The 72,089-nt window shown below is 35.8% G+C and overlaps 4 protein-coding genes across 5 annotated transcripts in view; 2 read left to right on the top strand and 2 right to left on the bottom strand.

The window, feature by feature from the left end:
- Window positions 1–25,417: 25,417 nt before the first annotated feature.
- Window positions 25,418–26,209, top strand: LOC142605396 (vacuolar iron transporter homolog 1-like). The gene has a single exon (XM_075776860.1). The coding sequence runs from the start codon at window positions 25,466–25,468 to the stop codon at window positions 26,111–26,113; it is 648 nt and encodes a 215-aa protein (XP_075632975.1). The 5' UTR covers window positions 25,418–25,465; the 3' UTR covers window positions 26,114–26,209.
- A 9,144-nt stretch (window positions 26,210–35,353) lies between these two features.
- On the bottom strand, window positions 35,354–35,965 carry LOC142644027 (uncharacterized). Its single transcript, XM_075818715.1, has one exon. The coding sequence runs from the start codon at window positions 35,963–35,965 to the stop codon at window positions 35,354–35,356; it is 612 nt and encodes a 203-aa protein (XP_075674830.1).
- Window positions 35,966–37,501: 1,536 nt separating this feature from the next.
- Window positions 37,502–41,474, bottom strand: LOC142642695 (serine decarboxylase 1-like). Its single transcript, XM_075817105.1, has 5 exons — window positions 41,102–41,474; window positions 39,389–39,620; window positions 39,093–39,286; window positions 38,874–39,010; window positions 37,502–38,240 (listed from the first exon to the last, which is right to left on the bottom strand). Exons 1-5 carry the CDS (start codon window positions 41,373–41,375, stop codon window positions 37,674–37,676), a joined length of 1,404 nt encoding a protein of 467 aa, XP_075673220.1. The 5' UTR covers window positions 41,376–41,474; the 3' UTR covers window positions 37,502–37,673.
- Window positions 41,475–65,787: 24,313 nt separating this feature from the next.
- Window positions 65,788–72,089, top strand: part of LOC142642075 (uncharacterized) — a 10,859-nt gene continuing 4,557 nt past the window's right edge. Inside the window, exon 1 of one of the 2 annotated variants that reach the window (XR_012845579.1) lies at window positions 65,788–67,414. Coding sequence is in view for 1 of the 2 variants with exons in the window: in XM_075816428.1 (XP_075672543.1) it covers window positions 65,858–67,414 (1,557 nt within the window). In the remaining variant the exon portion in view is untranslated. The remainder of the gene's footprint in view (window positions 67,415–72,089) is intronic. The other variant, XM_075816428.1, reaches the window with a different exon arrangement.

Below are 72,089 nucleotides of genomic sequence, written 5' to 3'. Positions count from 1 at the left end.
CTTTGACAAAATGCACTTTACTTGTAATTGGGTAGATCTAAGATGTGTTTAATACTTCAAGGAATAAGAGTTCAAGTCCAAGTATTGAAGCCATGCAAATTTGTTTGTCCAAAAAACAAGTGAAGAAGTGCTGGATTTTAAAGCTCGACAGATAACATCTATCGAGGTTTGAAAATTTGCTTTAGCCTGATGCTCAACAGCTACTCGATAGATACCTTATCTATCGAGATTTATGAAAATCAGTTTTTCAAATCCAATTTCACTCCAAGCCGTGTGTATATGTTTTGGCTTTCTTTTCTCACAACCCTAAATATATATAAAGATTATTTTAAGTGCCGTCAAAGGTTACACAGTTGCGCGAGTGTGTAGCAAAATTTTGTTCATGCAAATTGTTACCAGAGACAAAATTTGCCCTAGTTCATCTTTCTCTTGAAGAAGCTGCTATGTTTGTACATCGTTGGGATTTGTGACCAAGGAGCTTCGTGATCTTCATCATGTTGATGAACTAAAAAACTTTGCAGCCAATATCTTTCTCAAGTTAGTGATTAAGTCGCGTACTAGGATTCGCGCATCTCACTACAACAAAATGTATTTTCAGTGACGAAAAAATTCGTCACTAAAATTCCAGTATTTCATCACTAAGAACCTTTAGTGACGAAATTGGACTTTTAGTGACAAAATTCATTTTGTCGCTGAAACCCTGTCACTAAAAGTCTTGGTGACGAAAAATTTCGTCACTAAAAGTCCGATTTGATTTTTTTTTTTTTAACTTTTAGAGACGAAAATGTTTCGTCACTAAATGTTTTCCTCACTAAAAACACCATTCAGTGACGAAAATATTTCGTCACTAAAAACACTTTAGTTTATTAAATCATATTTAGTGACGAATAATTTCGTCACAAAAACTATTTATTGGGTACATATAGTGACGAAAAAGTTCGTCACTAAAACTATTTTTAAGAAAATCCATGCACATATAGTGATGAAAATTTTCGTCACTAAAACTATTTCTGACAAAATTTTGTTACATTTAGTGACGAAATATTTCGTCACTAAAACTTATTTTCTGTTTTTATTTTTTTCATGGTTTTGATATTAACCTGTAACCTGTTATTACATTACTAAAACCTCACATTTGAAAAATACATTTATTTCAACAACACATTTATAAAAAAAGATCTGTACATTCCACAAGTAAAAAATAAAACAAATATCTAATTCAAACTCCTTCCATACAATAATTGTTTTCAACATATAAAATAACTCAAGATGTTTTATAACAATATAAAAAGTGTAGCATAATATAATTAGAACAAACGGAAGATGTCCTCATATGTCTTCAAGTAATGCCAAAAGTAAATCTCCTTAAAACCACCAATAAGAAATCTGCACAAATATAAAACCAATACTACATTAAAATCGTAAAGTAAAAACATTAATTATGTTAGAAGAAACATTTCTAATAATACATTAAGAGTAGTCACACTATGTAATGTGGGTCAATTGCTAGAAGAAAGTACTAACCAAAACATGTTTTAACTTGAAGTTGAATCACCCCCATAGGTAAGAGCGTCATTATAACCATTTCTCCTTAAAAAGTTAAGAATATTCTTTTGTACCTCTTCTTGCTTAGCTCGTGCCTCTTGGTCCCTAGCTCGCTCCTCTTGGTCCCTAGCTCTTGCCTCTTTGAGCTCAATGATCTCATTTTCTAACCGTTGAATATACTCCACCGAGGAATTAGATGAGGCGGTGGTTACTAGAGAAGAGGAAGGTCTCATGCCAAGTCCTTTTACAATACTGGACTTCTTCTTAAAAACCAAGTTTGAGATCTCCTCTTGTGTAAGGGGAATTGCATTAGGATCTTAACAATGATCCTCTTGCACTTTGAGAATATTTTCCTATCATTTGAAAAAGAGAAACAAAAAAACAATCACAACATTAATAATACATATGTTATAGTTTTACAATCATGATAGAGATGGAATGATAAGGATGGAATGATATACATACATATGTCGCTTCATCCTCATGGTGTATCCACATATTAGTATTTGAATTGAAATGAACATCTTTGAAGATTTTTGCCAATTCAGGAACTTGACCATCATTACTATTTGTCTGATTAATTAACATTCAAGTGTTAGATAGTTATACTTAATTAATCACAACATGTAATATACTAAAGTTTAAGAAAAATGAAAAAATACGCACCTCCTCATCAACCCTAACAGCAAGTGCCTTTGTCCCGTATCTATGTTTGCCTGAAGTTTTCTTCCTATTTTCAGAGTTCTTTATTGATTTTTCCTAATAAACAACATTCAAGATATCTATTAGATCATGAATAAAACAGTATATATTTACTTTATCTAAGTATTAATCTAATTAGTTTACAACATAATATAGTAAACATTGGATAATAATAATATATGCATAAATAATTTACCAGCCAATCCTTATTGGTCCATCTCTTATCAATTAGTTCAGTCCACAACTCAAGTTTGGCATTCTTTGGCGGGTGGCTTCTTGCATAGTCAACACCATGAGATTGTACGAGCTTTTTATAAGCTTGATGCAACTTGTAGGAGCTAGAACTCAATAATCTTCCACATTTTGTATTTAATGTTTTCGTTACCAAGTTGGAATCCCCTAGTAGCTCAAACTGATCCTATAAAATGAAGTGTATATGTATTGTAAAAATACTATTATATGAATTTAATATGCTTAATGACAACAAAGACGAGTTAGACGTTATCAATGTAAATTTACCGCGATATTTTGAAGCACCACATCTCTAGTAGCAGCATCAACATTTTTCCAACTTTTCACGTTGTAACTGGACAAATTACTTCGCACTTGTAAACCAATTTGATTGACAATAGTGACGAAATTTATTACTTCGCACTTGTAAACTCGCGCCAAAGTTTCCCTCCCCTGGCGCTTATTTTTCATATCACAATAGTGAGGAAATTTATTTTTCGTCACTAAATGTTATAATTTTTTTCAACTTTAGTGACGAAATGCATATTTCGTCACTAAAGCTGTATTTTTAGCGACGAAAAATATTTCCTCACTAATTTTCGTCCCTAAAAATACATTTTGTTGTAGTGTCTATTGGTTAGTCACGTACTGGGAGCCGTGCATTGAAAAGGAGAGATTATCACTACAGAACAAGTCCAATTGTGTATTGGGGTAAGGGTTCAACTGTAGGTTGGTATAAGGTACTGGGATTCCTTTTCTTGTAACCACTTGTTGTGATAATAGTGGATTCTCGAGAGTGGTGACCTTAAAATCACCCGATAGGGTTTTTGCCTTGGAGGTTTTCCCCATTCATAAATAAATCACCGTGTCAACTTTATTTCCCGCTGCATATTAAATTAGTTGGTGATTTGTTTGTGCTACCACGCGTTTTGCATGTTAATTGGATTAATTAATTAACTTGGCTAATTAATCAATTAATTTATCACAAGGGGTCAATGCATTCTTGGCCTACCAAAAAATCTTTTTTTTTCTCTCTCTCTCTTGGTTTCATGTTCTATTTTCCCTCTCCCCATAGGGAAGACCCTTGGGCCAAAGCTATCAAATTCTTTATAATATTGTTATTTATAAGACTCTTTTCCTATTGTAAACACTTAATTTTGCACCCGTAATTTAATTTTGGAAGATGACTAAAATGACCATTTCAAATACCCAAAAATCATAGTTACATTACATGTATTAAATCATTTATTGCATATCATAAAAATGATCTTGAGATTCTAACGGTCGTGATGGTGTGTCTAATTCTCGAATCGAACCATTGGATTGAATGATATCACAAGATCAAATGTTCATGGTTTGCATGCATTATATAGGAGTGAAACCGATCACATTTGATTAATTGAAATTAATTATGATTGGTTAAACAACTAATATTAACTAAATAATTATGTGATTGGTTGTTGGCTTTTGTCAAAAATAAGCCATGTTTGCATAGGAATAAAATGGATAATCAGATAACAAGGGAATTGTCGACAATTAAGTCTTTTTAGAATATTTATCTATCAGATAATTATTATTTTAAGGTCCTAATTATCAAAATAAAGGAAAATAATTTTAGAATACGAGCTAAAAATATGTCCAGATTCAATTCTTGACACATAAAATCCCTAAAAGAAATCCAAATCGAACCAAAGTTAGGAATCGGGCTTGGCACAGCTTTAAGGCCCGGCCTAGAAATGCTATGATTGAAATAAAATGCATCCATTTTGAATTTTATGGGTAAGGACGCAACCCAATTCGTATTTGATCCAATCCAGCTTATTTTTTAAGCTGCCAACCCCTATAAATAGGGAACTAAATTTAGAAATCAGGACCCTTTTTTCTGACTTCTCTCTCCCCTTGCATTAAAGAAGTTCTAGAAGCCCTGCTTTAAGAACTTCTTTTTTGTTAAGAGGCTTCTTTTTTTGACTTCTTTCTTTGAGGACTAAGTTCATGCAGGTATCACTCTAACTTTGTTTCCATAACATGTTTTCATATTTGTTTTAGTTTCCATGAATATGATGTTTTCTTTTGTGTTTAAATAATTTTTAAGGTTGTGATTTACAACTATTTTGTGTTGGCTTTAATTCTATGCCAAATTTGATTGTAAATTTCTTCAATCATTTTTCCTTGTATGTGTATGGGTTTCTAATTGTAAGGGATGAATGTAAGAGCATGTGAAGACTCAAGCTTCAAATGATGAACAAGTGATTTTCGTGAGTGTCTCACGAGAAGCTTACCCACGAAAAAGCCACGTGTAGAGCACATGACTAGAAGATGAAGAATTATGCCAGACTGGAGATTTTTGCGAGTGTCTCGCGGGTAAGGCTAACCCGCGAAGGACTCGTGAAACTCTCTGTTTGGCAAAAATTAAAGTTTTGCTTTACTAAGTTTTTACCTACACTATATATACCCTCATTACCCACAAATTGTAAGGAGTGCTTTTCAAAGACAAAACCCTAGAAAATACACTCGAGAGTTAGAGATTGTTATATCCACAATCATCTGCATATTTCCTTGTGGTTTTCCTCAACTCCTACATCTCCAACTCTACATTCTTGAAGAGTTGATAGCCCAAACACTTACCACACCCATTTTGAGTGTAAAGTGAGATTTTGGTACTGTTGGGAAGCATTGGAAGGAGACATTCATTGGCGGATGCAATCAAGCTTAATTGACGGATCCGGAAAGCAAGAGAAGACAAGGCTCCGAGATGTCAGTTCGTAGCAGGAGCTTGGAGGGCTCAAGTACATGGAGTAGACTAGGCTTGGAGGGTCTTTTGTTATTCATGTACTCCAACTTTATTCTCTAGTGGATCGATTTTGACTTGGAGGGTCGTGAAGAGGTTTTTTGCCAAGTTCTTCGATTTCCTCTTCAATAACACATCTCGGTATTATCTTGTGTTTGCATCTCTCTTCCCTACTCTTAAGCTTTTCTTTTAATGTTGATAATGGATGAATATGGCTTAGGGTAATGATAACAATTGTTTGCGCTTCTTTACTCTTGTTCCGCACTTAGTATAAGTTAGAGTAAAAGCTATCTAGCCGTAATTTTAATTTGGGGGTTTAAACAAGCTCTTGTGTATTTACACAAATTCGAGCTTTCATAATCATATTTCACATATGTTATCACATGTTTTCTATTGTTTTAAAAAAAAATTCACATGATTAATTGATGAGCATGTCTAGATCTAGGGTTGAATCTTTCCTTAGAATTTTAGATTTGCAATTTGTTAGTGTTTTTTTTTTAAAAAAAAAAAACTAAAAATTAAATTTACAAGTTTTCTCCATTTTTTTAATTAGAGTCAAATCTGTATTTTTCTATTTGTTTCTTTTTCAAAGTAAAAACAGATTTGAATTTTATTCATAAAGTTTGATCTAAATTTTATCAATAAAAATTTGATTTGCATTTTTCCAAATAAAAATCTACCATGTTTTTAATAAAAAACTAGATTTACATTTTTCCAAATAAAAGTCTGCCATGTTTTTAATAAAACAAACCAGATCTGCATTTTTCCAAATAAAAATCTGGTCTGTTTTTAATAAAAAATCTTATATTCATTTTGGTAAAATAAAAATCTGATCCTTTTCTTAGATAGTAACCAGATCTGTTTTTCTTTCATAAAAAAATTTGTGTTTTCAAAATAAAAATCTACTTTTCCCCCACATTTCAAAATCTTAACCAGATCTGAATTTTTATCAAAAATCCATTCTTTTTCTTTTATGGGAAATTAAAAAATTAAAATTTGTATTAATCATTCTCATCAAATTTTCACACAAAGTAAAATGGCAGATCTAAGTTTTTTGAATAGAAGTTTAACCCTAGATCTAGGATTTGACATAGTATCTGTTGCATAACATTTCATACTTTAAATATGAATATTTAATGGTCACTAAGAGTCTAGAAGACCAGAATCTATTTGAGCAGAATGAGTACCTAACACCTCCCTATCTTGTAACCTAGCTCCCGAACCTTAGGATTTTAGGTTGGTAGATTTAGTGCGTTATTTTATTTTTTGGTAGATTGTATCTAGGACCAAAGCCTTGTAAAGATATTCTACCAAGTTGTAGGTATTTTTGGACATGTGAAATGTATTTTATTTTTTTCTTATTTTTTTTAGGGATAATTACACTTTACCCACCTGTGGTTTGCCTCTAATTTGACCTGCCTACACGTGGTTTCATTTTTGACACTTTATCCACTTGTGATTCCCTCTGTTACTTCTCCGTAATCCACCTCCAGTGTAGACGTTACTCTAACACATAAACTCCTCAAAAACATAACCTAAAACATATCAAACACATTCACTCCCAAAACACATTCTCATCCAACGTGCTCGCCAAACTAAGATCACAATGCAGTGTGCTTGAGATAATGGACTAAGAACCACCTGGGTTTTGATCATGCAAGCAAACCAAGGAAGATGGAGACACAGTGTTCATCTGTTCAGCTATTAAAGGTAGATCCTTTTAATTTTTGAAACCTAGGGTTTTAAAATTCTTTTTTTGAAATTGGGTTTTTGCTTGCTATGTCTTCATTAACTGGCAATGGGTCTACAACTAGTGGTTTCTACCGTGCCTTAGATAGCCATTTATGTACCCATGAGAATTGTGCCCTACGAACAAGTTGAAAAGCTGGTAACTATGGAAGAAGATTCCTCGGTTATAGTAAATTTAATGTAAGAAACAATTCCATTAGTGTATTTCATTTGAATTGAATTGAATTATTAGTTGTGATTTAATTGTGAACTATGAAATTAACTGTTGTAATTTCAATGATCAGGTTGGTCCCAAATGTGGCTTCTTTTAGTGGGTGGATAACGAAACTTGTAGGAGTGAAACTGCCCCATTTGTCTGTGAAAAGATAAGTATGCTTGAGAATGAACTGCAGCTTGCACATCAGAGAGAAATGAGAAGTAGGGAAATGGAAGAAAGATCTAACCAGAGGAAAGAGAAGCTCATGAGCTTTATGTAAAAGCTAGGGAGGAACTTAAGAGGATTAGAGAGAGTGAGAGATTGTACAAGCTAGCACTAGTTTTGTCATGGTTATTTTTCATTTTTGTGATGTTGTTGTTGTGTTTTGCCTCAATGAACAACAATGTAAGGGTGAGAACCCTTAATCTACTATGATGCTTGGGGGGTTGTTGAAATGTGGTTGGGTAATTGAATTAAATCTCTGATTATTGTATCTGTAAGGACACAATTCGAACCTCTAACCCACAATCAGAAGGGAAAGGGCCTGAAAGACCTTTTTACAATAAATTTGTAGAGAATGGGCTTGAAATCTAGGTTCTAAAGATGGTTTAGACAACAAAGAAAGATGGGTTTTGGACCTAATGGCATAAACAAGGAATTGTTTGTATGAATATGAATGAAAACCCCTCCTCGGACACAATCCGATGACAATTTATAATACTGCTTCTCAAGATAGATTACAATTTTGAATAGTCAAGTCTACAATCTCCTCTTTCTTTCTTTTCTTTTTTCAATCCCCCCTGTTACCGAAGGTCCCGTCTTTCCTTTATACTCCCTTCTTCTTCCCTTTCTCATCTTCCACCTCATGGTTAGACCGCTGATTTTAGATACTTGTCCCATCCATTTTCCCTGAAGTTTGTGGAGACAGGGACCAAGTTTCAAACCTGATGTTCAGGTCCCATTTCTCCATTAATACAACCAGAATATTAGTTGCAGAGTCTTTAATGCGGGGGCTGTGGTAGTAGCTTTACCTTAGATATTCCACCGCCCTTTTTCTTATCCTCCACGTGTACCGTATCTTCCCTAAACCACAGGAACTTCTATAACATAGCCTGGGGATATCAAACAACCCTTCTAATACCTCGGCTTCACTAGCCAAGGACACAATCGTCCTCGGACATACTTATTCAGACATTATCACTTCTTTACCTAGTATTTTCTTTATGAGTTAACATCCACACACCCTCGAATCACTTAATGTCCTCGGATTGGGCTTTTAGCCCAAAAGATATTCTTGGGCCACCCTTCATAAATTACTAGGCCCAAAGACCCTACAATAGCCCCTTGAGATTCTTATTTCTCTATTTCGGGATGAAAGGAGGATCTCGACATCTGTCCCATTTTGACCTGCGGATATTTGCAATCTTGCTGATAAGGATGATGATTTTTGAACTGCCCACCGCATGTTCCCGACGTTTCGGCATGCGAAGCGTCCCTAAATTAAATTCTGGCATCTTTATGTCCCCCACGTTCAGCGATGTGACACGCATCCAACGGTTGAGGATTGCCTTTGGGCAAAGGCGAGAATTCTCCCGCTTCATAATTCCCAATGATATATAAATACCAATTTTTTTTCAAACCTTCTCACACATCACAACGCTCGTATAACGTATCTGCCACACTTTGCAATCTACACGTGCTTTCTCATTTTACCAAATATCTGGCCGAGGTGACTCTATCATTTTTTGTTAAAGTAAGTTCTCCCATACTTTCTCCCTTTCTTATCAGCTCTTTTTTTGGTTTTTCTCCCTTCTTTTTTTCTTGTACTCCTTTATCCTCGGCTCATCTGTTTTCTTAGTTCTTCTAATATACCTACCCCTTGTTTCCCAAAAATGGGTAGATTTGCATCCCTAGTGGATTCGAATGAAAAAGTAGAACAATTTAAGGCTAAATACCGAATTCCCTCAGGGGTATCCGTTACGTACTGTACAGAAGAGGAGTATTCCGTAAAAAGAAAATGGGAGAGGTAGTAATCCCGATGATTGCATTCATCGAAGGAGGGATGAGAATTCCCATGGGGACCGTCACTAGGGATTATCTTAGGGCTTTTAGACTAGCTCCTACCCAGTGTGCCCCAAATGTGTTTAGGATTCTAGGTTCCATAGATGCCTTAAATGAAAAGATGAACCTAAGACTCACTCATCATGATGTGAACTGGGTTTATAACCTCCACTACCTAATGAAAAAAGAAGAATATTACTTAAAATCTAGGCATCCAGCGGTTAGGTTAATTCAATGCCTCCCTAAATCCAATAAGGGTCTAAAAAATGACTTCTTGATCATATCAGGAGATTGGCACGATGGCTTACCCTGTCCGACAAGGAAGGGGACCCCAGGTGAAGTTTTGGATCTATCTAAAACCCTTTAAAACCATCCCTCTTACCTTTTTATCTATTCTTACCTCCTTTTTCTTTCTTTTGGTCAATTTTGCAGACCCACATGCAGTGGATCATCACCCTCTCCTCGTTGATTTTGGGAGATTAAACAGAATTTCACAAGCCGAGGTCTTTGTGCATACAGATGGCCAACTCCAAGCGGCTCATTTAATTCTCAGTTACGATCCCATTTCCAAAGCTTTTCAGAGGCCGAAGTGTGTGATCAAAGCCAAGGACCCACGTCTTCCTCAGATAAGCGTTGCCGTTGAAGGTTTTCTGCTACCTGAGGGAGCTCCTATTCCTCAAGGTACTCTGATTACCCAACCCAGACAACCCCCATAACCCGTTCCGAATGGTATTCCCATAATCGCTCTTTCAACACAACACCCATCTGGTGAAGCAACCTCTTCCTAACCCGACATAAAGGAAGAAGAAGAGATCGTTGAAGTATCCGATTCCGAGGACGAGTTCAAGGTTTTTAATCAACCTCACTCCCCTGAAGGACAAGTTTCTGTCCTCGACACATCCTCTCTAACCCTACAAGACATCACCCAACAACCTGATACCATGGGCATCCAACGCAAGCCAAAGCCGAGTCTCAAAGATGTATTGGAAGCTCAAGTAGGGACTCAAGAGCTTCCTAAGGTACCTCGCACCAAGGTCCAAGATAAAGGCGCTGAAAAAGGCCCTGAATCCCGGCTCCCTCCTCCTCCCCCTCCTACTCAATCTCAGCGTACCAATCAGGCTGACCATGAAAGAAAACAAGACCAGAAAAAAGGGAAAGAAGTGATGAAGGGAGGGAAAGACTCTCTTCCTAAGGAGCTTGAGCTTGAAAAGGGAGGAAAACAGGCCCGCACTGTGCAGACGAGGTCAGATAGACGGACTGAATCTCACACGGCTGTTCATGCTCCAATCTGGGTCCCTGATATGTCAATGGATGATCACGCAGTCACTGTTGATGCGTCCATCAGGAATTCCGATAAGGGAATAGCGGCTTGCGTAGCAGATGCATTGGAGCAAGCTTTGCTGTTACTCGAGGATATGGGTGAGCTCAGAAAAATGAGAGATCAAAATGTCTTTATGATTTTGAAGAAGGAGCTCGCCATGGTAAACATCTTGTCCTAGTCTGGTTTACTTCTATTTCTGTTTACTTTATAAAAAAATTTAACTTTATCTTATTATTTTGCTGTCTTTCACGCACAGGCTGTTCAATCTGCTCATAGGGCAGAAGAGATCGCTATTAGCTCATACAAGTCCTTAAGGGCTGAAGAATCAAGGCGTGAAAACGCCCAAAGGATCCTTGACCTACAAAAGAAAAAACTACAAGAGGTCACAGATAAACTTACCAAGGCAGAAAGTGAGAAGTCTAGCTTGGATGCCGCTCTTTAAACAAATGCGAAACAAACCGAGGATCAACGACTGTTGCTTAGGCAAACTGATGAGAACCTTGCTGCCACGAGAAAGCTGATTAGGGATCTTAAAAAAGACTTAAAAGAGTCTGAAAGGGTAAAGGAAAAGGCTATCAAGGCTAAAGAGGAGGCTATCAAGGCTTAAGAGGAGGTTGAGAAGGCAAAGGATCAAGCTGAGCAAGATCCGAACCTCTGCTCCTCCCCAAATCAAGGATGGTGTTGTTGCCCAAGGAGCCAAGGATAAAGAAAGTGATGTAGCTGAAAAACCTGTCTTTACTGAAGGTCAGTTTTCAACGTGTGCTGCACCAATAGAAGGGGTGGCATCTGAGGATATACAGCCCCTAAGTGATCCCAAGGAATCCTCCAAGGACAAACAGACTGGCCAAACAATGGAGCTTGTGTTAGCAACAATTCCTATAACTTTGAAGGAAGATCCAAAAGGAAAAGGAATACCGCTGATTCCTCGGCGCAACCTCAGCTTCCAGCAGATCCTAAAGGGCCTTTAAAGTTAAAGCTGAAGCCATAATTGCTCTACTTTTCTCCATCTTTTTCTTTATCTCTTTTAATATAATTTTTGGCAACTTGCGAGCAAATGTATCTCTTTAAGAATTACAAATCAATGAAAAAGAGCAAGTTATTTCTACCACAGATTCCAAATTTATTGCCTGTCTTTATAGTTATCCTTTTCATCTTAACTCAAGTTTGTCTGTTATATCGAAACAATAGTCAGTTTTTATTTTTAGAAATCTATTAATACATCCAAAGAAACAATCTGTAATGAATTCGGCAACCAATATATCCAATATACTTGCAAATTCTTTAAGTGATGCTCATGGGCTTCTACCCTTTTACCACTATCTTGGGGGTCTTCGAAATTTAAACGTAATTAAATTTTAACCAATGCTTAATCAAAATATCAATATACCTAATATATATTGATGGCAAAGTGTTTTAATTTTTCCAAAGTAGGTGATCCGAGGACCAGACATAACTAAGGTTCTGTTCAACACTTAATAAAAATATCAATTTGGACAAGGTATGTAGTCCGAGGATCCAGGCATGACCAAGTTTCAATTTGGTACTTAGAACAGCAAACTGAAGTGTCAATTTTCCCAAAGTAGATGGTCTGAGGACCAGACATAACTAAGGTTCTGTTCGACACTTAATAAAATATCAATTTAGACGAGCTATGTGGTCCGAGGATCCTAGCATGACCAAGTTTCAGTTTGATATTTAGAAAAATGAACTGAAATGTCAATTTCCCCAAAGTAGATGATCCGAGGACCAGACATAACTAAGGTTATGTTCAACACTTAATAAAATATCAATTTAGACGAGGTATGTGGTCCGAGGAGCCAAGCATGACCAAGTTTCAGTTTGATGTTTAGAAAAAATGAACTGAAGTGTCAATTTCCCCAAAGTAAATGGTCCGAGGATCAAACATAACTAAGGTTCTGTCATGACCAAGTTTCAGTTTGATGTTTAGAAAAATGAACTGAAGTGTCAATTTCCCCAAAATAGATGGTCCGAGGACCAGACATAACTAAGGTTTTGTTTAACACTTAATAAAATATCAATTTAGACGAGGTATGTGGTCCGAGGAGCCAGGCATGACCAAGTTTTAGATTGATGTTTGGAAAAAGATGATAATCAACAAAATACAATGTCAATAAAAATAAAAATGGCAGAAGTGCCTTTCACTTAATAATAATACATTCGTAGGTTATTTACATTCCAAGGACGTTGTACAGCATATTCATCTAGATCTTCAAGATTATAAGCCCCTATGCCCGCGATTGAGGTAATACGATAAGGTCTTTCCCAGTTGGGCCCCAGTTTTCCCAAAGTGGGTTCTTTGTAGTACCCAAAACTTTCCTCAGCACCAAGTCTCCAGGTGCAAGAGGCCGTAGTTTTACATGAGAATCATACCCCTGCTTGAGTTTGTGTTGATAATAAGCTAGCTGAACCATGGCATTCTCTCGTCGTTCTTCAGCTAAGTCTAGACTTCTCTCCAATAGATTATTATTGCTGCCTGGAGTGAAGGAGCTCGTCCTTAGTGTTGGGAACCAAGTTTCTAGAGGTATTACTGCCTCGGCTCCATAAGTCATGAAGAAGGGTGTTTCTCCTGTGGACCTTCGTGGTGTAGTTCGATATGTCCACAAGACGTGTAGCAGTTCTTCCACCCATCTTCCCTTAGTATCATCTAACCTTTTCTTGAGCCCGTTGACTATAACTTTATTGACCGCCTCGGCTTACCCATTCCCTTGAGGTTAAGCTGGAGTGGAATATCTATTCGTGATGCCCAGATCACAACAGTATCTTCTAAAGGCCTTACTATCAAATTGTAGACCGTTATCTGAAATGAGAGTATGAGGGATTCCAAACCTGGTGACAATGTTCGTCCATACAAAATTTTTTGCTTCCATGTCCCTGATATTTGATAATGGCTCAGCTTCAACCCATTTGGTGAAATAGTCCGTTCCAACGAGTAGCCACCTCTTATTCCCTGCTGCTTTTGGGAAAAGCCCAACAATGTCCAAGTCCCACTGAGCAAAAGGCCAAGGACTAGATAGAGGATTAAGAACACCCCCTGGTTGATGTATTTTGGGAGCAAATCTTTGACATTGGTCACATTTCTTCGCATAATCATGTGCTTTTCTCTGCATATTGGGCCACCAATACCCTTGACCAAGAGCTCTATGAGCTAAAGACCTTCCTCTAGTGTGGCTTCTGCAAATTCCTTCATGCAACTCTTCTAAAAGTAACTCCGTTACTTCTGGGTGGATACATAGCAAATATGGTCCTGAATAAGAGCGCTTATATAATTTCTGGTCCTTGGACAACCAGAACCGAGGTGCTTTCCTGCGTACCTTATCTGCTTCGAACCTTTCCCTGGGCAAGACATCATCTTTGAGGAATGTCACAATTGGATCCATCCAACTAGGCCCCATCCTAATTTGATGAACTCTGATAGCGTGATTACTCGTCCCCATGGGTTTTCACAAATCTTCGACAAGGATAACCCGAGGTAGGCTTTACGCCGAGGATGTTGCGACTATGGCCAAGGAATCATCATGGGTATTCCCGCACCTGGATACATGTAATAAAGAAAAAGACTCAAATTTGGATTGTATATACTTGACCTAGGTTAGGTATCCTTGCATTCTTGAATCTCTTGCCTCTAACTTCCCTTCCACTTGGCCTACCACCAATTGTGAATCCGGGAACATTTGTACCATCCTTCCTCCCATTTTATGAACCATGTTCATTTCAGCGAGGAGAGCTTCATATTCTGCCTCATTATTAGTGGCCGAGAACCCCAATCTCAAGGATTTTTCAAAAGTAATTCCCTCAAGGGATACCAAAACTAGCCCCACACCAGATCCGCTTTGATTTGCTACTCCATCAAAGTACACCTTCCATAACGAAGGCTCTTTGCACGAAATCATGCCAACTGATTTGTCATCCATGCCTGATCTCTTAATATATTCTTCTAACGAGGGCTCAGCAAACTCCGCCACCAGATCCGCAATGACTTGCCCCTTTATAAAGGTGTGTGGCATATATTTGATATCAAAAGCCCCTAAAATAGTACCCCATTTGGCAATCCTTCCCGTGTAGTTTGCACTCCGAAGTATAGACTTAAGAGGGAGTTGAGTTAGGATAACAATTGTATGAGACTGGAAATAATGGGGAAGTCTTCGCGTAGCGTGCACCACTGCTAGGATTGCTTTCTCCAACGGTAAATAATTCACCTTGGCCTCATGTAGAGACTTGCTTATGTAATAAACTAGCCTTTGTACATTATCATCATCCCGTATAAGTACCAGACTAATTGCATGATTAGCTACTGCAATATACGCGAATAGAACTTCATCAATTTCTGGTCGAGACATAACGGGTGGTCATGAGAGATATTCTTTAAGCTGTTGAAATGCCACCGCACACTCCTCGATCCATTCAAATCCCTTTCACTTATTCAACAACTGAAAGAAAGGCCTACACTTGTCCGCGGACCAAGAAATAAATCGGTTGAGGGTACTAGTCATTCCCGTCAGCCTCTGAACCTCTTTAGGATTCTGAGGTGGGTGTAAGTTGCTAATGGCTTTGACCTGGGCAGGATTAACCTCAAGTCCCCGGTGAGTTACCATATAGCCCAGAAATTTGCCCGACCCTACACCAAAAGAACATTTAGAGGCATTAAGTCGCAATTTGTACTTTTTCAGCGTTTGAAAAGTGCTGCTCAGGTCTTCCATATGTGTGGAAACCGCCTTACTCTTCACCACCATGTCGTCCACATATACCTCAATAGTTTTTCCCAACTGTGGCTCAAACATCCTAGTCATCATCCTTTGATAGGTAGCCGCTACGTTCTTTAGACCGAAGGGCATTACCTTGTAATGATAATTCCCTGTGGGAGTGACAAATGCAATTTTTTCCTAGTCCTCCACAGCTAAAGATATTTGGTGATAACCTTGGAAAGCATCCAAAAAACTCATCCGAGGATGCCCAACAGTAGCATCCACTAACTAATCAATCCGAGGCATTAGGAAAGAATCTTTGGGACAAGCTTTGTTTAAATCTGTGAAGTCCACACAAACTCTCCACTTCCCATTTTTCTTTTTTACCACCACTGTATGAGCTAACCATTCAGGATAAAAAAAAACTTCTTTGATAGCACCCGCCTTCTTGAGTTTGAGCACCTCCTCCTTAATAGCCTCAGAATGCTCCTTGGAGGAGCGCCGAGGTGGTTGCCTCCTCGGTACCACAGCTGGATTGATATTTAAATGATGACAAATAAAATTCGGATCAATCCCAGGGGCTTCGTAAGCATTCTATGCGAATATATCCATATTTTTCTTCAAAAACATAATCAGCTTTGTCTTCTCCTCCTGTGGCAATTGAACTCCCATCTGAAAGAATTTTTCAAGGTCATCGTCTATAAGAACCCTTTCCAGTTCTTCACATGCAGGTTCTTCTACCGATGGTACCTCGATTGTGGCTAGAGACTTTGATTGCTACGACTTTCCGTTAGCCAAGGCCGAGGACTCCGGTTCAGGCTGACGCAGAAATGCAGCCATGACACACTATCGAGCCACAGATTGACTTCCAAGTAGTTCCACCACCTGATCTCCAGAAGAAAATTTAACCTTGACATGCAAGCTTAAGGAAACGGTACCCAAAGCATGCAACCAAGGTTTTGCCACAATAGCTGTATAGGGAGAATAGGCGTCTACCACAATGAAATCTACGTTTACCACTTTTGGGCCTGATTGTACAGGCAGTCTAATTTGCCTCTTTGGTATGACAGCCTTTCCCTCAAAGCTTATCTAGGGTGAATCATAAGCTGTAAGATCTTCAAGCTTTAAGTTTAACCCTTTAAACAGGTCAAGGTACATGATATCTGCGCCACTCCCCTGATCGACCATCACTCTCCTCACATCGTAATCCCCTATCCTTAGGGTAACAACTAAGGCATCATCATGTGGTTGGATAGTCTTGATTTTGTCCTCTTCCGAAAAACCCAAAACTGCTAGGGCATTTGCCTTAATCCTCTTTGGCTGATCCCTTGATTCCTCGGCCAGGGTCTGAGCCACAGATATCATTCTGGAAGGATTTGAGCCAGTCCTTCCAGATGCAGCGAAAATAACATTGATTGTACCTAGAGGAGGCCTTGATGAAGTGCCGCTATGGTTCACCGCCCCTAAGTGGTTTCCTTGCCCATTAGGCTGATACAAGAATTGTTTTAACTTTCCCTCCTTAACCAATTGCTCCAAATGGTTCCATAGAGTCCGAAAATCCTCAGTGGTGTGACCCCTCTCCTAGTGATAATGGCAATGGAGGTTTTGGTTGCGTCTCAAAGGGTCCCCTGCCATCTTATTGGGCTATTTGAAGTATGACTCATGCCTGATTTTCTCCAACAGCTGTTGCACTTGTTCCTTGAAAACAGTGTTGACCACCTGTGGGATGGTAGGACCAGCTTGTTTGAAAAAATCTCTCCCAGGCCTATTATTTTTATATTTGTCCGACCTAAAATCCCTTCTCTCCTGAGGGATGACTTTCGTCTTACCCTTTCCTTGCTGCTGATCTTCCTCAACCCTCTTGTACTCATCGATGCGATCCATGAGCCGATGGACGCTCCTAACAGGCGTCTTGGTCAATGACTTCCTCAAGTCATGCTCCGTAGGTAGGCCGACCTTAAAGGTCCTTATCGCCACGTCATCGAAGTCTCCGTCAATCTCATTGAACATCTCTCAATACCTATCTGAATACATTCTTAGGGTTTCCCCTTCTCTCATGGCCATGGACAATAATGAGTCCAAATGCCGAGGAACTCTACTGCATGTGATGAAACGAGAGCCAAATGCCCTAGTAAGTTCCTTGAAAGAATTGATAGAGCCTGCCCTCAAGCCATCAAACCACCTCATTGCCACGGGTCCCAGGCTGGAGGGAAATATCTTGCATATCTAAGTCTCATTCTTGGAGTGTACTGCCATTCTTTGGCTAAAATGACTCACATGCTCCATAGGATCCGTTCGGCCATTGTAAATAGTGAAGGTCGGTTGTGTGAAGCGCCGAGGTAGCCTCCCTTCTTCCAACTTGCGTGTGAAGGGTGACCTAGAGATTTGATGCAACGCCCTACCCATAGCATCATTTCCCAAGCCCCTAGAGGAATAGTTTTTACCCTGCCACCCATGCAGGTTGTCTTCCTCGTAAGAGAAAGATTCATCTGGGGGAGTCCTGGACCTCTGCCTGTAATTGTCATCCCCCTCTGAAGAGGGATCAGAGGCAGAAGGAGTTCGCCTTCGCCTTTCGTGACGCAACTTCCTTTTTAGGCTGTCAATTTCTTTCTGCATGGCTTTGGTATTTTCCTCGTGAGGAACTCTGCTTCCCCCTCGTGAATGACTCCTACTTCTGGTAGTGTGCGTAGTATGTACACTACCCTCTTGGTCCTCTTCGTGCTCAAGATGTAAGGAGTGATCCTCATGCTGGGACCCCACAAACTCTGCACAGTGTTGTGGTCCTGAGTCCACCATGATGTTAAACCTGTTTAAACACTAGATTTCCTACAGACGGCGCCAATTGTAAGGACACAATTCGAACCCCTAACCCACAATCAGAAGGGAAATGGCCTGAAAGGCCTTTTTACAATAAATTTGTAGAGAGTGAGCTTGAAATCTAGGTTCTAAAGATGGTTTAGACAACAAAGAAAGATGGGCTTTAGACTTAATGGCATAAACAAGGAATTGTTTGTATGAATATGAATGAAAACCCCTTCTCGGACACAATCCAAGGACAATTTATAATACTGCTTCTCAAGATAGATTACAATTATGAATAGTCAAGTCTACAATCTCCTCTTTCTTTCTTTTCTTTTTTCAATCCCCCCTGTTACCAAAGGTCCCTTCTTTCCTTTATACTCCCTCCTTCTTCCCCTTCTCATCTTCCACCTCATGGTTAGACAGCTGATTTTAGATACTTGCCTTCCCTGAAGTCTGTGGAGACAAGGGCCAAGTTTCAAACCTGATGTTCAGGTCCCATTTCTCCATTAATACGATTAGAATATCAGTTGCAGAGTCTTTAATGCGGGGGCGGTGGTAGTAGCTTTACCTTAGATATTCCACCGCCCTTTCTCTTATCCTCCACGTGTACCGTATCTTCCCTAAACCACAGGAACTTCTATAACATAGTCTAGGGATATCAAACAACCCTTCTAATACCTCGGCTTCACTAGTCGAGGACACAATCTTCCTCGGACATACTTATTCAGACATTATCACTTCTTTACCTAGTATTTTCTTTATGAGTTAACATCCACACACCCTCGGATCACTTAACGTCCTCGGATTGGGCTTTTAGCCCAAAAGATATTCTTGGGCCACCCTTCATAAATTATTGGGCCCAATGACCCTACAGTATCCATCTCTTGAAATACAAAGTGTTGGTTTTTGTGCAAATGTGTTGTAGTTTATTTATTTATCACTTTTACTTCCTACCCATAAGTGGATCCATATATATTGATTTTGGTTCTATGCTACACCTGCCCATAAATGGACCTATGGTGCTGTGTTAATACATACACCTATGTAAATCCACCAAAAGCACAAGACAGGCAAAACACATACTCGTGTAAATCTACCAAAAGCAAAGACAAGCAAAAGACAACAAGATACTTTATCCTGTGTCAATGAACATTAACATTAATAAAATCCTGATAACATCATAAGCTACCAAAAGTGAAGACAATCATTGTGACTTTATGTCACATGCAGACAGATTTACAACCAAAACCCAACTACTAGTCCACCACACATCAAACATACACATCTTCCAACCAAAATTGCCAATATTGTTTTTGACACTTGACCAATTTAAATACTAGTTACATTAAGTGTGGGAACTATAACAAAAAAGTGGTTGAAACTTTAACATCTTCCATCTTCATTTACTACTTTTGGAGCCCTTGCCAGCAGCCTTCTTGCCCTTTCCACCAACTGATTGAAACTTTGTTGGCCTTGATACACCAAACTTTCTGACTTTGAATCCCCTAGTAGCACCACCACCACTTCCTTGACTTGGTACACCACTAGTGCTCATAGATGCACTTGGTTGCATAACCAAAATCCAGCAGTTAGCAAGATGGTCCAACAATAGCAAGTAAGAGGGAAAAAAAAATAGAAGAAAGTAGAGGTGCCTGAGATGGTAAAGAATCTCATGTCTCTCTAGGGGTATGGAAGCTCGGTTGTGAGGATAAAGAGAACCAGTTGGCCCTAGATGCAGTTGGAGGTTAAGTTGTTGCGTCAGATCTATTGTTTGGTACAGGTTGAGATGCAGTTTGACCAAAAGCTCTGTATGCAAGCTGAAATCTAGTACTTGGTGGCTGAGATGCAGTTTGAGGTGTTGCAGTCTTCTTTTTTGTTGTAGATTTACTACCTTGTGCCTACAAATAGGGTTGTACAAGTTACATACACATGAAATATGAGGAAATGACTATAGTTCAAAGCATGGAAATACTTAAAGCTTTTGAATTAGCAAGTCTAGCTCTTCTCTGCCATGGAGTTTCACCAATGATGTCTGCCTTGCACCCTCTTGCATTATGTCCTTCTTTTTGGCACTTCACACACTTGATTGTCTTGTTCATCCTAGAAACTCTATAAGGGTTTCTGGGCTCTTCAGGATCTCTTTTTCTTTGCTTTGGTGGTTTGTCAGGTGGTTTATACACATGAGGAGCAACAGGAGCAGGTTGGCTAGTCTCAACCCACTCAGACTGGCTAGACATTGGCTATATTATCTCTTTGTAAGTTTCAACAAATGTCTCTTTCAAGTAACAAGGATGCACATAGTCCTCCACTTTCTCCAGGTTCTTAACAATAGCAGAGATCCTATGTTTGCAAGGAAGTCCTGTCAAATCCCAAATCCTACAGCTACATGCTTTCCTAACCAAGTCAACCACGTCTCTCACGACCATTATCAACCTCATACATGAACTTGCCTGATGGAGTAGCACTGAAAGGTATAGATTCATGTTTTAACTTCTCTAATTTGTAGAACACACCTTTCCAGTGTATTTTGCTATACCTTTCATCTTTTTGTATTGTTTAGTCATGAGCCTAACTCTGATCCACTCCAACATTGCTAAAATTGGCTTATCCCTAGCTTCTAAGATCATGGCATTAAAAGACTCACTCAAGTTATTAGCTAAAAAGTCACACAAAGCTCTACTACTAAAGTGAGACTTAGACCATTGTGCAGGATTGATGTCAGCAAGATACTCCCATGCCTTGACATCCAAATCCTTTAGTTCCTGCATTCTTCTCTCAAACTCCCTGACTGTTATGGCTCCATCTCCACATTGCATCCTTCAACTCCAAGCCCTTATGATCCACTTTAAAATTATTATAGATATGCTTCACACAATACCTATGCTCACAAGTTGGGAACAACACCTCAATTGCAAGTATAAGGCCCTAATTCATATACAAAACAAATTATAATATGTTAGTTAAACATGTTGAAATGAACTGAGGCATGTATTATTAAACTTTAAATATGTGGGTTAAATATGTTAGTACAATTGTAGGCCATACCTTTTGTCTATCAGTGATAAAGACCAGATTAAGTTGCTCTGGATTCCCAATGTCATCTGAAAACTGCTGCAGAAACCATACCCATGAATCTTTGTTCTCTTGCTCAACAACAGCAAATGCAACTAGGAAAATGTTATCATTTGCATCTCTAGTTATGGCAGAAAGTATTTGCCCCCGAAATCTCCCTTTTAGGTGGCACCCGTCTAAACCAATGATTGGTCTACAACCTTCCCAAAAACCAACTTTTTGTGCATTATACCTGATATACATTCTCTTAAATTTGGGCTATGCATTTTCATCTTCCATTTTAGTTTGCAAAATAACCCTACTTCCTTTATCAGTCAATCTTATCATCTCTGCATAATCCCTAAGCTTCCCATATTGCAGCTGTCCATCCCCAGTAATCAAGTTAGTAGCTTTTCTTTTTGCCCTATACACTTGACTGTAACTTATGTCACCTTCAAGTGTTTGCTTCACATGATGTTGAACACCAGCCACTTTCCAATTGGGAATTTTGTCAAACTCCTACATAAACTTCTTTGCAACATAACTTGCAGTCACTTAGTTGTGTTTGAAGGATCTAGGGCAGGTGCACTCTAGATTGAATGTTTTTATTTGGAATGTCAAATCCATAGATAGTTGAGATGCATAACACCTCCATCCACATTCATTTATGCAATAAACTGATATCTTCTTCTTCTCATTCAGCTTGAACTTGATATCTACTAGTTTGTTTATAGCATATTCCCTCAATGCCTCCCTAAATACCTTAGAGTTTGGAAACTTCATTCCTTTCTTTAACACTGGTTTTCTCATGTTAGTTTGGACATTAAACTCAGGTTCTTTTGCAGCAGTTGGTGCTGGCTAATCATCTTCAGATCCTACTAGACTTTCCATGTCATCTTCAAGAGGTGGGTCAATCCATTCACCTTCTTCAAGAGGTGGGTCATTGTCAGCTACAGTAGTCTTATGTGGGGTTTCATTGACATTATCTCCCTCAGAGAGCCTATGTGGGGCTGCTGCACTGCCACTAACTCCATCATGTGTAGATGGCCCATCATCTACATTTCCAAATACATCATCATCAAAATCTGGCCCTTCAAACCCTTCCTCCAACCAATCAAAATCTTGTCCACCACCTCCTCCAGCATCCACATTACCTCCCTCATGCATCTCATGCACATCATCATCATATGCTACTTCCTCATTACCAAATAGTTGTTCAACTGCAAGTGGCTCCTCACCACCATCAATATATAGTGTTATCTTATCTATAGGCCATGCAGCATGAATCTCACACATATAAACTACATCATCATCTCCATTTATAAGCCTTATCCCTTGCTCCAAATTACCTCCAAGAATAGGATAATGAAATCTACTTGTACTATTTGCCCCCAAATCACAACAAATATCTTGTATTTCAAAATAACTAAGTTTATCTAGGTCAACCTCATCAATAAAAGAAGTACTACCTCCTAAATATACTAAATCTGGGTTCCACACAAACTGGCCACCATGCTGAATCTCAAGATTAAATGTCAAGTCAGCCATCTGCATATAAAATACAATAGAATAAAGTATGAGATGGGCTTGCATATGGAAAAGTACAATCTATTATAGATTATTGCCTTATTAGGCAATCAAATTTCTCTTTCAATTTCCCTAACTATATACCAGCAAATGAGATGCGCTTAATGAATGTAATTAACTATGGGTCCGGTTAACGTGTGCCCTTAGGGCACACGTTAAGTTTTCTATTTTTAGAAACATTTTCTCAGAAATTGAAAAAACTGTCAACACTTCTTCAATTTTCGAGAAAATATTTCTACAAATGATTAATTATTGTGTGCCCTAAGGGCACATATTAGCAAAATCCATTAACTATATACTAGCAATTGGGTATGTATCATGTGGTCTTGTGATCCACACAAAGCACAACACAGAAACAAACAATATTAGTAAAAGTTTTTGTTCTGTTTTTGGGAGACAAACTCATGGAAAGGGAAAGCAGAAAAGTAATAATTAATACTATTGCAAAATCATGAAAAGCAATAATCAATGGAGCCCCACAATTATGAAGGAAGCCTAATCCTATGGTCCAGTAGCCCCACATTGATGAATACAAGAAAAAATCCAATTTCGAAAAAAGAATTTTAAAACCCTAGGTTTCAAAAATTAAAAGAATCTACCTAAAATCAGATGAACGGAGCATATGACAATAAAAGAAAACCAAAACTTGAAGCTGACAAAGTCAGGAACTCACCCAATCAAGAGAAGACGAACGGACCAAGCACCAAAAATAAAAAATACTATTTGCAACAGCTGAACATATGAACACTGTGTCTCCTTCTTCCTCGGTTTGCTTGCACGATCAAAACCCTGGTGGTTCCCAGTCCATTATCTCAAGCACATTGCATTGTGATCTTCGTTTGGTGAGCACATTGGATGAGAGTGTGTTGTGGGAGTGAGGAGTGTTTGATTTGTTTTAGGTTCTGCTTTTAATGAGTTTATGTGTTAGAGTAAAGTCTGCACTGGAGGTGGGTTACGAAAAAGTAAAGGAGGGAATCACAAGTGCGTAAAGTGTCAAAAATAAAACCACGGACAGGCAAGCCAAATTAGAGGCAAACCACAGGTGAGTAAAGTGTAATTATCCATTTTTTATTTATTTTTTAAAATAAGTGGCGACTCCCCACATAATCCTAAAAAGGGAAGGTGTCGATGCTTAACCCCTTTTCTGAGAGCACCCCTAGTTTTTCCAGTCTCTCACACTTATTCCCTCTTGGACTAGGAATACATTACCTTTTTAATAAGGAATATATTCCCTCTTGGACTAGGAATATATTATCTCTTTAATAAGGAATCTATTCCTTCTTGGACTAGGATACATTACCTCTTTAATAAAAAATAGACTTTCCTTCCACACCAAGAAATAGTCTTTTCATCTACAATAAGGAAACCCAAATTAATTTTTCCTTCTTCAACTAGGAAACCTAATTTACTGTCCAAGTCACAATCGGAATTTGAGGCAATTTTCCAACACCTAGGTTTTCCATGAACTAAATGGGTTTTTAAATAGAACAACTCAAGTCAGCAGGGCCTAGTCACAATCTATCTATATATATAATAATAGATGAAGTTGAGAAAAACTCAAATTAAAATTCCAAATTAAAGTTCCAATTTTGCGTCATGTGTCCTAAATTATTTATTCTTAAAGAGTTTTATTTCTTAATTTTAGAATCAAATGTGGGACCACATCATAAATATTCATTCAAGTGAGTTATTAAGTACAAAAACCAAAGAGTTTAAAGTGAATGAATCGTAAAAAAAAAAAAAAAAAAGTACTTCACAATAATAAATAACATGGACAATTTACATTTTATTACTAATAATATCCTTACAAAATTTTTTAAAGAGTTAACAAAATATAAAAATAACTATCAATAGTATTTAAATTATATTTATATATATATATATATATATAAGAATTATATTATGCATCTTATTGTATATCTTTAATTGTATCCATGCATATGTATGGAGTTACAAACTAGTTAAATATAATAGCATACACAATTTGCAATGCACTATAAGATCAAGAAGACATTTATCCATAAATCATTAATTCTTCTTAGAGTGAATTTTAATATTACAAAGAGGTTTAAAGGTGATCATATGTAAATGAGTAACTACTTAAATTATAAATAAAATAAAACCTTAACACTCCCAATCCAAAGCAAAATAAAATTCAGGAAGCCTAATTATATACAAGAATATAATCTCGAGTGTGGACACACATTAGATTCCATATTAAATACATTGTGACAAGTACATTAGTCTAGACCGGCGCTTATTGTACCAGATGCATTAGCAATATATAGTAATATATAGTAATATATACGTACATAGCAAGAACAACAACGTCATCCTAGATCGAATATCTCCTTAAAAACCTTTAATCTTTTTATAAATTTTTTTTTTAATCCTATATTTATATAGATTTATCGGGTTGAAGCTTTCCAAGAGAATGGGTTGCTCAATATTTTAAAGAATAAAAAAAATACTATCCCTCGCAATCCAAAGCAAAATAAAAACAAGGAACATATATATAACCTTAAATTCGAGTGTGAAAACGCACTAGATTCCGTTTAACAGGTACAACACCATTTTCCACCCCTTCCAACTGGTCACCACTCGAGAATTCTCGTTATAAATAACCTCCTTCAGTCCTGAGAGCTTGTGCATCTCCTTATACCTATTATCATAATCTTCTTCGTTATCATTGCTTTCTTTGCTTTTGTTTTTTTTACTACATTTCTTCCATGGCAGCCAATCAAGCAAACGACCAACCATCCTTCAACGTAGCCAAATCACTTGATGTTGAGCAACAAACTCAAAATGATGAATTAGACTATACCAAAAGGGGACAATGGCTTAGAGCTGCCATCTTAGGTGCCAATGATGGGTTACTTTCCACGGCATCCCTAATGATTGGAGTTGGAGCTGTCCGAAAAGATGTTAAGACAATGATACTTTCTGGGGTTGCAGGGTTGGTTGCCGGAGCCTGTAGTATGGCTATCGGAGAGTTCGTCTCAGTTTACTCACAATATGACATAGAAATGGCGCAAATGAAGAGAGAAGGTAACACTGAGAACATGGGAGTTGAGCAGTTAGATGCTGAGAAGGAGAAATTGCCAAACCCTTGGCATGCAGCTGGAGCATCAGCAATTTCATTTGCTGTGGGGGCTTTGGTACCGCTACTAGGGGCAGCATTTGTAAAGGATTATGCAGTGAGGGTTGGGTTGATAATAGCAGTTGTAAGCTTTGCCTTGTTAATGTTTGGAGGGTTAGGTGCTTTTCTTGGGAAGGCACCAATTGCCAAGTCCTCGCTAAGGGTGTTGATTGGGGGCTGGATGGCCATGGGATCTACTTATGGCTTAACCAAACTTGTTGGTTCTTCTGGACTCTGATCGATCATATCCTACTTTTTCAACCCTGTTTCTCTTCGTTTCTTTCTTTTCAAGATCTGTTAGATCTTGTAGTTCCACAAGCACTAAATAAACTGAAATGTGTCGTTTTTTTTCTCTATTTGTCTCTCTCTCTCTCTCTCTCTCTCTCTATATATATATATATATATATATATATCTTAGTAAAGTAATATAAATGAACGAAAAAAATTCTTCATGTCATTTTGTTTCGAGTACATCATTTTTTTTTTTTATGAACAAATAATGAGTAGAAGGGGCGACCTAAATTGGTGTCTTTCAATAAGGCATGACCATAGTAAGAGCATCTCCAATAGCTAAGATAAAAGCAAAATAATCTCTATAATAGAGAATGAAACCAAAAAATAGTCCTCCAACAGCTTATTTAAAACTCAAAAAGATTTTTACTAATGAACAATCATTTTCCAAACCTAATGTGCTACTATTCATTAGCAAAAGAATAAAACAGAATAAAAAATTAGCAAAGAAAGGAGTGGAGATGGGGGTATAGGGATATGTGTGTTAAAATATTAAGAAATAATATTTAAATGAGATAGAGAAATGATAGAGAATCTGTTGAAAAATGTATTTGAAAAAGTAGGTAGATAAAAGGTAAATGTCATTTTTCACTGTCCAAACAATACAAAAATATAGAGAAGCTGCTGGAGATGCTCTAATACCCCAACGGGCCTACAAGAACAAAGAATTCGGATGAGTCATAACTATGCACACAACCCCATTGAAGACACTAGTGAACATGAGCCAAGACTATATAGTTATTTCACAGATGCTTTCCATTGCAGAATTCGAACCTGAAACCTCCACCTCCCAAACAAATTTCGAATACGTTACATTAATTGTGCATAACAGGCTAATAAAATAAAGTAAAAGCTCTTTATGCAATTCCAACATAATTAAGAATCATGATTGAAACAACATTACCAATATTTTTCTAGCAGCTCAATGTAAAAATTATTTTAGGATGGAAAATGCTGAAGTTATAAACTATTTTTATAAATTTTTGATATAGTTAGTAGTTATTGGTAAATAAAAAAGTTATACTAGTTGTGGAGGGTGAAGAAGTGAGAGGAAATCAACAGTTGGTAATAATATTGTAAAATAATTTGTAACTAAATCATTACTCTTTTAGGATAGAGAAAGAACAACAAAATTTTGAGAGACTATTTTCTTCTAAAAAAAAAATTGAGAGTCTAAGGATCCGTTTGGTTGGAGGTAGGAAAAATGGAAGAAAAGAAAAGATTTAGTTTCCTTATTTGTCTTTGGTTGGAGGTGAATAAGTGGAGTGATGGAAAAATATTTTGTTTGGTTGAGAAGAAAAATGAGAAAATAGAAAATAGAGTTTATATAAATTTACTCATATGCCCTTATTAAAAAATGATGCCCAATTAAAAAAAAATCACCCAAGTTTATTAAAAAAGAAAAATCATGCCCAATAAAAAAGAAAAAAAATTAATTATGTCTAGTTAAATCCAAACAAAAAAAGAAAAAGACAAAAACACCCTAAAAAGAACCAAACACCAAACCAAAAATGTCAACAACAAAAAAAAAAAAAAAAGTGAAAGGTGGGGTAGTTCCATCATTTGACTGCAATTAGTCTTCTCCTCTCTATTTTCTCTCCAAATTGGGGAGAAACTATTTTGGTGGGCCAAGAAAGAAAATACTTAGGCCCCACCAGTTTTTCCTCTTTAAAATTCACTCAACCAAATACCTCAAAAAGCATTTTTTCTCATCTTTTTTTCTGTCCTCCATAAAATCCCCCTAACAAAACGGACCCTAAGAGATGAGGTAGGAGAGAACTTTTAAGTCAATCATCTAACAAAATTATATGCGGAACTTCCATCTCAAAAGGCCATTGCAAAAATATTCCTTCCTAAATATTTCTCACCCAAGTCAAATGAGTCAAGAGTCTTATGCGTGGAAATTTAGTCTGGAATTTATCTTGAAAGACCACAAGACTTCATAACTCGTATAATGTAAACTTTGGAACAATCTTTGCATTGTTATTCCAAGTGAGATTATTTCCTTCAAGAAAAGATTCCTCGGCCTTTTTATATTTAAGAACCAGCATGGAATTTCTAGAATAAGCAAGTTGTTATTTTCCAATTTCGTCAATTTCTTTATGGATGATGGGCTTGCACCGGTGACCCTGTTGTCTCTCAAGTCCAAACTGATTATCTCAGATAGATTATTAGGAAATATTATATTGACAATGATGGGTAACCATTGGGGGAGATAAACACCTTAAGGAGGCTTATGAGGTTGGGAACAATTATGTTATATTAACTAGTTGTTAACCCGTGCTATGCACGGGAACCTACTTATTTGTGAGGTAAACTAAAATAATTTTATAAAATCTTAAATTGATTAAAAAACTACGTCATTGCATGATTTGCTCTTATATGACTTCAATTTGTGTTACAATTTGATAAAGAAGCCATTACTTGAACATGCAATGATTACAAAAAAATTGTTAGACAATTTCAGATTCTGCAAAAAAATAACTCCAAAATTCAGATATTAAAACTTCTGAAAGAACAAAAAATATTAAAGAATCAGATGATTCACTGCGTAGAAATTATTAAAACAAAAAAAAAATATAACTAAATAATAGAGAAATATAAAATAAAGTTGAGTTACATTCAAAAGAATAATTTCAATTATTGCAAGTTTTTTTATCTTGTAAAAAACAGCTAAAGAGAGTTTGTTAGTTCATGTACAAAAATTACTTTTTAAAAAATATATGAAAAACCATAAAATAAGTTTTTTTTTTTTAAAGTAGAGGACAAGAAAATAACATAAGAAAAGCTCATACCTCTACTCAGCCTTAAAAAAAATATTGGAGTTTGCATTACTTTTATAGTGTTCATGATTAACCTCGCAAATTTTGAGATAAATTATCAATATTTGAGTTTGAGTTTAAGTTGGACTTGTTAGAGAGATAGAGTTTCACTCCTTGTTAAGTTTGGACTAAATAAAAATAATTTTATTTAAATAAAATGATAATTTTATTTAAATATTATGCTGACATGGAAAATTGTGCTAGATTCAGAGGTTTCGGTTTTTAATCAATTTTGAAGAATTTCATCTGGTATAAAATTTCAAATCGTAAAGTAGTTAGATTTCTAATCAATATGAATTATAAGAGAAGGAGAATTATTGATAATGGTGGAATGAAAAGTTTGATAAAAAGAATAAATAAACTAAAAAAAATTGTGACAGTTCAACATAACTAAAAACGAAACCATGTATTAGGGAAAAAATTGTGACACTTTCTACCTAACAGCTATTGATTTTAGCTTAGAAAAAGACGATGTGAAGGGAAAAAAAATTTGATTACCATTGGTATCTATCCAAAATGTGGATAGATACCTAAAAATTTGCTAAAGTAGTACATAGAAGAAAAGTTGATAAAAAATTAAAAGTGGTATTTCCATGTAAAAATAAAATAAAATAAAAATTGTGACACTTCAACATTAAAACAAAAATAAAAAGGGAAAAATTATAACACGCACTTCAACGTTACTGCTTTTAGGATTGGAACAATAATTAAGTTTTCATATTTATCTCAAAATTAGAGCTTATGTTGGACTTCTTAGAAAGATTGAGTTTCACTCCTTCTTAAGTTCAGATTAAACAAAAATAATTTTGTTTAAAAAAAATAATAAGTTTGAGTTTAAATTGAACTTATTAGAAAAATAGAGTTTCACTCCTTGTTAAGTTTGAACTAAACAAAAATAATTTTATTTAAATAAAATAATAATATTATTTAAATATTATGTGACATGGAAAATTGTGAGAGGCTTTGGTTTTATATATATTAGTCGCTAACCCGTGCTATGCACAGGAACTTACTTATTTGTGAGGTAGACTAAAATAATTTTATAAAATCTTAAATTGATTAAGAAACTACACCATTATTGCATGATTTGCTCTTGTATAATTTCAATTTGTGTTACAAATTGATGAAGAAGTCATTGTTTGAACATGCAATGGCTTACAAAAAATTTGTCAGACAATTTCAGATACTACAAAAAAATAACTCAAGAATTCAGATATTAAAACTTCTGAAAAACCAAAAAATATTAAAGAAAAATTATCAACGTTTGAGTTTAAGTAGGACTTGTTAGAGAGATAGAGTTTCACTCCTTATTAAGTTTGGATTAAACAAAAATAAATTTTTTTTTGGCGTAAATGCACTTTTGGTCCTTACATTTTGGGGTCATTTCTATTTTGGTCCTTACATTTTCATTTCACCACTTTTAGTCCCTAAATCAATTAACGCGTTCCATTTTGGTCCTTACCGTTACTCACTTAACAGAAATTACTGATATGGCAAATGGTACAGTAAAATAATAATTAAAAAATCTATTTTGACATTAAAAAATTGCCACGTCAGCATCTAAATAAAAAAAATTAATTTATTAATTTTAATTAAATAAACAAAATTAAAAACAAAAAATCACATTAATTGAGATTTAAAAGTGCTTGAACAAGAAGAACAAGAAGACAAACCCAGATCTAAGATCACAAACCCAAAAATTAAATTTTTTTAAAAAATAAAAAATAAAAAATAAAATAAAAAAAAACAACAACAACAACAACAACAAACAACCATTCAAGATCGTCAAAAACGCAGATCAAAAACCACAGTTCAAAAACTAGATCAAGCCCACTTGACACAGATCAAAAACCACACATCAAATCAAATCAAATAAAAAGTCTATATGATAGTCAAGAAAATGAATAAATCTTTTTTATTCAGCTGAACCAACATTCATCATCTGCTTCCAATACCCAAGAATTCACTTTTCCATTTCTTTTCATTGTTCTTCGGAACCAAACGAAGCACAACTAGATCAGCATAAATAAAAAAAAATTCATTCTTTCGAAAACCAAATAAACCCCAGCAATTAATTTTCTTTTTAATCATTCTATTTCCCCAGCAAACAAACAGAACACAAGAAACTCAACAAAACCAAAACTTTAGCTAAAAAAGAAGAAACCCAGATCAGAAAGAAAAACCCAAGACGGATTTGCAGACGGAGACGAGTAGACTGAGGATCGACTTGGAATCGGCGAGGGAGTACTCGATTGGCCCGCCGTCGTAGAGCAAACCCAGAACATCAAATGAAAAATCAAACCCTCCATACAAACATCAAACCCATTTCCCTTTGAGTTAGAATCTGATGTAGGTTCTTGCACTGGATGTTAGTCTTACGTGGCTTGACACCGTTTTGACGGTTGTTGACGGCGTCGGCGACTTCCTTCGTCGTCATTTTGACAGTTCTTGCACTGGATGTTCTTCCCACGCTTCGATTAGAGTCTCCGTCGCTCCTTTGCTCCAACAGTCCTCGCGTCCCCCTCCTCCTCCTCTGCCGCCAGATCTGGATTCAGATCCGGGGCTGGGTCGGGTGGCGTGGTGCAGACCCGGGCGATCCATTTAGGGAGATGGGTCGGAGGTTTGAGTGGTTTTGGGGAGAGAGAGAGAGAGAGAGAGAGAGAGAGAGAGAGAGTGAAGAAGAAGCGTCGAATCTGACTCAAAGGGAAATTGGTCGTGCATTGAGTTTTGAATCTTTGGTCTTTGTATTTTGTAGATCTATGACTTTTTGATTTTGGGTGTTTCATGATTTTGGTGTTTCATGTTAGCATGTTCTTGATTTTGAGGAAGAACTCATGAGGACTGGGAAGAACATAATGTAAAATTTTTTTTTTAATTTAATTTCTTTTTTAAACAATCTACTTTTAATTTTTTTATTTAGTTAAAATAAATAAATAATTTTTTTTAATTTATAAGATGACGTGGCATTTTTAATATTATTTTATTGGCCACGTTAGCATTTAATGTGTCAACAATGGACGCCGTTTGACGTCAGCAATTTCTGTTAAGTGAGTAATGGTAAGGACCAAAATGGAACGCATTAATTGATTTAAGGACTAAAAGTGGTGAAATGAAAATGTAGGGACCAAAATAGAAATGACCTCAAAATGTAAGGACCAAAAGTGCATTTACGCCTTTTTTTTTTAAATGATGAGTTTGAGTTTAAGTCGGACTTGTCAGAGAAATAGAGTTTCACTCTTTGTAAAATTTGGACTAAACAAAAATAATTTTGTTTAAAAAAAATGATGAGTTTGAGTTTAAGTTGGACTTATTAGAGAAATAGAGTTTCATTCCTTATTAAGTTTGAACTAAACAAAAATAATTTTATTTAAATAATAAATATTGTGCTGACGTAAAAAATTATGGGAGTTTCAGAGATTTCGGTTATATATATATTAACCACTTTCTCTTGACATTCTTATTCAATATGAGACTTCACTCACGCATGTATATCCAACAATTTCTCTCTCACATGTGAGTCCCTACCTCTTTGCAGTCTTTGATCAAGTCTTACTCACTCCCCTTTGCCTATGGGCTTTTAGCATCACCAGTACGTCATCCATGGACCTCTCGAATGTCATCCATGGGAACCACATGTCAACTTTACATGCTCATCTATGATAATAGGCATGCACATTCATATCCATTGGAATTGTGCACTTTACTGTGATCTAGCATATTGGCAATACTCTTTTGTGTAGTTAATAAAACATATAGGGACATTATTTAACCTAAAAGAGTTAAGCATATGAGTTTGGCTCCAACTATGTTATATTAACCACTCACCCTTCTTGTTATTATTCAATGTGAAAATTCACTCACGTGTGAACAGCCTCTTCATCAAGTGTAAGTCTCTACCTCTTTGTAGGCTTTGACCGAGTCCTCTTGCTCTTCTTTGCCTATGGGCTTTTACAGTTTTACCATCCCAGCACGTCATCCATGGGAATCACATGTCAACACCACACTCATCTGTGAGAATTGGCTTGCATATTCCTATCCACTGGAAATGCACACTTCACTGTGATCTAGCACCATTGCCAAATACTACTTCATTAGTCCTTACTCTAGGATAATTTGTGTGGGCCCTTTAGCCTTGCATCAACCCCTCCACGCTCATCCATGCATGGGAACCAGCTGCACATTCTTATCTGTTGGAACCATGCACTTCTCCATGATCTAGCACCATTGGCAATACTACTTTGTTGGACCTATTTCCAAGATCGTTTGTGTGGATCCTTTAGGTTTGCTTCATCCTCGCTAGGAAAAAAACCCTGAACACCTCGCCACCTTCATTGCACTCCATCCCAAAGTCCAAATTAGTTATGAAGAAAGCTAACTGCTTCGGCATATGGAGAATTTCGAATAGATTTCCAAAACCACAAGCACTAATAAACTAACAAGTCTCATATTTCTCTTTATTTGTCTGTTTCTATAATATATGTACCTTAATAAAGCAATTTAAATGAAACTTTTGGCGAAAAAAAATTGTTCATGCCATTTTCTTATGTTACATAAATTGTGTACATCAGGCTAATAAAATAATAAAGTACAAACTGTATCCAACATAATAAGAATCATTATTTGATATGTTTTTCAGCAATTCTCTGTAGAGGTTATTATTTTAAGATAGGGAAAGAACAATAAAATTTCAAGAGTCTAAGAGATGAGGTGGGAGAGAACTTGTAAGTCTATTAAGTCGAGTCTTACCCCGTCTTACGTGTGGAAATATTCCTTCTAACTGTTTCTCACCCAAGTCTAGTAAGTCAAGAGTCTTATGTGTGGAAAATAGTATGGAATTTATCTTGCAAGACCATAAGACATCATACAAAACTCGTACAATGTAAACTTTGGGACAATCTTAGCATTGTTATTCCAAGTGAGATCATTTCCTCTAAGAAAAATCTCTTCAGCCCCTTGTTATTTAACAACTAGGATGGAATTTCTCCAATGATCAAGTTGTTTTCCAATAGAAGTGTTTCCAACTTCATTAATTTTTATATGGATGATGGGATTGTACCAGTAACTTTGTTGTCTCCCAAATCCAAACTGGTTATCTTAGATAGATTGCCAATAACAATAGGAATCTCCATTGACTACTTGTGGCTGAAGTCCAAATCGGATATGTTAGATAGATTGCTAATATTTATAGGAATTCCCATTAACAATGAATTGTCATTCAAATATAAAGTTTTCAATGACTTCAAATTCGTAATTGAAAAATAGAGTTCCTGCAACTTTATCATATTTTCCATGGAATAAATATTATAAATTTATAACCCATATGAAAATGGACAAAGTTTGGTTACAAACTATGTTGTAATTAACCAATGGCTACAACTTTGCTCAATATCTTTTTATCAGAAGTAAATTTTGATAAATCCACCATTAGATTATATTTTCTTCTTATATTCTCTATACTTGCAAAATTTCTAAAAAATAAAAAAATCAATAACTATATTATCAATCAAATGTTTAAATTTCAAGTTTTTGAAGTCTAAAATTATGCATAAAAATTAAGTTCATGAATCGAATAGTAAATAACATCCAATTGACATGAAATTTGATATGTTTGTTAAGAACATAAAAAATATATAATTCAACTATTAGATTTTCAAAATATGTAACTATGTTAGTTTTTTTAATGGGGTTTGTAACGAAACTTTATCCTATATAAATATTGAAGATACCTCAAGTGAACAAGTTGAGAGAGAATGGAGTCATTGAAGCAATTGCAACTTAAATCAAGAAAAACTAAACTAATGTACTCAAATTAGTAGAGTGTTAACCTAACAATTCTCGGTGATTTTGACTATAATGCATGCTAGATGCGTGAAGCTTCTAATGTGAAAGAGCAATGTCATCAATTCATCCTGATGGTGGAAACCAACGTGTCGTGCTCCCGCAGCTGCCAATCAAAGAGATAGCCAAGTTTTTTTTTTTTTGAGAAATCTCTTCTTTTTCCCTTGAAAGGTAGAGAATTTATTTCTTGAGTAATATTTTATTTCTTGAATTTTACCGTGCATGAAGTGTCATGTCATTAAAATTCTAAACGACGTGATACTACATATATCCTTTAATTTTTCTTCTTCGTATGAATCATCAACAAAGTGAATAAAATCTACGATGTGTTCACCTTGTACAAATGCATTACGAGTATTAGAAACAATCTCTACCAAAATTTCATTATTATTATTATTTTTTTTTTTTTTTTTGATAGGGAAAGATTTAACATTTCATTAAACAGGGCTAAAACCCAAACCAGATGCATCACTAAGGATTTGAGAAACAATCATAGGAGGAGTATCCTCCACCCAAATGGTACAATATTAGATTTGCTTTGCATGCCTAGCTAATAGGTGAGCAGCATTGTTACATTCCCTGTGGGTAAAAACAACTTTCGACGAACTGAAACTTGCCAGGCCTGATTTGGCTCCCACAATCAGCTGCTGAACTGAGATTGGGGCAAGACTTGGGTCAGATGCAGCTTGCATTACCACCTGAGAATCGCCTTCCAAAATGATCTCTCTGACACCCAATTCCCACGCAAAAATAACACCAACTTCTGCTGCCTTTGCTTCCACTTCTAAAGCACCAAGGGGATAAGGGAAATTCTTGCAAAGAGTTCCCATTATTAAGCCTTTGTCATTTCGCACGACCACACCAATACCACAATGGCCAATATCCTTGAAAACTGCTACGTCAATGTTTACCTTGTACCAACCAATCTGAGGGGGGCTCCAAGATTTAAGGGGACGAGGCTGCCTATGGAGGGGAAGCTCAGAGACCCCGCGAAACTCCTCTAGGAACTGCTTGGAGTCCTCGAGAATTTCGAAGGCTGGCTTGCCTTGACCCCCATGTCTGACAGAATTTCTGTTGTTCCATAAGAACCATGCCGTTGTCGCAAAAGCTTCCAGGTCCTGTGCTGGTTTAGCATCCATTACCAGTCAAAGCAGATCAAGGAAACCTTGGGGAATGGGGAATGTACTCTAGTCTTGGAATTTTTAAATTTGACATTTCCCACACAGCAGCAGCAACCTCACAGCTCCAAAAAACATGCCCATCTGATTCAACCGCACCGCACAGATCACAGTCAATAGGAGCTGGGATTTTGCGCTTTCTTAAGTTGACATTTGTGGGTAGGATGTCTTTGCACGCCCGCCAGATGAAGTTTTTGATTTTGTTTGGACATTTCAGTTTCCAAACAGTCTTCCAGATAAGCTTTTGGAGTTATCAGAACATTCACCCCCCTCCTTTTTCATCAGAGCCTTACGACTGACATGGTAAGCACTACGGACGAAAACCCCATTGGCTGTTGCAGTCCACACAATTGAGTCGGGAACATGCATCTAGGTAAGAGGAATGGCTAAAAATGACTTGGCTTCATGGGGTAGAAATAGTTCCTTAATTAGCTCAGATTTCCAGCAGCCCATCTCTCTATCAATAAGAGCTGAGACATGTTCCCTTCCATCAATGATTTTTCTTGGGCTCATGACTTTAAAACTTTCTGGGGTTGGGAGCCATTTGTCATTCCAGATGTGAACAGATTCGCCATCCCCAATAGACCATCTTAAGCCATCGATCAAAACACTCTTAGCAGCCATAATGCTCCTCCAAGCGAAGGAAGGCTTCTTACCAAGCTGAGCATCTAAGAAAGACATCTCCGCAAAGTCCTCACTCCTCATTTCTCAATCATATGTTTCAAATTTGAAAGAGGCTTCAAGCCTATTGATACTATTGTAGTTCAGTGCAAATGGAATCTATGACGGGCCAAAGAAGCAATTATAGAAATATTCTTCCTAGAAAAGCAATACAAGAAATGTACTAAACCTAGACATTGAACGAACATTATAGCTGTTTTTCACCAGCTAAAAAGTCTCAAGTTCATTGTAAGCTCATGTAGTTATAGGTTTAAGAGGCCCAAATTCATTTTAGATCCATATACTTGAAACAATTGAACCCCTTAAATATAAGGCACAACAAATAATGTCATTACCGCTGCTGAACTATAATTGAACCCCTCCAATATAGAATTTGCATCTAGATAAACAACTCTCAATAAAATCTGCAGCTCTCCATATTGTTTTTGAAACATACAAATAGCAAAAGATTCAAAAACTGTCACTCCTACAGTTTTTTTTTTTTTTTGAGTAATTTACTTTCTTCGTTTCTTTCTTTCTTCACAATTAACCCTCAAAGAAAATTTGTTCACTAATACAGAACAGAAGATTGAAATTTCATAACGTTTGCTTCTAAAAGGAAAACTCAAGCACACACAAATTAACCTTTGACCAAGTTCACTGAACAAATTTCAGTAATAATATTTGCTACCCTTCTCCCTCATTATGTTTGGAATATAAACATAGCACAGTCCATAAATATGTCAGGTGATTTAGCTTATAAGGCATCATAGCACCAGACATATTTATTTGAGATTCCCAGTCCTCAAAGAATGTAACAGCATGGAATCAATGTAATTAAGAAACATAACAACGCTAATTTAATGCAAGTGCTAGACTTAAGTATTTTGTAAGCATACAGGTAAAAGGTTGAATTGTAAAAGGCTCTGCATCTAATCTGATAAAGCTGAGTGTTCTGCTACAACAAAGAAAAATTCCAAGTTGCAAAGTTCTGAATGCGCCACACATTTCACTTGTGCAAAGCACAAAGACAATTTTCTTTACCTACATCTGATGCAATACAAGGAGGTTGAAGCTTCCCATCTTGAAACCATGCAGCACGTTTCTGAACAAGTTCATTCAAGAAATCATCAAGCTTATCTATGGTGATGTTGGGCATTACCACAACATGAGCAATATTGCCCTGGCATGCAAGCTGCCACTTTCTAATAAATTCCTCATCTTGGGGGCGCTCAAATACAACCGTGCTACTCAGTTCATTCAGCATTGCACCAATCCCTGCAGATATTAAACGATCTTTCAAGTAGTGTGCATTTGTAAGGCATTTCTGAACTTCTTTTTGGAACCCTCTGTATCCTTTCCGGTTCAAGGTGTACCAGAGAAAGATGGGAGCATGACCATTTCGGCTACCCATAATTGTTGCATCCCTAGAAGCAAGGTACTCCACATCCCTGGAGAGAGCCTTAATACGCTCCAATCTCGTTATTTGTACACCACATGGCATTGAGCATCCTACAAACTTGTGACCCGAAACACTCACACTTCCAATAGGCTTCTTGAAAGTAACTTTTGGTGCCTGGTCATCACCAATATAAATTAGCACAGCAGAACATGCAGAAGTTATTTCGAAATATTATTCATGAAAATAAAGATTGGTAACCACAAGAAAAAGAAAGAAAAATAAAACAGAACAAAAAAAACTTTTGGTGCAAACAAGCATATTGTCATAAATGATGTCTAGTCTAAGACAAGAATACAGAAAACATGCAGATGTTTCAAGGCTTCTCTTTCTAATCATATCCTTGCACTCCATTTGGGAACATACCCATGCTTCTGCAAACTATCAACTTCTGAGAAGGGAAAAGAAAAAGTCTTCCATAAAGGGTCTTTTCTTTTTAAATTTATATAGGCAAATAGAACATGGCTCCAGTTTGGTAGGTCATACCTTAGAGTTCCTAATTCCTAAAGAATATTTAAATAGAATCTTTTCTGACAACTCAAACAAGACAACACATTGTGCATGAAAGTCATACATTAAGACAGCAAAGCAAAAGATTTTGTCCTTGTACTTCCATATTAAAACCTAAACTATTGATTCCTGCAAAAAATCCAATATGTGCACTACATATGCACCATATTTAAGAGAATTTTCACTTCCCATCTTCTAATATGAAAGGCTGCAGTGGTTAGAAAACCATGGAATACTCACACGTTTGACAAAAGGCATCATGAGACCAAACAGAGCCCCATCACAGTGGATGTAGAACCTGTCATGTGTAAATCCTGTTTCTTCCAATTTCTGTATAACCAGATCAAGATCATCAACAGCTCCTTTAACAGTAGTTCCTGCATAATTATAAAGAGTGAACCATAAAACATGAGTGAGCTATAAAACAGTTAAGAGAGAGAGAGAGAGAGAGATCATTACCTATGTTAACATTAATTATGGCTGGTTTGTCCCTGTGACAAAGAAGCTTGGATTTAAAATCCTCACAATCGATCTCGCCAGAGACTAGAGTTTCCACCTTTATGCATTCCATCCTGTACATTCGTGCTGCTTTGAAAACCGAATAATGCGATTCACATGAGGCATACAAAATCCCATCTGCAAACACTTCCCTTCTGCAAAATGAATCTACATGTTTAGATTCTTTGCAAGGGCAACAATTAGTTTCTAAAATCTTAAAATAAAAGCTCAGAAAGCTGAGGTTTATCGTTACTAACCCAACTAGGATACCATGAAGATTCCCTTCTGTGCCACAATTTGTAATGTAACCCCAATATTCATTCTTCTCCAGTTCCCATAGCCGGACAAACCAATCCAAAACACCCACTTCAAATTGTCTGGAATGGACACCATAGTTGCTCTCTATAAATGGATCCCCAAGGTTGTTGATGGAAAAGTGTTGAAGTTGTGCCAGAGCACCATAATCGAAGTCCAAGTTATACGGGTAACCTATCAGAGATTTTTGTAAGTGAAGACTGTTAAAATTTCTTGCCCATATAAAACAAAGAGATTTCTGAATTTCAATTGCAAATGCAATTCTTGCGGCAAGAAGAAAAAACTAGACAAATATTGAATGCATGTACATTGTACAATTTCATGCTATAATCACATCACCAAGAGAGAGAGAGAGATTGCCATACTTTCATCTCTCTATGCCAGTTCCACATACTTTCATGCTTTAACGTAAATCTGTTAATGATAAAGAAAGTTATGCATCTTCTTATGCAACACGAATGCATAGTGTTCTTAGGAGTTGGAAAACACCAAAAAGATAGTATGAATCAACATAAAGACACATCTATGCCATAATGAACTTTTAATGATAATTTTTTATATATATATATATATATAAATTTTAATAACAAAAATTACAAATCCAAATATATTTTCCTTGATTCATTAAGGTTCTAAGCACAAACATGAGAAACAGGAAATGAAGGTGCACCATAAATTTAAAGTTATTATCTTTTAAAGCAAAAGAACCTTTGATACATTATAATTGTTTCTGCTCCCCTTCACCCAAAGTATTGAATATTGAATGTCAACGTAAATTCGAGATAACCAGATCATGAGGAGGAAAGGAAACAAACTTTTCCAACATACCCAAAAAAAAAAACCTTAAGTAGACATGTATCTATGATCCACATTAATGAAAGTTTAAAGCTTTGTATGATGCAACAGCTTGAAAGTCAATTTCTGCATTGAATTTATTTTTGCAACTATAAAAAAATTTTGAATTTTTACTAGGAAAAAAAAAAGGATACAAGAAATTTTATATTGTGTTCTTATGTTGAGCTCAAGACCTGTATTTCTACGTGCTACAAACCATTTAGTTTAGTTTTTTTTTTTTTTTCCTGGCCCCTAGTACAGACCCATCTTAGAAAAGCTTTTGGTAAGCCTCATGTACAGACATACATACATACATATAATTGATAGGTTAATACAGACATGCATATAAAAGTAAATTTTTACATAAAATACCAAAATCATGTCACAAATTATATTGTAAAGTACAGATAAAAGAAGAAAAAAAAAAGAGGTATATGTAACATGTGCATGTAAATTATACATAAACACTCATTATCAAATTCCTAATCAAATAAGCACATTCATCAAAAAATAAAAAATCAAATAAGCACAAATACATAGCATTCATATTCCCTCCAAAACCAAATACCACCTGAAAAAAAAACCGATCAGTGTTTTTGTCTGATAATAAAGAGCAAAAATAACAGAAGCGATGTTGAAACTCTGTCAAAAAAAAAAAATTCCCTTCAGAACCAAGTACTATCTAAGTTAATTAAAATCCATTTCCTATACAATGTAAGCCCGATTTCGAAAAAAAACCAATGTAGACATTGTGAGAAAAGCTAGATGGAGTGAAAAGCAAAAGGGAAATGGGGTGAGTTAAAAAAGAAGAGATGCATTACCCAGATGGTGTTTGGTCCTCTCGAGGAGGGATTTCCTATAGCGAGCCAATATAGAAGCCATATGAGCCTCTCTGTCCCCAGTGAGCTCATCGTCAGCATCGGGCTCTGTCACGGCCAAGCATGTACTGTGCACATTTCTCCCAACCACAATCTCTCTCTTATCACCATTACTTTTTTCCACAACCGGTTCGTTGATCACAGCCGTGGGATCAAAGTAGTATTCTGGCAAGGGCTCGATCTTCTCGGTGTCAACATCCTCAATGCCTCCAACCATTGATACAAACAGAAGCAGACTGAGTGAGAATCATGTGAAAGTTGCAGCTGATGTGAATAGTTTGGTTTTTTTTTTTTTTTGGTCTGAGCTGCTAACCCGCCGTCTGAACCCTTTTTCTCTGTACCCCAATCACTTTGTACACGTCAATTCAGTTACAACGCTTTGGCGGTTTGATTATTAGTTGTAAAACTAAACAAATTTTTTTTTTTTTTTTATTAGATATCTACGGATCTACTGTTGAACTAAATTTTAGTTTTTGATGTAGGCAAGAATTGAACCCTATATCTCTTATTTAACTATCAAAAATTTTATCATTTGAGTTAGCTGGAACCCACGATTGTTATTACTTATTTCATAAATCAAATATTTAAAAATTTTGTTTTTTTTAATTAAAATTATATATATAAATAATTTTATGGAATAAATAATATTTGATTAACACAAAATTTGATATGTGTATTACGAACAGTGGCGAAGCCAAGATTTCAACTCAGGGGGGCAAGATTAAATGACACTTCGATACTTATTATTATGATCATGTTTCTTCATAAGCTCAATTAACTACATGTGTTTGTATGTATTTTATATCATTAAAATAAAGAAAACAAAAATAATCAAATTATAGTAAATAAAAAAAAATCTAAATACATAATGTTGAAATTAAAATAAATTGAGAAAATAAATTAATGTAGGAGTGTTAGGAATATAATAATATACCTATAAAGTTGTATTAATGTTTCAGTGCCTTGCATTCTTTTAAAAAAATTTGTAGAATTAAGCATATGTTTCTTTATTTATTTAAGTAGTTAAAATTAAGATTTATAGAAAGAGTATGAAATTGTGAAAAAATTAGAAGAAAATATAAGTCATGTCAAGGATACAATAAAAATTCACAACAATTTCACAACATTCCTCAACTTAGCACATCATCTCATACATGTGGGTCATTAGAAAAAAAATTAAATCATATATTGTGATTTACATCCTGAATGGAAAGAACACAAAGTAGATTTTTTTTAATGCTCTATACACAAAAAGAAGGTGATTTCAATTTTTTCATCATTGACCTTTTTTATGTCTAAAAAATATCAATTTGTAATTTGTAGTTTGTATTATATACTGTGACCCTGTGAGAAGCAAAGAAATTCTATAATAGTGAATTTAACTATTTAAATGGCCCACCAGGAAAAGACAAAAACGAGTATGGTGATTGTTTTTTTCTCTTATAGTAACATGCTTTCTGATATGTGTAGGGGTAATTTAGGCTTTCTAACATCAAACTCTATCACTATACTATTATATAAGCTTCTCAAATAAAATAAAATAAAATACTATTATATACAAATTTTGGGGCAGGTCAGGGGGGGCAACTGCCCCCTCTCGCCCCCCCTTGGCTCCGCCCCTGATTACGAACATAAATAATATAAAATTTAACAGTTAGATTTTCAAGATATGTAAGCATATTAATTTATTTCAGCAGAAGTTTTAGTTTTCTGCAACAACCAAGTATATGGTCAAACTTTATCCATAAATCAAATAATGAAAAATGGCTAAAGCCATTACAAATTTCATAAAATACTTAATATATTATAAATTTTACCTTATAAAAGTTACAAACTAATGTGACAATGAATATAATTAGGCGTGCTAATGATGGAAAATGTTCATAGGCAATGAAGGAGGAAGTAGGATTTGGTCAAAGCTCATAGAGAGGTAGAGACTCACATGTGAGGAGTAGATTGTTGAGAATACACATAAGCGTGAAGTCTCATATTGAACAAGAATGTCAAGAGGGAGTGGTTAATGTAACATAGTTGGTTGTTGTCTCCCTAACACATGGTTCTTCACCATAATGCTTACAAACTAATATATCAATAAATATGATTCCCATGCTTCAACCACAAAAATGAACATTTGAATTATTTTTCGGTAAGTGGTGACATATCAATTTTTAAACTATCTATGTAGTAAATTTGTAATATCCCTAATTTAACTCCTAAATAATTGTAGGCCAAAGCCCATTACTTGTGCATCTTTATTGTTTCTTGTATACAAAAAATATAGAATTTTTTCCATTCTTTATTTCTCCTTTAACATGGTATGACAACATGTGGTTCTGAGTTTATATCCTATTTACATTTTACCTACCATTAAAAGTTAAAAATTCCATGTGTTAACCCCTTATTCAGTAGAGTTTAGGCCCAATCATGAATGTGAATGTTAGAATAATGGTTAAATATTAAAGTCACAATCTCCTATTAGTTTAAGCTGAAAGATCAAAGTGGTCTTAGCTACTTCCTTAGACTTGAACTCTCATCTAGCCCTAAGAGGTTCTTTTTTTTTTCTTTAGTCAAGTACACCTTTGATTTATGTCTCACATTTGCCTCACTAATTGCAAGATAATGACAATCCACTAAAAGCCAATTTTGAACTTCCTTCCATACATAGTGAACCACTCCAAATGCCACTCTTTATTGATAGTAGGTTGGGAGTCTAATCTAGCTCACTATTTGGTTAGTCAATTAATGAATGCACCTCACTCTATGCCCCATGTCATTGTCCTTTGGATCATTCGTTATGTGAAGGGAACGCTCTTTTATAGTCTTTTAGTCTCATCCTACTCTTCTTTAGATCTTCAAGTTTTCTCTAATTTACATTAAACGAGAGATCTTACTAAATGGCGATTTACTACCAGATAATGTTTTCTCCTTAGCGAGTCTCTCAATTTTTTTTTGTTTTTACAAAAATGTAAAACTGACCCTATAATTTTCACATTTTTTTTTATTTCAATTCTCTAACTTTCAATTTTGTCAATTTAGTCTTCTAACTTTCAATTTTTGTCAATACAAAACTCCATTACAAGTCCATTAGTGGCTACCTTTAGAACACCTAAAACTTCCCCTGAAATCAAAACAGATCAGAGAAAAATCTAGCACAAAACCCAGAAAGAAATCAAAACCAAAATGCAAAAAACATTAAAATCAAGAAACTAAGGCAAACCCATATGAATTTATGGTGGGAGGAGAAGGAACTCGGTCAAATGTTGGCAAACCCAGATGAACGATATCAAAAACCCAAACCATCGCCCACCACTGTCCTCCATGCAAGAGAGGGGGGCTGATCTGTGCAAGAGAGCTTTGGAGCAAGATTCAAATGAATAGTATGCTTCGTACATTCATTTCTTTATGATTGTAGATTCTGAAAAATAACATTTGTTTTTGTAATTTATCATTGTCTTTCAGTCTTCTGTTGAATATTGTTCTTGTTTTCTACATCTTCTTTTAGATGGGTTTCTGTTGGAGTATTTAAGGATTTATATCGTGGGTTGGAAAATTAAAAACGTTTAAGGCTCTCTTCTGGTATAAGTGCTTTTGTTTAAAAGAAATCTTGATCTGTCTTCGTCTTTTTTTTTTTTTTTTTTTTTCTTCCCTAATATTATGCACTGTCACTGGAGTTCGGTGATGGAGTTCTAATGGAGTTCTGAATCGGTTTTTTTTTTTTAATTTTAATTCCGAAATTTATTATAAAAAAAAAAAAAAGAGCCAATTAAGGGCAGCTAAAGGAGTTTTAACGGAGCCCTACATTGACAAAAATTAAAAATCAGAGGACTGAATTGATAAAATTAAAAGTTAGAAGACTGAAATGAAAAAATGTAAAAGTTAGAAGGTGAGTTTTACATTTTTAACCTTTTTTTTTTTTTTTTTTTTTTTTTTGGTGGTGTAGTAAAATACAGTATTTTGTAGCTCATCCCATCATTGAGGCTAAGTAACGTGCACTTGCAAACATCGCCTCTAAACTTCTATGGTTAGGTTGGTTATTGCAAGACCTTAATGCACCTTTAGCATACTTTATTGCCTATCTATTGTGACAACCAAAATACCATTCAAATTGCTCACTATGATATGTTTCACAAGCACAACAAACATATTAAAATTGATTATCACTTTATGCCTCATCATTTTGCGGTGAGGACACACTTCATCTTTATTCCTTCTTTCTTTTTATTCTTTTTTCTAGTTATTAATATAAAAGGGTAAATATGGTAATAAAAATTAATTTTGTGATTATGTTCCTCCTTAATAAAGTATTCTTTAGATATGGTCCAATAACATGAGTAAAGGTCTGTTTTTAGCTGGGCAGACTTGAGTGCCTAACACCTTTCCAAACTTATAACCTAACTCTAGGTTTAGTTTAAGCCAATTAGACCTTTGCAAATGAGGTTCAAAATTGTTCTCGATCCACATAAAACTAGGTGATGACTTCTTTCTCTTCCATAACCTTGAGTGAATGCCATTCTTTTGAGCTCATGCATAGGATGGGCCTACACCTGGTAACCTGATCCTGATCCCACTTCACAGCAGTCCTTTACTAGAGAACACTATTAAAACCTATAAGGGCCCGAACTGGAGCACTCACAATGACCAATTATATCATAGAATAATAATTATTAGTGGTACAAATTTACCATGATCCATCAACAGAGACTTATATCTGCTTGGATTAGATATCTAAAAGAAGAAGAAAAAAAAACACATGTTGCTAGACAAGAGGGGGTTGGGTCTGAAATCCAACATCGACATCATTGGCAATGGATCTCTCTCTCTCTCTCTCTCTCATAAAGATCCAAAACTCAAACGTAAATCATTTCCCTATCATGATGTTAATCACTAACCATCACCCTTAAACCCAATTAGACTAAAAACGCTTACAATCAAGCCAAATAAAATCATTGTCATAAGCCAAATCATCAAATCAAAAAGCTTCCCCACAACCAAATCATCCTTTGTTGAGCAACAAAACAAACATGCATCAATGTAGCAGTCTAATATGAGGAGCAAGAAAGTTTGTTACTTCATTTCGAAATAAAAGAGATTTATATAGTGGGAGAAAATTGATGGCAAGAAAAATATGAAAAAGTTATAATGATAGAGTTGATTTTTCTTATCCTCATGAAAGTATAAGCTAGTGACCTTTCCTTTTTCTCTATCAATCCACATCCCTGTCTTTCTTGTCAAGGACGGAACCAGGATTCGAACTTGAGGGGGGCCAAAGCTTAAAACAATTTTTTTTTTTTTATGAAAATAAAAACTAACATCTATTTCATATTCAACAAAATACTATATATAAAATAAGTGTTTTTTAAATATTTGATATTATAAAAATGTCAACAAAGTATAACATATAAAATAAGTGTTTTTTAAACATTTCAATATATTTATCAAAATGGAAGTCGACGCTATTTCAGAGGAGATCCAAAATATATATATATATATATATATATATATATATATATATATATATATATTTTAGGGCAAATCTTAATTTTTCAAATTACATATGTATACTAGTTTTTTTTTTTTTTTTTACTTGGGGGGCTACTATTCACATAAAAATAATATATATAATAAAAAGGAAAAAGGCTTCAAAGAAGGTACTTGATAAAAGAAAGTGAGATTTAAAACTCAGTTCAACCTTCAGGTGAAAATTTTCTTTCCTTTTTATTTTTTTTTTTCTCAACTCAAAGAGTAGGAAGACATGAGCAAGGGATTCAATCATAACTTAGCCTCAATGTAAACTAGTTTTTTTTTTTTTTTGGGGTGGGGCAGGCCCCCCCCGCCCAATGTAGATCCGTCCCTGTTTCTTGTCTTGATAGTATTCAAATCCTATTGTATATTTGTCTTGCAACCTGATTTGAAGGTTTGCAAAATAAAGAAAATTTTGACCACTTATTGAATACTACCCTTCCTTTGAAAGAAAAAGAAGACTCAATTATTTAATTTCCAAATAAAAAATTTCTACAGCGAGAGAAAACAAAATGGTTAGAAATTGCATGGAAAATGATTGGAGAGAGGAAAGTGCAAGGTTATTAACTTGCATTTCAACAGGGGTAAGGATAACCCTTCCATAATCATTATAAGTATTCTCATACATTTTCTTGCACTCAGTTTTCTCCCACTATAGAAGTCATTTTTATGGAAAATGTGTAACAACCATAGATTATAGGGTTTAAAGACTTCAGCTTTATATTACAATTGAATGATGTTGAAACAAAATGTTTTATTTTCTTTTCATTGAAAAAAAATATTTTTTCAATTTTATTTATTCTTTAACCTTTTATTCAATGAAAAGTTGTTTAAGAATTGTGGCTTTTTGTAAGAATAATAAATTTTCAATTATTTGCCGTATTGTTTAAGCAATGTCCTTTGAATAAGGTTATTCTTTAACCTTTTATTCAATGAAAAGTTGTTTAAGAATTGGCTTTTTTATTCAATGTATTTTTTTTTCCAATTAGCTGCCGTCTTGTATGTTTAAGTCATGTCTTTTGATTAGGAGTACTGGATTCTATAGGAATTATTACATAATTAAAATATGATTCTTTGCATAAATTGAACTATCTTATAGCCCCTACATATGCATGGATGACATTTTTACTAGATTGTATACATTCTTAATATTATGCAGAAGTATAATAAATTCAAATTGAGTCTTTTTTCATGTAAAGAGTTTTTTTCTAAGTTTGTATGCACGAACTTCCATTTAAAACATAATTGATACACAATTAGTGTATATTAGAATCATGCTTAGCATGAGATTGGAGTGTATTTAAAATATAGTGGTATTTGACATCAAATAATGATTATTAGAATAACACTTGGCACAAAATTAGATTGCAATTAGAATCTAAATTGGATTCTTGATGGAACTTTCTCATAACTTATGATTTTATATATTACTAGTATATAACCCGTACATATGCACGATAAAATTAAAAACAATCACAATTACACACATATATGGGTCCAAATTATACTTTGGCTAATAAAAAAATGACGTGTCTCTTGGAGAACAAGGCATAAAGTTCCTTTATTCTAATTACAACATGTGTCACCAATGAAAGCCAATCACATGTTTTCGAATCTCCTCGAGACTCCTATAAATAGAGACTCTTCTCAGTCTTGTAGGAGGAAATTCAAGCACATTTAACCTTTGCCGAAATCAAGCTCTAAAGCTTCCAAGAAATTCAAGAATTTCAACCTCCAAATACTAAGAACATTTGAAGAGAGATGATTCAAATCATCATTCTAGACCTCAAAGTTCAATGGAATCAAGCTCAAAGTCTCCAAGAACTTCAAGAGACTATAATTAGTGAAGCTATACAGATTCAAGTAGGAGTGATATTGGGTCGGGTCGGGTTTGCTATGACCCGAAACCCGACCCGATAGAAATTGGGTTGTTTGCCTGAAACCCGACCTGACCCGACTCGAAAAATTGGGTCTATAATCGGGTCGGTTTTTCAGGTCTCGGGTTGGACCTTTTTTTTTATGTGAAAATTTTTTAGTGAAACAAGGGATATGATGCTGAACAAGAACAACTTTCAGGAATTCTCCAATAATATTTTTAAGCTTAAAAGCCTCTTGGGCTCATTGAATGCCAAGAAAGTTGTTGAAGCAAGAGGTTTAGAATCAACAAGAGCTGCATTGGAGAACTTGAATTTCCAGCTAAATAAAGCCTGCAAGATCATTCAAGATTTCAATTTGGTAGTCACATCCATCTCTTATTTAAGTTAAACTCAATACTCTTGCAAATGCAGGATATGGCCAAAGATATTGCCAAGACTATTTCCTTGTTTCAGCTAATCAATCTTGATATAACCTTGGACTTAAAGACTATGACTAACTAGATCATTGACAACTATTATTCTTATCACTAACAATAACATCTGTTCGAGGCCCATATATGGACAAGCTCCACAAGTCACCAAGCAATAAAACAAAGAATAGAAGCTAACCAATTAGTCAAACAAGAGTAATGCAGGCTAAAACAATCACAGAACTCACAAAAATAAAAGCAAAGCTATACTTACATCTACTGACAGTAATGTGAATCAAAATTCCCATATCCCAAAGAGACATGTATCCATAAGGTCACAAAAGCTAACAGGTGAGAGTTCCAAGATTTAAATCTTTGTAATGAAAATGCAAAATTCATTGAACATATTAAAATAGCTAAGATGAATGAAGTCCTTCAGAGGAAACAAAAGAGTATTTGCGTATTTGAGCTCTTGCTATGTGTTCATCAGAGATGTTACACTTCTCACTTCTTAGATTTTTTTGTTCCCCTGCAAGGACGAAAAACATCAAATAGAACTATGTCAAATTTAGACAATACATCTACTGCTATGCATTGGATGTATGGTAATATTATTATTGTGACTTGAACGTGCCAGTCCAGCAACAATTTATAGAGCATACATTATAGAGGGCGAAACACCCTAAATTCATATCTTCAACATTGGTATCTTAGATTTTTCACACACACAAATGATTGTTGCTAAGGATATCACTTAACCAAAGTAAATCTGACATGTACTTTGGTTAATTCAAAAGATTGAGAAGATAAATCACAATTCAAAAGATTTAGGCAAAAGCAAAACTCACCAACGTATCTAGGCAGATCAGTCAAGATTTGTAACAGTGCTTGATGGTGAAGGTGATGCTGCTGAAGGTGAAGCTAACTTCACTTCCAAAAAGCTTCAAAACATTTTAGAACAACAATATATATTAAATTCCATTTAATGCACTTACAAGATATATTAAATACACAAGATATATTAAATACACAAAATATATTAAATTTCAGTTAAAGCACAAGTTAATAAATTTTAAGAACATTACATTTTCCATAATCTTCAAATAGCTCAACATCATCCATGGCTTGTCGAAGCTAAATTTGCACTGAAGATTGAAGCCAAATTTGAGTACATATAAGAGATTGTACCATCTCAGGGGCAAGTGAACTACGAAATGGGTCTAGTATTCGTCCTCCCGTATTGAATGCCGACTCAGAAGCCACAATAGAAACAGGTACAACCAACACATCTTGTGCCAGTCAAGATAGTATACAATACTTATTAGTATTATACTTCCACCAAGCTAGTATATTAAAGGTTTTGTCATTTTCCCCTTCACTATTCTCCATCAAGTATTTTGCAACCTTATCTACACACCCAACAGATTGTTTTCCTTGCCTAAAAGCCTTGTATTGAAAGGCAATAAATCTGTTTGGATCATCATCATCATCAACATCAACACTTTCCATTCTTGATATCTCACTCGCACTTTGCATAGACACATATGATGAATGAGTTGAATTATAATACTCATACAAGCGTTCCAATACCCCTTTCTCAAGGTCAATGATATCCTTAGCAACATTCTCCCCATACAAATTTGATAAACAATAATTCAAATAATCCAACTTCTTTCGAGGATCAAGTACCACAGCAATATACAAAAGCACATTTCCCTTCTTTGATGAATCCTCCCCGCTCCCCCAATACTTGTCAAACTTCTCTTTCATTGTTTTTGCCATTGAGTACAAAAAATGGTCCTCACTCTTAGAAAATAGATCTATCTTTCTTTTAATCATATATATCTCATCAAAGAAAGCATTTGATGTCACATACAAGGAACCCGAAAACCTCATTGTGGCATTATAAAAAAGTTTCAAAAACTTAACAAATTTTCTACAAGTCTCCCAATCATCCTCATTTGGAGGTCTCCTATCATAGTCCCCATCCTAAAAGTGTAGAATTTAATCAAGATCTTCATATTCCATCCGCTTGAATGCATGTTCAAACTTTTCAGCATTTTCCAACATTTTATAGGTGGAGTTCCATCTAGTGGCCACATCCAAACATAGAATAGCCTTTGACTCTATTTTCACTTTCTCCACACACATCTTGAAGGTTTGTAACCTATTTTGAGAAGCTTTCACATATCTAACTGCATGATGCACCCTTTTAATTGACTTATTATGATGTTTTAAGCCATTAGTCACAATAAGATTCAGGATGTGAGCACAACACCTCACGTGAACAAATTCATTCCCCAAAACAGTACCTTTCCACATATTAGTAGCTTCTTTCAAGTAACTAATGGCTATGTCATTTGAAGAAGCATTATCCACCGTCAAGGTGAAAATCTCCTCAATATTCCACTCTTCTAAACAAGATTCGACCATTTTGCCAATGGTTTTCCTCTTATGGTTATCAACAATACAAAAATTCAAAATTCTTTTATGTAGCTTCCAATCATCATCTATAAAATGACAAGTAAGACACATGTAATTAAAATTTTGTATTGAAGTCCATGTGTCAGTGGTAAGGCAAAGCCTACGGCCTCTCAAGGTATTTCTCAACTTATCATTCTCGTCAAAATAAATCTGACTCACATCTTTAGCTACTGTGAAGCGAGATGGGATATTAAAATTAGGTTGGAAGACATTACAAAACCTTCCGAATCCTTGATTCTCTACAAACCTAAATGGAAGCTCATCCAATATGATCATCTCAGCAAGAACTTTTCTACCCACAACATTTGTAAAAGTCCTAGGCACTAGATTTCCCTCTTCTACATTCTTGGACAATGGATCTTGTCCATCATGCAATTCATTAAAAAGATATTCATGTACTCCTTGCTACAATATATACATCTTGCCTTAGGTCTACCTTCCTCATCTATAAACTTCTCAAAGTGGTCCCAAACCGTTGATGGTGATTTTCTCTTATTAGGATTAGAAGAAGATATCACCTGCGGTGGACGAGGAGATCTTATAATTGGTCTTGCAGTGGCAACATCAGGTTGTATAAACTCCATTGAATCCATGACCTAACACTACACAAAACAAATCAATCATTAAACAATGCATTCACAAAAGAAAAACATAGAGATATGACATAATGCTCCAAACTGAAGATTAAATGGGATTCGGGCTTCAACTATAGTTTATCCTAAATGAACCATTGAACTACAACTATTAAGCATTCTTTTAAGTTCTCAAACAAAGTCCAAACAGTCAACTCAGCATTACCTTTAGTTATTGATTACATAGAGAAACACAAAGATACAAAGCTGCAACTGCATTAACTTCTTGCCTTAAATACTAAAAACCACAAAAATAAAGTAAATAAATAACACCAATCTACCCAGAGCTCCACATATAAGTCAAAAAATGAAAGTCCAACTTAAAACTCAACCACTAAATATAAAACCATTAACCACATTCCTAGTATCCAATCAATAACTTTATAACTAGATCTATCCCATACCATCTCTCACAACACAAAATGCCCAAAAATAAATAACTAAAACCAATACAGAAACTCCAATTTCCACAAAAAAAAAAAAAAAACCCATAAACCATTAAATACACCTTAAATCTAAATTTGAAACCCAGCCCAAGAAAAACCCATAAAGTAAAGGTTGTGCAATATGGATTGGGAAGTGTAGTTACCAAAGTTTCTATGACGATACAATGCCAAGTGGAGCCAAGCTTTTTATCAAACTCTTTCTTTATATGCTCTGCAACATCTTTCACTACACTGTGCTTCTCAAATGCCTAATCCAAAACCAAAAACAAAAATACATTTTCACATACCAAAACCCAGAGAGAGTTTTACAACAACCTTTAAAACAACTTAAAACTAATACTCTAAATCTCATAAAAAACGTGAAACAACATAAAGCCCAGTACTCAAAATCCAATCATCTTTGTTTTTTACCAACCGTCTTAGCTAACCAAGAAAGAAAAAAGAGACCCATATGCAAAAGGCTAAACAAAAACTCTAGAAAGTTGTATTTTTGGGGGATTCATTCAAAAGAGCCACACATACAACACAAGCACATAATCAATACAACACTGTCACTAGCAATACTTAACAATAAGCAAAAAATACCCATTAAACTAAACAAACCCACAAACCCATTAACAAGAAAAATCAAACAAATGAATGTGAAAGAGTTGATTGTGATGGAGCGGAAGAAACAAAAGGGACTTACACACGTAGAGATAGAACAACAAAGAGTTAAGTCAGTTGACTGTGATGTTTTGTGAGATTGAGACTTGGGACTTGGGAGAGTAGCTGAGGGAGGCGAAGAGTAGGGTTTTTTTCAACAAAAAAAAAAAATCAGGTTCAGAAGTCACAAATATATATGACCCGACGCCGACGTCGACACCGACCCGAACCCGAAAATAAGGCCCGAAACCCGACCCGAATTTTTTCAAACCCTCCCAATACCTATCGGGTCGAGTCAGTCGGGTTTTCGAGTCGGTCGGGTCCCTTGCTCAGTCCTAGATTCAAGCCTCTCAAAGCCCCAAAGAAATGCCAATACAAATCTTTGAGTATGAAGAACATTCATCCGAATCATCCTTCCAAGTCTCAAAATTCTATTGGAATCAAGTTTCAAAGTCTCCATAAACTTCAAGAACTCTAATCAATCAAAGCATCATTAGATTTAAGCTTTAAAGCCCCAAGGATCTTTCACTACAAATTTTTGAAGATAAAAAACATTCTAAAAACACATGAAGAACACGAAGAATGAAGAATTTCTAACAAACTCATAGCCAGAGATTCATTACAATTCTGTTCCAAAGATCTTTAATTCCATTTTTCAATCAAAGTGAAGACAATTTGCGTTCAACTTAAGAAATTTATTGAATTGAAGACTTTTCCAAAGAGATCGAATTAGAGGATTATTTTATTGTTATAGAACCAAAATACAAAGAATTGTACTAAATCATTCATCAATACAAAAATTCAATTATGTAACATTTTCAATTGTTTAGGGCCTCGTCTGGTAATAGTGTTTAAGTATTGTCATTCAGTTTTCAATATTGTGAAAATATGTATTTGAGTGTTATAGAAATACGTGTCAGAAGTGTTATTGTTATTTAAACGCTAAAAATTGTTTTTTAAACAACAATGCCAAATAGCCCCTTAATTTCCATATTTGAGACTGTGTTTACAATTGGATTTGGGATTATATGTTTTTTAGCAATTTCTTCTTGTTCGTATCAAGTTCACACTCCAACCCCACGAATGGAACCTTCCAAACAACACTAATGTGACAAAACTAACTATCACTAAATATTTATAGTGGTGGTGGTGTTAAAAAATTTAAATTTTAGCAACTCAAAAAACTACTTTATTTATTTTATCTCACTATTGCATAACTCACTCTACATCAAATCTCTTATTTCCAAGACATAGTTAAACACTATTCATTAATTTATTCCTCTCTCTCTCTCTCTCTCTCCAACCCCCAACCATCTTTCTCCTCTCCCTTTCTTCAACCCACAGCCACCAAACAACAACCATGAAAACCCATATGCCATGCCGACTAAAAATTATAAACAACAACCAGCTAACCATGCACGAATCCAATTAGGCCCAACTATAGTACAAATAGAACTTTAAGCACAAAATATCTACAATGATCAAGATTAATGGGATGGAGATCATAATAAACACAACAATAAGGAAAAAAAAATACCCACAAATTCACAAATGGGATTACTCATGAATACAAAAACCCATATAAAAACCCACCAAATCAGACCACCCACAAAACCTAGCCACCAAAAACAAGATCAAACCACTGCCACTCAAGCAACGCGGACATTAACAAGGAGGGAGAGAGGCAAGAAAGGCAAAGTGAAAAGAGAGAAAAAAATAGGCTACAGAGAAAGAAGAGGGAGTGATTAAAAAATTTATTTTTTAAGTTTAGTTTATTACTACAATATTTGCTATTGATGACACTTTAATATAACAAGTTGCTAAAAATTTTAGCTATAACAAATCCAATAAAGCATGTTTTGGTTGTTTGAGGACTAAAAATAGCTTTTTAGGGTGCGTTTGTTTGAGTGTAAAATATTTTCCAAGTGTAAAATAATTTCAGATGAAAATATTTACAAGAATGGAAAATATTTTCTAGTGTTTGGTTACATTTTAAAAATTATATTAGAAAATAATTTCAAGTGTTTGGTAACATTTTTGAAAATGCAAATTTTCTACTAATTTTTCACATTTTCTCAGTCATTTTCTCACATTCCAAACAAATTTTATAATAGAAAATTGCAATCCATCAACTTTTAAACAAACAAAAATCAAAACAACACCATTCTGGGCAAATAAATCATTCGGTCAAATTGAGAGAGGGAGGAGGAAGAGAGAGATCGGTGGGCGATGGGTCACCGATCTTGCCCAGCGCGATCTCGCGCCTCGATCTCTCCCAGCGCGAGCTTGATGGTGGGGCTTTGGGTTGAGGACGACAATCTAGGCTTTACTGGTGTGATCTGACCGGATTCGGCGATCTCCCTCTGGCTCTCTCTCTCTCTCTCTCTCTTTTCTGGTGTGAGTCGTTGCTCTCTTTCTCTCCTTTTCTGTTTTTAGTCTAGAAAATTCTATTTGAAGGTAAAATAGAACGAAAATTGTTTTACGGGTGGGAAGGGGTATTTTATGGTCAATGGGTAAGTGATTTTCAGTTGACCAAATTTTCAGTTGCTGTTAAACACACGTAAATGTGTAAAAATATTTTCTACAACTGATTTACTGTTTAATCAAACTCACCCTTAGTTAAAATAAGAGCACTACTGTGAATATGTTTCTTCTTATTATTCACTGACATAAACAACTACAATTATATAGTGTACTAACCTTTTAGGATTGCAATTATGCTAGCATAGGGTACTGACTATGTCATCACAATTGGAGGCATTCAAAGCAATCACTACTATGCTACTGATGTGGTTGCCAAGTACCTTAATCTTGATTGCTTTCTTAGGCTTCGTTTGGGAGGAGGGAATGAAATAGAAAAAAAAAAGAATATTTTTAGAATATTCTTCCCTCCCATTGTTTGAGAGTTTTAACGGAGGGAATGGAAGGTCCATTCCCTTGTTTGGGAGTTTAAGTAGGAGGGAATGGAATGGTTAGGAGGGAATGCTCATTCCTCCCTTTTCCCTCAAAACCTCAAATTTTTGTTCCCCTCAAAATTGGGAGGAATGAGAGGGAATGGATTTAAGTTTAATGAAATTTTTGTTAAAATTCCTAAAATACCCCCTTTAATATCAGCTCTTTTTTTCTCATTCAGTCGTAAAAAAATATAGCATTCTTTCTTGCATGATATTGCCTATCCTCTGCAAAGTAAATCTGCTACCGCTGGTCATTGCACACTGCTTTGGTCTGCTGCAATTTTCGGTTATCAAACTAAGTATGTTTCTATCTTTTTCTTTTTTCTTTTCGGTTGTTTGCTAGTCTTTTTTTTTTTTTAACGAATTTTTTGCTAGTCTGCTTCTTCTGTTAATTGAACCGTCCAATTGGTTAATATCTCCAAGGCTTCCCATGTGTATGGTTAAGAGAAAAAGTCAACAAAAGCAAGTGTACAAGTTTAGACAAAAGACAGGTGTGTGGTTAAGAAAAAAACAAGAGTAAAAAAAATTTAAAATGAGAAGAAAGTAAAATGAAAAGTATTCTAATTAAAGTAATAGTAGTTTAGAATTGCTTTATTGAGTTGGAATAGATTATTTTTAATATAAATTTTTTTATGCCACTTTGTGATATACACTTTATACTACTTTGTTTGCTACTATTAAAGTTTTTGACATATTAGTCCTTAGAAAAAGTACAAAACCCCTCTTTCTCTTTGCTGCCATGGCTGTGAATCTAGTGTTATTGTGGGATGTTTGCAAGACAACAGTAGTGAAAGAATCGTTATTAGTTGCATTGGGTACTTTGATGAATGGATGAATTGTTGGGCCAATTTTTTCTATATTATTTACATCTTTTCTACAATAGGGCTACAGTGCTTGGGACTATTACTGTGCTTATTTTTATCATGATAATGCATAACATGAAATTATTGTGGGATAATGTTACAGTTTATCTCTCAAAAAAATTCATGTACGTGTACTTTGAGAGATAATATTATAATTTAACACTTTGAATCCCAACCAAAATTAATGTTTATAGTTTAATAGTTTTAGTTTTAGATTAGTTGTAACACATTCATAATTAGTTAGACTAATAACGTAACTATTTTTTTAGAACATGTGCCCATAATTTTCTAAGTTGGACTAATAATATAACTATTTTTTTACTTAGATGGATTTGAATGATGAGGTACTGAAGACCATAATTTTTTCGGACTTTATGCGGAAACTAGCCTTGGTTCATGCTGCATGTCGTTATTTGTGTTACATTATCCATCAAAGGCAACAACTAAAAAGAAAACGTGTTCCCCACATTCCTACACAATCAACCATAGAAAGACAAAAAGTTCGTGATTAACTAATGTCTCGACTTAAGAATAGTGAAAAATGCTATGATGTAATACGCATGGGTCCACAAGCTTTTTAAGGTTTGTGTGACATTTTGCAAAGAGATGGTGATCTTCAAGACACACAGCGTGCCACGGTTGAAGAGCAAGTTGGCAAGTTTCTTCACATGCTAGCACATAATCAAACGACTCGTTCAATGCCCTTTTTTTGTCGTTCCGGTGAGACCATTAGTCGCCATTTTCATAACGTGTTAAGATCAATAATTATGTTAGAGGATCAATTCCTTCGACAACCTAATGGAACCCAAGTGCCACTTGAATTACTACAAAGTAGTAGGTTTAACCCATATTTTAAGGTAAATATATCATGCATATAATTTATATTTGATAGTAGTTTAGTACAAATATATTTTAAGGTAAATGTTTTTGAGAGATAATGTTAATCTCAGGATTGTATTGGGGCACTTGATGGAACACATGTTCGTGCCAAAGTGTCTAATGAGGATGCACCAAGATATCGGGGTAGGAAGGGTTACACATCACAAAATGTGTTGGCGGCATGCTCATTTGATTTAAAATTCACATACGTATTACCAGGTTGGGAAGGAACTGCTTCAGATTCAAGAATAATAAAGAATGCTTTAACTAGAAACGATAACTTGAAAATCCCACAAGGTAAATTTAATTCAAATACGTATTAGAGTGTATTCTTTATAATTAAAAAATGTGTAGTATATAATTAATGGTTGTTATTGTTTATTAGGTAAATATTATCTTGTTGATGTGGGATACATGAATAGAAATCGTCTGATTGCACCTTATAGGGGAGTGCGTTATCATTTAAAAGAGTACTCTGTTCGTTCCCCTGAAAATGCTAAAGAATTGTTTAATTTGCTACATGCGTCATTACGCACTGCTATTGAAAGAGCATTTGGTGTACTTAAAAAGAGATTTCCTATCATAGCAAATACTACAGAGCCTAATTATTGTGTTGACACACAAAATGAAATCATTTTAGCATGTTGCATACTTCATAATTATTTAATGGGTGTCGATCCTGATGAAAGTCTTATTGCTGAAGTTGATGAAGAGGTTTTGCATTCTTATCGTGAACGTGTGGCCCCTACTCCAAGAGAAGATGATGAGGATGCTAAGCAATGAGATATTATAAGAGATTCTATAGCATCAGCCATGTGGCAAAACTATGGCCAAATGTGATAGCTTTTGGGTTTATTGTTGTCATGTCGTTTAAGACTATACTATGTTTCAATTACTTAAACCTAAGTGTTATGCAAATTTCTCTTTTCATTTTGATATTGCTCTCTATCTTTTGATAATTAATATTAATATCTACACAATATTTTATATGTGTTTTTTGTCCTATTAATTATAGCATGGGTAAGATATCAAAGAAGAATGGTGGAGATCCAAGCAAAGAAGTACAATGGAGTAGTGTTATGGATGATGCTTTAGTGGATGCTTTTTTACATCAGGTGATCATAGGTGGTAGAGTTCATGAAAATTTTACCTCTAAGGCATATGATGACATAGAGAAAGAGTTGGTTGAAAAATTTAACATGGAGATTAACAAGGATAAGGTGAAAAATTGACAAAAGACACTGAAGAAGAATTTTCATGAATACTATGACATATTTAAAGATGGATTGAGTGGTTTTGGATGGAATGATTCTTTAAATATGCGGAAAACTAAACCAGAAGTTTGGGAGCCATTCATAGCAGTAAATTACTATTTTTTGTGAGTTTAATTTTGTATTACATAATTATATCTATTGTTTAACCATTTGTCTTGGTTTGTAACAGTCTAAACCTGCAGCCAAGAAGTGGAGGACAACACCTATACCCAACTACTCTAAGGTGGCACAACTTTGGGCTAAAGATAGAGCAAAAGGTGATCATGCTGAAACTGCAAAGGAGAAACGTGCTAGGTATGCTGCATCGACCACTATTGATGAGATTGATAATTTGATACCTTAAAATGAAGTTTCTTTGGAGAACTTTGAAGTGGAAGATAATCAGAGGTCACCAGAAATTAATGTTGCACGTTCTTGAGTGTTATCACAAGATGCAATGTCTTCTAAAAGCAAAAAAAGACGATTGACAGAAGATGATGAACTCAGGAATGTAATTTCCTAGTCATTTGATAATGTATCAAAGGCAATCGATAGGGCGACTAAGGTTATGACAAAGTGCTTTTCAAAGTCATATGGAGCAGAAGTTCACGCAGCTTTGGCCATATTAGACTTAGATCCAATATCAAAGACTGAGGCCTACATATTTTTGATGGAAAATCCAACATATAAGGAGATGTTCTTTGGTTGCCTAGATCATGAGCGCAAATGTGTCTTATTGACACTGATGTCTAGGCCTAAAAATTAAAAAAGTGTGGGATTTTTTGGCTAACCTTAGTTTTGGAATGGATTATGTTATTTTGTTTTGTTTTGGCAAGACTCATTATCGGAGTTTTTTATTTTTAAAGATATTTGTTTGCATTTTTAGACAATATTTATTTTGTTGAGAATAAATATGTGATGCGTGAATTGCTTTACAACATAGAAATATACATAACTTGTTTTTTAGCTACAATAAAATTTTCTTTTTCCCTTAAAGAAATTGAGATATGGAGATTTATTAAATTATCAAATCCATTGTAAAGCACACCAGCCAAAAAAGATCCAATCTAAAACTAGCAGCTCCTAAAAAAAATTTGCAAATTGAAATAAAGAAATTGTGCTATTGTCAATTTTGCATGCCATTATCTTCTCTGTTAAATTATTGATTAGCATGATGCAATCTATTCACCTTGACAAAACTATATTGTAATTCAATAATCTAACACAGACCCAATTGTGGCTAACTAGTTTCACATCATCCACTAAATACTAAACATTTCAAAGCAATTATAAGCTCTCATTGATTATTTTTTATGTTCTTTAAAATGAGGGGTATAATAGTAATGTTATTATAAAATGATTCCATTCCATTCCTTCCAATGTCACTTCCAAACAGTGTTACTTACTATTCATTCCATTCCATTTCATTCCTTTATTTTATAACATCCAAACAAGATTTTTAAATTCCATTCCTTTCCCTACTAAATCCATTCCATTCCATTCAATTCTTTTAATGATTATTCCATTCCATTCCTTTATAAACTCCCAAACAGACCCTTACACTACAAACCATAAAAGTGAACCTTTTTTTTTTGGGCATTTCACGGCTTGGGTATTGGGCATTTTGGGATTCTAAGCTCAAACTTAGTTCTTTTTTTTTTTTTTGTTGGGAGGGGGTGGGGGGGGGGGGGGAATTAATATGTTGCTTCCACGTGTGCCAATAATTGAAAGTCATGTGTTAAGAATTTTCAAAATAAAATAGTTTGGTCTAAGTTAAATACCACATTAGGATGCTGTTAATCCACTTGGGATATTAACTAGTGAACATAGAAGGAATGATATAAAGTAAAAACATTTAGCAAAATTTTAGAGACAAAAGGTGAACTTTCATAAAGTTTAAGGAAAATAAAATATTTTAACCAACACAAAACAAGTTGACCAAAATGGCCTAAAAATCGAATTGGATATGTGGTTTTACAAGAAACATTGGAATTGCCTATAGTATAATGGCCAAACTTTGGGCTATTTGGGATGGATTGGAACTGGTTGTGCTGTTGGGTTTTACACATGCGATTGTGGAACTAGATGCTCAAGTTGTTGTGTCCTTAAATGGTTTAGTGAATACCCATGACTATTTGATGCCCCATTTTGGATGATTTTCAGATCGCCCTTGTGAAGAATTCCTAATTGTCAAATCATCCATTCCTAGAGTGCAAACGGTTTAGCCAAAACGGGACGGTCTCTCTAACTAGATTTTGAACTATATTTTATGTCCCTAGACTTAGTTAGAGGATGTGTTGTAAAAAAAACAAAAAAATCAATGGTGTCTAATATTTTTCTTGTTCCAAACTTTATTAAAGTATGAGCAATTCTATAAACACAACAATAATTCAACAAAATTTTGGATGATACAAAAAATAATAATTCAACAACATTCTTAAATTGTGTGGACCTATGTGTGTTTTGACAATTTAAAATACTAATTTAGAAATATTGTGAAATTAATAATGGGTAATGTTAACTAATGTCCTTAAGACAATTGTTAATAAACCACAATAGGAAAGTTTTAACACAACTTTTATGAAAAAATATAAAAAGCTGTCAACAACATTTATTATTTTATTATTCTACTGATAAAATGTTTCTAAAAATAGCTTTAATATTGAAAACCAATAAGATGTTGGTCACATCAATGTTTTATAAAAATATTGTAAATTAGTTTGTGACTATAGCGTTACCCTAAAGTTTTCCATTCAAAATAATCAAATTGCCTTAAAAAAAAATCAACAATCAGAACAGCGCTGATCCACCAAACCCACATACAAAACACCACAAAACACAAAACACAAACCCACAGAGATAGAGTAGAGAGAAAGATCAAAACAACGCTGGTTCAAATTCCATACAACCACCACAAACCCATGGCAGATCGATTAGAGTAGAGAGAAAGATCACAAATCCATGGCACAACCCACAAACCCACCTCCCAATAACCTCCAAATCGTCAATCCCACCATCTCCTCCGCCTCAACCGCAATCTCAGCCTCACTCTCGTTTCGGCTTCGCTCTTGCTCACTCAGCAACTCGTGCCGGCAAACCGGGTAAGGCATTTCGCAAGCCTCAGATCTGAGTTGGAACTATTCCTTGCAAACTGCACAGTGCGACTCGTCCGAGATGTGGGCCTCGACGATTTGGAGGTGGCTATGGCTGGGTTGTGATGTGGGGGTTTAGGTGGCAGTGGGTTTGCTGAGTTGAGAAGAAAAAGTGGAAGTTTGATCATTTGTTGGTTCATCTAGGTTCAGAGAAAGAGAAGGAGACAGAGAGGAAAAGAGAGAAAGAGATAATAAAAAATAATAAAGAAAAAACAAAGAAAAGAGATATTTAATTGAAGTGGTAAATTTTCTCAAAAAATATCATTGCAGTGGTGGGGGCGGCAGTGGCGGTAGCGGTTGGTAGTAGTGGCAGCGGCGGCGATAGTGGCAGTGGTAGCGGTTGCGGGTGGTTTATGATTGTTGTTTATTGTAGTGAATATATTATTTTATTGTAGTTGATATATTATTTTATTGTGATGTTTATATTATTTTATTATGTTGAAAGCTAAAATAGATCCACTACTGCAGCATGTGAGTAGGTAAAATAGATAAAGTAGCTTTTTGTAGTGCCAAATAGCTAAATTTTTAGCTCCACTGCTGTGGATGCTTGCTTCCACATGTGCCAATAATTGAAAGTCATGTGGTCCAAGTTAAATACCACTACAGGATGCTGTCAATCCACTTGGGATATTAGCTAGTGAACATAGACGAAATAATATAAAGTAAAATATTTAGCAAAATTTTAGAGACAAAAAGTGAACTTTTCGTAAAATTTAAGGAAAAAAAAAATTTAACCAACACAAAACAAGTTGACCAAAATGGCCTAAAAATCGAATTGGATATGTGGTTTTACAAGAAACATTGGAATTGCCTATAGTATAATGGCCAAACTTTGGGCTATTTGGGATGGATTGGAACTGGTTGTGCTGTTAGGTTTTACACATGCGATTGTGGAACTAGATGCTCAAGTTGTTGTGGCTAAATGGTTCAGTGAATACCCATGACTATTTGATGCCCCATTATGGATGATTTTCAGGTCGCTCTTGTTCACGTTTGGAGGAAATGCTGCAAACAGGGACAGCTGTCACTTAAACAAGAAAACACTTAAGCTTGGGCTCATGTGCAACGCATATGACCCATTTTAAGTGAAGAGTTGTTAACCCTAACATTAACAGCGTTAGCCAAACACTCTTTCTCCTCAAACACACCTCTCACCCATAGCAACAACCTCACGCCTCTCTCTCATCTCTTCACTTCTGTTTTCTCAGCAAACTTAGACCGGCGAGAAGACACTAAGGTGGAATCGACGACGGCTACATGTAGCAGCCACTGATCTCACTCTCTTATCTAAACTGGACAGCCCCTCTCTCTCTCTCCTCAAACCCGTGTCTCAACCTTTGCACCTCTGTTTTTCTCAGAACCTCAGTCTTGCAGGAGAATCCGGCCACCCACTGCACATGGCCAGCCTCTCTCTTTCTATTCAAACCCGCCTCTCTCCTCTCTCTTTCTCTCTTATCTCTCTTCCCAAACCAGCAAGAGAATCCGGCCACCCACTACACACGACGTTCCTCTACCGATTCCACCCCATCCTTTCTCTCAATCTGTTAACAGCCTTCTGTCTCTTTGCCATTCCCATCCCCCACCTATCTCTTCACTACCAAGGACCACTGATCCTACCACCCATCTTTTCAAGGCTTTGATTTTTTCTGGGTTTGTTACCAAATCCCTCTGTATTTAAGATTATTTTGGTACGCTTTGTGTCATATGTATGGATGATTTAATTTTAGTTTTTTCCTATTGTGATAATTAGATTTATTGTTTTTAATTTTTTAAAAATTACCATTTTTAATTCTAGTTTCTGCTTGCTGTGATAATTACATAGTGTCTCCTAGAAGAGCTACAAAGAAAATTGATGTGTTTAGCTATGGAGCTGTGGTTCTTGAAGTGGCTAGTAGAAGAAGACCGATTGAGAAAGATGTTTCTACTGTTGAGAAAGTTGGGGTTTGTAGCAACTTGGGGTTTGTAGCAACTTGGTTGAATGGGTTTGGAGTTTACATAGAGAAGGGAAGTTGTTATCTGTAGCTGATGCAAGACTTAGGGATGAATTTGAGAACAATGATTTTTTTAAAGAAAATCAGAACTGAACAAATTGAGAACCATTGCATTTGTCATTGTCAGGGAGAATGCTGAGAAACAATGGAGCGGTGGTCCATGGCGGCGAATTTATGGGAGCAGCATCAGCTGAGTGAGAAACTGAATGGGGGCGGAATCAACGAAGGGGGAAGCGGGTGAAGAGGAGGAATGGAGATATGGTTCGGTGAGATCGACGGTTGCTACATGTGGCCGCCGTCGATTCCGCCTCAGTGTCTTCTTGTTAGTCTGAGCTTTCTAAGAAAACAGAGGTGAAGGAGATGAGAGAGAGGCGTTTAGTGTCTTCTTGCCGGTTTGAGTTTGCTGAGAAAATAGGGGTGGTGGAGATAAGAGAGAGGCGTGAGGTTGTTGCTGTGGGTGAGAGGTGTGTTTGAGGAGAAAGAGAGTGTTTGGCTAACCTGTTAACGTTAGGGTTAACAGCTCTTCACTTAAAATGGGTCATGTGCATTGCACATGAGCCCAAGCTTAAGTGTCTTCTTGTTTGAGTGACAGCTGTCCCTGTTTGCAGCATTTCCTCCAAACATGTTTGGAGGAAATCCGTGTCCATTGTCAAATCATCCATTACTAGAGTGTAAATGCCTTAGCAGATATGGGACGGTCTCTTTAACTGGATTTTGAAGTATATTTTATGTCCCTACAATTAGTTAGAGGATGTGTTGTAAAAAAAAGAAAAAGAAAAGAAATTTTGACAGTGTCTAATATTTGTCTTGTTCCAAACTTTACAACAATAATTCAACAACATTTTTGGATTATCAAAAAGGAAAAAAAAAACAATAATTCAACAACATTCTTAAATTAACTTACCAAACTGTTTGAATGTGAGATTGCGGTGGACTTATGTGTGTTTTGACAATTTAAAATACTAATTTAAAAATATTATGAAATTATTTCTCAAAAAAAAATATTGTGAAATTAATAATGGGTAATGTTAACGAATTGCTTTATGAAAATTGTTAATAAACCACAATATGAAAGTTTTGACACAATTTTTATGAAAAAATATAAAAGTTGTCAACAATATTCATTATTTTATTTTCACAAAAAAAAAACATTTACTATTTTATCATTTTACTAATAAAATGTTTCTAAAAATAGTTTTATTGAAAACCAATAAAATGTTGGCCATATTATTATTTTGTAAAAATGTTGTAAAATAGCTTGTGACCGTAGCATTATTCTAAAATTAATAATTATGAAATATTGGTTAACATTTCTTATTAATAATTCACAATAATTTTTCCAAATTTAAAAATATTGTGAAATTATTTCGACATTACCAATGTTCTTAATGGCATTACTTTTTGAGGTTTTCCTAATGCTTCTGTATTAAAAAAATAAAAAAAAGTTTTCGGTTCAAAATAATCAAATTACCTTAAAAAAAGAAAAGAAAAAAAGAAATCAGAAACAGCAATTTATAAAGTGCGAGTGTATTTACGGTGGGAATAATATTCCGTCGAACGGCAAACGCTCACCTTCAGTCTCAGCCTCAGGCGATGAAGAAGCCGAGTCAACCCCCCAAAATCAAGGACAAGAATGAATCGCTCCTTCCCAAGAACGAAAAGAAACCCCTCTCTTCTTCTTCTTCTCCTTCTACTTCTTCTTCTTCCTCCTCTATATCCCCAAACCCAAACGACACCGTTCCAGTCCCAAAGAAGATAACCAGAGATCTCCCCAATTTATCCGAATGCCACGCTTGTGGGTTTAGAACCGACACCGCCAACCCTAACCCTAGAAGGCAAAGGCTCCAAACCTTACGCAGCGAATGGCGCATCGTTCTTCTCTGCAACAAGTGTTTCCTCCGCGTCAACTCCTCCCACATCTGCTCCTATTGTTTTCTCCAAGCCGACCACTCCTCTTTCCGCTGCCGCCTCTGCAACCGCCGCGTCCATAGCCACTGCTTCCACAACAATCGTCACGTCGCGCCCTGGTCCTACGCTTCTTCCGATGAATTCTCCGTTTGTGTCGATTGTTGGGTGCCGAAGCCCATTGCGCGTTCCCGGAGTCGGAGTCGGAGTCGGAGTCAGAGTCAGAGTCAGAACAACTTCAATGGCAATTCTGATGAGTCTTCTAGGGTTTTGCCTGATTTGAATTCTCTCAAATCGCTCCAAGACGCCGCCAATGATGCCAGCTCTGTGGCCAAGAACAAGACCGAGGTCGCGGTTAAGGCCAGAGAGGAGGCCGTGAGGAAAGCCTTGGTGGCTAGGAAGGCCGTGGAGTTGGCCAATGGTGCTCTCGATTTGGTTGCTTCTGACGCTAACAATAAGGAGGAGGAGGATGGGGTTTTTATTGACGATGTGGAATTGGCGTTTCGGTTGCACCGGGTTATGAATAGCTCCCCAAGAATTTCCAGCAACTTTTGCTCCTTGAATACCAGTTGCTTGGCTATTATTCCGAGGTCGGCGGCTTCGGGGAATCCCAGTGTTTGTGGGAAGCTTCAACTTTGCAGTGATAACAAGTTGCGTGAAAATCCTGATAAAAGTGTTTCAGAACCTTCAGTTTGTGTTTGGCCTTCAGATGGGGATGGGAATTCTTCGACGGAGATTATTCGCGAGAATTCAAATGGAGATGACACTACTATGGACTCTGCCAATCTATCCTCTGGTAATGAATGCAAACCTACTACTACTACTACTACAACTACTGTGCCTAAGGATAGATATCGGTTTAAGTATTGTAGATACAAGCCTGCTACTGTGCCTAAGGATAGATATCGAATTAAGTATTGTAGATGCAAGCCTGCTACTGTGCCTAAGGATAGATATCGGTTTAAGTATTGTAGATTCAAACCTGCAAGGCCTAAGGATAGATATCGAGTTAAGTATTGTAGGAGAAACTTTAGATTGAATGATGGTAAACAATCCAAGTTCTCTTGTGACGGGTTTCACCTGGTTAACGAGGGCTCTGCTTCTGCTCCTGCTCCTGGACTAGTTACGACTTGTTCCAATGAATCGGTGACAATTTCTGATGCTACATTGCAGTGCTGTGTGGTTCCTTTACGAGCTTCTGCTTGCGCAAGCGATTCATTTCAAGACCAGTCCTCAAGGCAATAGGTAGGACAAAACATCATGCTTTCCCTATTATAATACTTGTTGCCTTTGACTTTAGTTATGCTTTTTGGTGTGATAGTTGAAGTGAACATTGATATATAATTGTATATTTACGTTATATCTTGATCAGAAATTTTTATTGATTTTATTTTCCATAGCTTGTGATGTTCCATGAGGAGGTTTAAGTTTGAGTTCCGCAATTTCTATCTGATTTTGGGAATTTAGAGTGAGTAGCTATGTAATTTGTTTCTTAATTTTGGTTATTATTGTTTATCTTAGTTAGCATGTAGAACTTCTTTTTGCATACAACTAAACTCTACTTCCTTGATCTTGACATTTGTGAAAGATTAATGCGGCTATATTGGAAGCAGTAGTTTTCTTTTCTTATTTTAATTTAAAAGTTTCTTTTGGTTCTTGCAATTTATTTGAGTGACCAGAGTTTAATTGATTAGAGAATAACGAGCTCCTTTTTTTTTTTCGTGGCATAATGTCCATTCATGCTCCTGTGAGTACTGGAGAATGCCTAACTGCTTTGCTAGTGGATAAATGCTCATTGTTTCTTGGATAAATGTTGTAGCAACTTGAAATTTAACTGTGGGATTTTAGGATAAGTATAGGTTTTGATAATGCTATAGGCCAGAACTTTTGTGGCATGCAAAATGATTTAGGATAAAACTCTTATTGGCTGCTACACCTGGTTGGGCTGCCAGTTCTTTTCCAATGGTCATAGTACTCTATTTCCTTAACCATATTCAATATTTAAACCTAATTCCACCAAGCCTGAGCCTTTAAATTACCCTTTTGTAGAACTCTATCCCACCATAAAAAAAAAACCATAGTCAGATTCCTGAATCTGTTTATTTCAGGATGTTCTTTATAAGCAGTGGAAACTAAAAACTGAGAGAAGCAGCTTGCTGGAATGTCGTTACAGCAGCTGTGAAGCAGTGTAAAGGTATTGAAAACAAAGTTTTGGTTTTTGAAAGGAGTAAGGAAAGGGTTATGTATATAGGATAAAAAAGATGGCAAGAAAGAAGAATCTTTGAAGATGTGAACGGTTCTGTGAATACTGAATGGTGATATGAACAGTGCCAGTGTTGAAAAGAGTAAGAAGAAAAGGAAAAAAATGCTGGGGGAAGGGAAGGGGAGGGCTGGAGAAGAAAGAGAGAGAATTCAATGGGAAAATGTCTAATCTAATATTAGACAATTTGATACTAGTCAGAAATTTCTATAATTTCTGTCATAGGAAAACGTTAACACTGAACAATGAATATCACATAGCAGCAATCAAGTTGAACTATATATATATATAAGCAGCAATCAAGTTGAACTAATTAAAGTTCAAACTAATAATTCCATTCATTTTTTTTTTGGATAAATAACGAAAGTTCATTAATCAAAATAAATAGGTACACCGGAGGTGTACATGGATAGTAGTACATCAAGCATGTAAATTAAATGATCAAGCATATCTAAAAAATTAGAACATGGAAAAGTATTAAAAACGGAACTCCAATCCAGCAAAGTGTGGAGAAGGAACGATTTAATCCCGAGAATAGACCTTTCCTTTCCCTCAAAGCATATTGTGTTCCTTTCGCAGGGCAGCCCTCCAAAAATCTATGTTTTGATGTCTACTGAAAGGGCCTTGCCAAGCTGAAAATAAGTCAGTATTTTCAGGAGTTGAGGATAGGGATAAGTAGTACTCACACCATAGACCGTAGCTCAAAAGCAATGGGGCAATGAGAAGAAAGCAAGAGTTAGAATCTCACCTAAAGTGGCAGTCCATGAGAAGAAAGCAACTCTAGGTGGGATCTTTGAGCACCACACATGTTTCCAAGGAAGAAGAGTTTCAGGAGTTGAGGAAAGGGATAAGTAGTACTCACTAACTTTAAAACCCTTATTCTTTGCTGGCTTCCATCAAAGTTTGTCATGCCCCTCACTAGTAAGAGGTATAGAATAAATTGGGTACAAAAAAGAAGTTAAAAGTTCTAATTCCCAATCTTGGACAGCTCTAAGAAAATGAAGATCCCAGTGAAGCCTCTAATTAGGAAAAAACATGACATTTGCAATAGAAGACTCCTTGTTACAACTAATGCCATAGAGTTCCAAAAAAGCCTCTAGAAGAGTACAACCCCCCCACCATAAATGATGCCAAAATTTAACTCTATTACCAGTACCAACCTCGAAAAGTATGGATTTAGAGAAAGTTGGCCAGCCTTGTCTTATGGTTCTCCAAAGACTAACACCATAAGGATCTGTTACTCATTTTGTGCACCAGCCACCCCAATTATTCCCATATTTAATCTCAATAACCCTCCTCCAATGGTTAGTTGTCTCCGTTCCATACCTCCACAACCATTTACCTAACAAAGCTTGATTAAAACTTCTCAAATTTCGAACGCCCAAACCACCGGACTTCAAATGGCTACAAACTTGAGCCCACTTAACCAGACAGAATGTAGGGGACTTATCAATAACAGTCCATAAAAAATCTCTAGAGATTCTCACTACTTGTAGCAACATCCTCCAGAACAGGGAAGAGGGATAGGAAATAAGTTGGCAAACTTGAGAGAGTGCTTTTGATTAGAGTAACCTTACTACCCTTTGATAAATATAGCTGCATCCAACTTGCTAGTCTTCGCTCAAGTTTTTTCAAGCATACGGATCCAAATTGCCCTATTCTTGGAATTAGCACCCAATGGAAGGCCCAAATATGTCATTGGCAGTGAGGATCGCCTACAACCCAATAAGGCTTGAACCTCCCCCATATTGGACACCTCTCCAACTGGAACCAATTTCAATTTAGCCAGATTAATATGCAAATGCAACCTTGACACTACCTCAAAAGAAGATAAAATCTCTCTCAATTTATCTATCTGACTAGGAATAGCATCACAAAAAATTACGGTATCATCCGCAAAAAGAAGATGCGACACCGTCAAGGGTGTATGAGTTCTAGAACCAACGGTGAATTTGGGAATGTATCCAGCCAGAACCGCACCATCCAACAAACAACTTAAAGCCTCCATAACAATAGCAAATAAAAGTGGGGAGAGTGGATCACCTTGACACAATCCCCTAGAACTCCTAAAGAAATCATTAGGGCTACTACCATTGATCAAAATGAAAATATCACTGTGGAAATACAGAACATAATCCATTTTATCCACTGCCCGGGTAACCCACATCGCTGCAACATATACATAAGAAAATCTTAACTTACATGATCAAAAACTTTCTCTGCATCCAATTTGCATAAAACACCTAGAACACCCGCCTTGAGCCTACTATCCAAACTCTCATTAGCAATTAAAACCAAGTCCAGGATTTTCCTATCCACCACAAAGGCATTTGGAGACTCAGAAATAATTGCAGAATCACTCTTTAAAGCCTATTAGCCAGCACCTTGGAAATGACTTTATAAATACTGCCCACCAGACTAATGGGTCAAAAATCTCATACATTTACAGCATCTATCTTCTTTGGAATGAGAGCAAGGAAAGTTGCTTTAAGACTTTTCTCAAAAACGGCTTGGGAATGAAAGTTTGCAAGAAGCTCCATAATTTCCTGCTCTAGAAAGCCCCAACATGATTGGAAAAAAGGCATTGAAAAACCATCTGGTATGGGAGATTTATTGCTGTTGCAACCTTTGATGACGCCATATACCTTGTCTTCCTCAAAGGGTCTGTCCGACCAAGCAGCCTCCTCCTCAGAAATCCTGGAGAACTCCACTTCATCAAGGACAGGTTTTTGATCCTCATACTCATAGTATAACTGTTTATAGAAATAAGATATGCATGCAGCTATGGAACTTGTGTTTGATGTCAACTTACCATCCACTAACAAATTGTTAATGGTATTAAATCTTCTATAGGAGTTTTCTGTTCTATGGAAGAACTTAGTGTTTCTATTTCCCTCTCTAATCCAAAGGGCCCTAGATTTCTGTCTCCAGCATATTTCTACCATAAGAGTTACCTTTTCAAGCTCAATGCGAAGCTGGTCCTTCTCCAATATCTCAATCAAATCTAGTTCATCAAGGTCTTTCTATAGCTTGTGCATCTTATCCTCTACATTCCCAAATTCCTCCTCATTTCATTTCTTCAAATCTATCTTCAAAGCTTTTAGTTTGCTAGCAATCCGAAAGCTAGGGGAACCTTGAAAAAGATAGGACTCCCACCAGCATCTCACTCTCTCTGCAAAACATTCAACCTTCAGCCATGTGTTCTCAAAATGGAAAGGTCAATTGCCCCTCTGAAAATTTCCCCCTTCTAAAAGAATTGGAAAGTGGTCCGAGAGTAACCTATGGAGTTGTCTTTGACGAATATTCGGAAAGTTCTCTTCCCAATCTGAAGATAGAAGGAACCTGTCAAGCCTAGACTGTGAAGCTGAAGCCACCTCTCTGCAATTAGACCAAGTAAAAGTACCCTCTTCCATTGGTAGATCTATCTGACCTTGTTCGGAAATAAAGTCTAAAAACTCATGCATAGCAGATGAAAAGTAATCTGAACCAAAGCGCTTTGATGGAAATCTCACTATATTAAAAATGACCACCAATGCACCAAGGCACATTCCACCAACTATGAATTCCAGCCAACTCCTCCCAAAGCAATCGTCAATCACGATCAGAATCTGGACCATAAATACCGGTGAAAGCCCATTCAAGTTGGTCTATCACATTCTT

The sequence above is a fragment of the Castanea sativa genome, chromosome 7 (assembly GCF_040712315.1).
Source record: "Castanea sativa cultivar Marrone di Chiusa Pesio chromosome 7, ASM4071231v1".
Classification (NCBI taxonomy): Eukaryota; Viridiplantae; Streptophyta; class Magnoliopsida; order Fagales; family Fagaceae; genus Castanea; species Castanea sativa.
Note: the sequence above shows the minus strand (reverse complement) of the source record. Positions and strands in the feature narration are given on the sequence as shown.

Excerpts from the sequence above, each read along its gene's own strand:
- LOC142605396 (XM_075776860.1), top strand. The coding sequence starts at position 25,466 with ATGGCAGCCAATCAAGCAAACGACCAACCATCCTTCAACGTAGCCAAA.
- LOC142642695 (XM_075817105.1), bottom strand. The coding sequence starts at position 41,375 with ATGGTTGGAGGCATTGAGGATGTTGACACCGAGAAGATCGAGCCCTTG. Across the intron at positions 39,011-39,092 it reads CATAATTAATGTTAACATAG|GAACTACTGTTAAAGGAGCT; the intron begins GTAATGATCTCT and ends ATAATTATGCAG. Across the intron at positions 38,241-38,873 it reads TGATGCCTTTTGTCAAACGT|GCACCAAAAGTTACTTTCAA; the intron begins GTGAGTATTCCA and ends GGTGATGACCAG.
- LOC142644027 (XM_075818715.1), bottom strand. The coding sequence starts at position 35,965 with ATGGATGCTAAACCAGCACAGGACCTGGAAGCTTTTGCGACAACGGCA.